Source organism: Scardinius erythrophthalmus, assembly GCF_964197995.2.
Source record: "Scardinius erythrophthalmus genome assembly, chromosome: 14".
In the NCBI taxonomy this organism is placed as follows: Eukaryota; Metazoa; Chordata; class Actinopteri; order Cypriniformes; family Leuciscidae; genus Scardinius; species Scardinius erythrophthalmus.
The window spans coordinates 16109938-16182026 of record NC_138234.1 but is presented as its reverse complement, the minus strand read 5'-3'; the positions used below and the strand labels follow the sequence as shown (position 1 = coordinate 16182026).

Sequence of the window (72089 nt, the reverse complement as noted above, 5' to 3'; positions counted from 1 at the left end):
CACGGCAGGGAACGCAGTACTCGTTCCCTCTTCTAGAGAGAACCGAGGTTACGTTAGTAACCGAGTACGTTCTCTTACGAGAGTTCTCTCGTACTGCGTTCGTAGAACGCTGCGGGAACCACTTGTAAGACGCCGTGCGTGCTGGGATGAGAAAACACCGACCACTGGAAGCTAGTCCAGGTATACAGTGCATAATCACCCGGTAGACTTCGGAGAGTCTGGAGGGGGGGGGGGACAACCACCCTCAGATAGCTGCGTCCTAAGACGCGATATAACATCACATAGGCAGGGGGAGGCCTGGCTAATGTGGGAAATGTGGGTCTTACGCAAATTTTTGCCCAGATATATGCGCCCTTAGGCGCGAAACAGCGCCACATAGGCAGGGGAAAAACCTGGCTGATGTGGGAGATGTGGGTCTTACGTAATTTCGCCCAATGGATGCGCCCTTAAGCGCGATACAACGTCACATAGGCAGGGAGAGCCTGGCTAATGTGGGAAATGTGGGACTTACACACTTTCGCCCAAATAGGTGCGTTCTAGACGCGATATAACATCACATAGGCAGGAGGGAGCCTGGCTAATGTGGGAAAACATGGGTCTTACACAATTCTGCCCAGAGAACTTCGGCGGCGCTGTGCGTCTGCGATATCAGTGCCGTGTTAGACAGCTGACTCGAATACGCCGAAAACACTTGGCTTGCAAGTGCGGTGAAGTATTCGGTGGCGTTGTGCGCCTGCGAAATCAGTGTCGTGGTAGACAGCTGATACGGCTAAACCGAAAACAACCTGGCCTGCAAGGCGGGAACTTCTAGGTTGTAGAACCTTATGAATGTAGACGGCGAGGCCCAGCCCGCCGCCGTACATATTTCCTGTAAGGAAATCCCGCTAGACCAGGCCCACGATGAGGCAACGCCTCTCGTGGAATGCGCTCTAATGCCCAACGGGCACTGAAGGCCCTTGGTAGTATAAGCCATTGTTATGGCGTCAACCACCCATCTGGACAGGCTCTGTTTCGAAATAGCCGTTCCCTTGGAACGTCCACTGAACGAGACAAAGAGCTGCTCCGTCTGTCTGAAGGCAGCGGAGCGGGACACATAAGCTCTTAACGCCCTAACGGGGCAAAGACAGCTCGAGTCCCCTTCCTCGTTTGACCCCGGCAGGGCAGACAGGGAAATAACCTGAGCCCTAAACGGAGTGTTGAGGGATTTCGGCACGTAGCCGTGCTTAGGTTTGAGTATGACTTTGGAGTCATTGGGCCCAAACTCCAAGCACGTTGGACTCACAGAGAGCGCGTGCAGATCGCCTATGCGCTTCACCGAAGCGAGGGCCATCAAAAACACCGTTTTGAAAGACAGATGTTTGAGGCTAACAGATTGGATAGGCTCAAAGGGGGGGCCTTTCATGGCTGCCAAGACCGTAGAAAGGTCCCACACCGGGACTGAGGGAGGTCTGGGGGGATTCAGCCTCCTAGCTCCCCTGAGGAAGCGGATGACTAAATCATTCCTACCCAGTGACTGGCCTGGCGTTGCTGTCGAGCACGCTGCGATAGCCGCCACATAGACTTTGAGCGTGGAAGGGGATCTGCCCTTATCCAACAGCTCTTGTAGGAAGGAGAGAACCTCCGTCACCTCACAATCGAGGGGTGACAGGCCCCGAGCTGTACACCAGCTGGAGAAAACCGACCACTTCGAGGCATAAAGCCGCCTGGTGGAAGGCGCTCTAGCCTGAGTGATGGTGTTCAGCACTCCATCCGTGAGGCTAACGGGTAACCGTTGAACGTCCACGCATGAAGGGACCACAGCTCTGGGTGTGGGTGCCAAATCGAGCCCCTGGCCTGCGAGAGGAGATCTCTCCTCAATGGCACTGGCCATGGAGCGGAGTCTGCTAACTGCATCAGGACTGGAAACCAGGCTTGGTTGTCCCAGAACGGTGCTATAAGCAGTACCGGGCATTTCACTTCCCTGACTCGCTCCAGCACCTGAGGTAGGAGGGAGACTGGGGGAAACGCGTATAGCGGGCAGTGCGGCCACTTGTGGGACAGCGCGCTGTTGTTCTTTGAAAAGAACACGGGGCAATGAGCGTTTTCTGGGGACGCGAAAAGGTCCACCTCCGCTCTGCCGAATCTCCGCCACAACAGCCGGACTGTTTGTGGGTGTAGAGACCATTCGCCCGTGGGAACATTGTTCCTGGACAGCCTGTCTGGACCCAGGTTGAGTGTCCCGGGCACATGCACCGCTCTCAGCGAGCTCAGGTTGCGCTGAGCCCATATTAGGAGGCGCTCGGCCAGCCTGTAAAGGGAACTGGAACCGAGGCCGCCTTGGCGATTTATGTAGGACACCACGGCCGTGTTGTCCGAGCGGACTACGACGTGTTGGTCCTTGATGTGGGGACAAAAGCGCGTCAGCGCGTTGTGAACTGCTAGCATTTCCAGGCAGTTGATATGATGGAGCTTTTCTCGTTCTGACCAGAGGCCAAAGAACGGCCTGCCCTCGAGCAGCGCTCCCCATCCCGAGGTGGATGCGTCCGTAGACACCACTTTCACTCTCGAGGAAGTCCCCAGGCTTACACCTGAACGGTACCAATCGCCCGCCGCCCATGGTCTCAGGGCTGCTGCGCAGTCTTGATCGACTTTGAGGCGCAATCGGCTGAGTGCCCACGCTCCGCGTGGCACTCGCGCTTTCAACCAGAACTGCAGAGGGCGCATGCGAAGCAGGCCCAGCTGGAGAACTGATGATGCTGAGGCCATGAGGCCCAGCATCCTCTGAAAACGTTTGAGCGGGATAATCGCACCGCAGCGGAAGGACCTCGCTGCGTGCTGTATGCGCAGCGCGCGCTGTTGCGACAGCCGCGCCGTCATAGAACGAGAGTCCAGAACGATGCCCAGAAACGAAATAGTTTGGCTGGGGTTCAAGGAGCTCTTCGTCCAATTGATCGTGATACCAAGATTCTCGAGGTGATCGAGTAACATGGTTCTGTGCTCCACGAGCTGAGATCGTGATTGAGCTATGATCAGCCAGTCGTCCAAATAGTTCAGCACTCGCATGCCCCTGAGTCTGAGGGGGGCGAGCGCTGCGTCCATGCACTTCGTAAATGTACGGGGTGCCAGGGACAAGCCGAATGGCAGGACTGTATACTGGTATGCCCGACCCTCGAAGGCGAATCTCAAGAATCGCCTGTGGCGTGACGCTATCTGTATTTGGAAATACGCGTCCTTTAGATCTATCGACATAAACCAGTCTTCTCGGCGAATGTGCGCGAGGATTTTGCTGGTTGTGAGCATTTTGAAACTGCGTTTCACTAAAGCTCTGTTTAGTCGTCTTAGATCTAGTATGGGTCTGATACCACCGTCCTTTTTGGGGACTAGGAAGTATCTGCTGTATAGCCCCCCTTCGCTTTGAGCTTGGGATACATGTTGTATCGCCCCTTTGCTCAACAGTTTTGATATTTCGGCGCGAAGCAGGTGTGCTACTTCTGAATTCACCGTAGTTTCGACGCGCGCTGTGAAGCGTGGAGGGCGCCGACAAAACTGTAGCGAGAAGCCTCTCTTTATAATGTCTAGCACCCAGTCCGAAACCCCTGGAAGCGCGGCCCATGCGTCTGCATGGCCGGCTAGGGGTTGGATGCGAAGCGCGCTCTGTTCGCTGTGCGACTGCGGCGCTTCGGGGCGCGCTAGCATAGGCGTTACGCCTGTGACATTTGAGGCGGGGAGCGCGCATAATACAGCGGGCAACACGCTCATCCTCGACCCCGCTACAGTGTTTATCTGAACGAGGGAGGTCTGAGAAGGTCTCATGGGACTCATGCAGCCTACAAGTGAACGTGGGCGGGGACCGGGCACGTTTACTGCTTTGGCCGCGCTGTCTGCTTGAACAGAGCGGGTGCTCACAGGTCCCGTTTTTACAGGGAGCCTGTGGCTTGCCAGACATAGCGTTTGTGGGCACTGGGAAGTGGGCACTTTGACTATGTTTGTGGCGCGATCGAACTGTGTCGATCTTATGAGTACGGGCCCTGTGTGCAGGGCTGTGCTTGTGTGTAGGGATGGGCACAGGGAAGTGGGCATCAACACTACATTTATAGCACCATCGGCCTTGGCCGGGACACCAGAAAATACACTCTTTTCGGGATTTATCTGGGTAGCCGTAAAAACGGCTTTTGTGTGCAGGCAAGCGGGCAGCTGTGCGGGCTTGTGCTCTGCTGAGAACGCTGAAGCAGTCGCAATTCCTGGGACTGAGACAGCGGTGCGCTTTGGTGAGGGCCCGGTCGCAACGGGGCTTACACACCTGCGCTTTCCTAGGCGTGCTAGGACTTCTTTGGGGCTTCCGGCTTCAACACAACCCTTGGTCGCGGCCCGCGGTGAGTGGGGCGGCGGCTGGTAGAGCGAGAGCGAGGGCGTGAGCTGCGCTGCTGTCGCTGAGAGGGGGCGGCCGGAGGCTGAGGCTGTGAGCTCCGAGGGGCCTGTTTCTCACGGCCCGCTGCGGAACTGGAGCGCTTCGGTAGGAAGTGCTTGAATGCCTGTGACGCTTTCTGGGCTTCGGAAAATCTCTCCACGAACTCGGAGAGAGAAGATCCAAAGAGGCCAGCGGAGGATAGCGGGGCGTCGAGGAACGCGTTGCGCTCTGCATCAGCCATCTCCGTGAGCGTCAGCCACAAATGCCTCTCGGCTACGGTAGCGGAAGCCATACAGCGTCCCATGGCTTGTGCTGCAGCCTTGGTAGCGCGGAGGGAAAGATCCGACGCGCTTCTCAGGTCCGTGATGCAGATAGCTTCAGGTCCTATCTCGTCCAGTTTGCGGAGGAGATCGCCTTGGAACACCTGAAGCGTGGCCATGGTGTGCAGGGCCGATGCCGCCTGCCCAGCGGCGGAGAAGATCCGCGCGAGCAGCGACGACGTCATGCGGCAGGCTTTCGACGGCAGCACTGGCTTAGTCCGCCGTCCAGCAGAGGGCGGGCAAAGGTGGGCTGCTATCGCCTGTTCCACCGGCGGCAGAGTGAGGTAGCCTCGATCCTGAGCATTATCCAGGGAGGAAAATGCTGGGGATACAGACGAACGTGTTCGTGCAGAAAAGGCCTTCGCCACTTCTTCATGAAGCTCAGGAAGAAACGGAGCGGGCTTAGACACAGGAGAAGAACGCTCACCAGGGAGGAAGCTACCATCAAGCCGGGTGCGCGAGGGGAGTTCCGGTGCAGACCACTCGAGGCCGAGGCTCGCCGCGGCCAACGCGAGTACTCGCATGAGCTCCCTCTCGATGCTAGCTCTAGCCGACGGCTTTCGGGCAGGAGGCGTGAGATCCGCAGAGCTCGCCCAGTCTTCACTGCCTGAAGCTAGCAGAGAGCAGGAATCCTTTTCGACCGACTCGACTTCAGAAACAACTTCCTAGATGAAGCGGCGGCAGACTGCGGGCGCTGAGCATCAGGAAGTGCTTCGGGGGAAGCCGGTGAAGCTGGCGGGCGAGCCGGCGAGCTTTGTCGGGAAGAGGTGGGTTCCGGGGCCCGCTGCGAGCGGCGCTTCTTACGGCGCGGCAACGCGGCGGGGGGCGCAGGCTCGGAGAACTGTGCCAGGCGAGTCCGCAGAGTCGCCATCGGCAAAAGCTCGCAGTGAGGGCAGCCGCCGTCAGCGAGCGCGAGCGCTGCGTGTTCTTCGCCCAGACAGAAGACGCAAATAACATGGCGGTCTCCATCGATGAGCGGGGCTCGGCACGAGCCACAGGATGGCATCTTGAAAAAGACGCGGCTCTTTTAGGGGTGAGTGTTCGGGAACACTGCACACACACATACACAAAACAGAGCAGATAAAGGATATGAAGCGCCGGAAAGCGCAGCAGGTACGGCAGTAGAAGGCGGCGAGGCCAGCGGCTTCGAGGGCTCGTCCCGCTGAAAAGCTTGCCTCGACGACGCTTGCTTCTCCGTGATCCAGCGATGCGTGAGCTTCGCTGAAGAGATGAAAATCAGTTGAATCAGCCTACTCGAGCTCCTTTTATAGGGGATGGCCACACCCGTTTCGGCGGGATGTGACGAGGAGCGCGCGAAGCGCTCTCATTGGTCTGATATTGCATCAGCCCTCGCTCGATAGGCTCATGCAGTTGCCGCAGAACAGCCAATGAGTGAGCGAGCCGTCTCGCCATGGCTGTGCACTGCTGCAATGCGTTTTACAAATATGAAAATTAAGGATAATTTTGCTTCAGTATTTCGTGAAAAGAGACTTTTCCCGCAGCGTTCTACGAACGCAGTACGAGAGAACTCTCGTAAGAGAACTATCTGCGTGCACGCGCGTTTCCCCAGTTAACATGATCCCCAGTTGATCCGTAACACCGGCTATTGTGTTCTGCTGGTTAGCGAAGCATTAAAGTACTATCTCAACTGTTAAATAACATATTGGAGATTAAAATAATATCAAATTTGTCTAATTTTAAATAAACACAAACAATAGAGATTAACTTAAGTAAGAAATTTACTTTTGCTATGGTTTAATAAATGTCTATGGATATCTTCCAATGTTAAAACAAGCACTCTTGATAATTTGTGAATGGATCACCTTGTAATTAAATTTTTATGTGGGATGTAGTTGTTTTTTTATTTTGTTTTAAAAACATTTTCTAGAGAATTAAGGCATGAATTTGTTATGGATTTAGGCAAGGTAAATTAATTTAGTTCCTAATATTAATTTAATAACAATACTAGCTTTATAATAAAAATAATAATAATTTAATACATCAATGGGAAAACGAGCCAATTATTGCATTGATATCATCAAAGGCATCTGCCATCAGTGATATCTCTGACTATCGCCGGTACACAATACTATCGTCTATCGGCACAACCCAATGATGAATACATTCATAAATTATGACAGAATTTTTATTTTTGGGTGACCTAACTAGGGGTGGGAATCTCTAGGCACCTCACGATTCGATTCGATTACGATTCAGAGGGTAACGATTATCAATGTATCTTTTTTGTGTGTGTGTGTGTGTGTGTGTGTGTGTGTGTGTGTGTGAATACTTGGTACTTTTAAAGCAAAGTATTTATGATGACCCATAAAGAATTTACTTCCAATACTTCCTATATTCATTTTACTAATAAAACAAATGGAAGTGATTTGGCAAGTCAACTGTAAGGTTACATTTGCCAACATATGCCCCAACATTGCAAAGAACCAACAGGAAAATAAATGTGTGCCTGTACTAGCAGCATACAGTAAATTAATACAAACTTCATTATATTCAGAATCTCTAGCATTTAATAATAGACTTCTAACCAACATCCTCTTGTTATTTCCAATGAGCAATATAATTCTTCAGACAAAAAAACATTTTGCTGTAGCATAATCACAAACATTTTTCATTCAAAAATATAGAATTATATACCAGCAGCTCTCATACAAACACAATGGTTGTGGACTTGCGCATATTCTGAATAATTAGTAACATACACAAAGACGCTCTTATACACAACTAAATAATAAAGAGTTGTGACTTGAAATGTTTGCTGTATACCACAATCAAAAACAGCTTGTACAAAAAAAGTGAATGAACATCAGCAGAGAGCTCAGTCAAAATGTAACTTTGTGACTGGCATTGCACTGATACATACTGTGACTGTGGAGAGCAGTATAACGTACGTAGAACAGATCGGTTTACAGTATATTGATGTGAAAACTAAACAATACAGAAAGCAGCTCACATACAAAAAAAACTAAATAGGTCACAATGAAATTGCCAAATTTCCATATGTTAGCTTTTAACGAAGAGGGTGCTCGGCCATCATGCGTCTCTGTTATGTGCATGCCACAGATTGTCCGAGCTGTTAGGGGTTAACAGTTTAGGACCCAAGGACCAGATGTTTGAAAGAAGACCCGGAGTCAGAATTATAAAAAATTGAAGAAAAGTTTTACTGAAGATAGTTTGCAGTTTCATCAGCAGAAGTCAGCTTACAGACTCGCACAGGAGTTTGTAGGCCGCCCCGCTTACAGTTACAAAGATCACAGCAGTTATACCATTGCCAAGGTCTAAGCTACGTCATTGCTTACAGTTTGAATGATTCTGATTGGCTAAGAAATAGATAAACATAGTAATTTTCCACACATATACAGATAGATTTAGCATATCTCCATAGATTATACAGCTGACACTCGGACCCTGAAGTCAGGCACGTCGTGACCTTCCAGGTCTCAGATTTGGGTTACTGGGTGCCAGCATGTCTCGAACAACAACTCAGTCAATACTAGGCTATATGCATTCTTTCTCAAGGAGAGCTACTTTTTAGTCTAAGTAAGGCTTTAACAAAGATATGGTCCCTTAAACTATTGGCTTCAATGATCCCTATTTGTTTGAACACGATGAATACAAACACAAAACCAGTCCCTATTTAATTTCTGGAAGCCGGGATAAATAGGCAAGCACTGTTACTGCATTACATATACATTGAAGCAGCAGTGGATTCCAATCCACTCCCTTCAGCGCACTGCAAGTCCACTTTAGAGTTCCGACTTTTTCGTTCCGTCAATTTTACGTTATTAGATTTTTTTTTTTTTTTTTTGTAGAAAATCGTTTTTTGACGATCAATGTTTTTCCCCCACCCCTTAACACTGGACTAACATTAGGCTCAAAGTACAGTATAACTGCCTTATTGGAAACTGTAATTTTTTTGCAAGAAAAGGAGTTGGTCAACATGCTCTGGCAGAAGGCAACCACGTCAATTTTAAGTTTGCGACAGGGCAAGTTCAGTATCATCTGTTTTTCTTTGTAAACTTTGTTAGTGTTAGTGCTCCTTTGAAAGAATGCCACTATGTGCTTTACTCGACCTAGCAACCAAGAAATGGCCAGAAGTTTCAGCGCAGTTTGCGATGCCAGATTTACTGTGTGACCAAAGCAGCCAATATGGAGCAGCTCCATCCATCATCTCCATGGCACGCATCATATTGGTAGCGTTGTCGGTCACAATGATCGGGTCTTTCTTTGTAAGCCCACAATCTTCCTTCCAACTTATCTGAAAGCAATGCACATATATTTGCCCTTGTGTGACTAGCCTGCATAGCTCTGGTCTGCAACACATTTGAAATGAGAACCCAGCCATCGCAAGTGAGGGCCACTCTGTCCGCTGACTGTAGGGACAGGATAATGTTTCGCTTCACTTCATTGTACAGTCTTGGGATAATCTCTTCGCTTATCCGTTTGCGACTAGGAATAAAATAACAGGGCTCCAGCACATTCAACATATAACGAAATCCGGCGTTTTCGACTACGCTGTATGGCCTTATATCTTAGCAAATCTTTTGTGCACGAGGTGAACAGTGAGGAATTTTGCTTGCGAATGCATATGAAATCTTCGGATGTGTGTGGGTGTGGGGGTGTTGGATCCTGCACATCTGGATGAGGTCTCATGAAATGGTTCCGCAGATTTGTAGTATTATTACAGCATTTCCCCTCAGCATTACAAATCACACATATAGGTTTGTTCTTGTCCACACTATCGTCATTGTCTTGCTTGCGAAATCTAAAATGCTTCCATACCTCTGACTTTTTAAGGTGGCATTAATGTCGACAAGGCACCTGAAACAGCGCACTTTTGCCCAGCCCTATTACCTGTACAGCATTCTAGAAAGCTCATTCAGAAAGTAAATTTGCCAAACTGGGTAAGTGTACCTTTTAAGCCCACCAAAATCTAAGTCTAGGTTTTTTTCATAGATATTGACAAGATTTATCTCTCACTTGAAAATGTATTAATTAGTTGATGTAGCCTACATTTTTGATTATAAAATGAAGATAATTTAGGAATAAAGTCAGAACTCTGGCATGGGCTTAATTGATACTTTGAATTGGTTCCAAATAAGCCCACATAAGCATTGATTCACAAAATATATTTTTTATTTTTATTTTAAAGTAGTAAAACATCAATATATTTATTCAGTGACAGGGAAGTATTAAAAAATTCCTTTTGCTAATGTTTGATTAGAGCCCTGGGTGAGAATGGTAGGTGTTAGTGGCCGGTGGTCTCTGGAGACTTAAGTCGGCTTGACTGGAGTTGTAGCTGGAGTCATGCTGGAAGTTTGACCGGGAGTATCTCGGGAGCCAAGCCGAGTTGGGCCTCCGTACTCTGGGCTTAGGGGGGCCTCCTAGTAAGCCCCCCACACCGGGAGTCTGGAGCCTTAAGGCGGCCTGGCTCCCTAGTTATGCCTGGTCAAAGTTGGAAGTTTGACCGGGAGTATCTCGGGAGCCAAGCCGAGTTGGGACTCCAGACTCTGGGGTTTCGGGGGGTCTCCTAGTGGGGCCCCCACACCGGGAGTCTGGAGCCTTAAGTTGGTTTGGCTCCCGAGTTATGCCTGGTTAAAGTTCCACAGGAAGTGACTATATCTCGGGAAGAAAGCCGAGTTAGGGCTCAATACTCCTGGCATAGGCGGCCCACTGGGTGACCCCTCCATGGCTGAGTTATGCCTTGTCAAAGCTGGACAGGAAGTGGCGGTATATCGGAGCCGGACGATCCCAGGGGCTCAGGACTGAGGGGAATGTAGGGTCGCCTTAACTTGGCTTGGCTCCTGAATTATGCCCCTTTATACATAAGGGGCTTTAGGATAAAATGGACTCCATCTCATTTGAATGAATGCGTGTAATTTGTAGGCCTATCTACATATAGTTGTAAATTTAAGGTAGTAAGTAAGGTAAAAGCAAACAAAGAAATTTTATCATTAACCACTTTCAGAAAATGTATCAAAGTTTGCAATTAGAGGGATTCCTCATTGAAACACATAAGATGAGTGACAAATGTGATTAGACGTGAATTGTATCCCTTCCCAATAAAAAAAAAAAAAAAAAAAAAAAAAAGAAACGCATAAGGTGGCCTTAAATGGTTCCACAGTGAGTAATGGTGATAAAAGACAATGTTAAAGTTAATGGAAATGTATCTCTGTCCTCAGTCATTCTCCATTCAGCATTCAAACAGTGCGTCACGTTTGGTAACGACAGTAACACGAGGAAACTCACTCCGAGATCAATGTTCCCTATATTATACTTTATTTGTAGAAAAAGGTCTGAGCCCAGCCAACATTTGTATGTGGGGCCCATATGGGTATGAAATGGGCTGAAAAATGGGCCCCATGTAGGATTGTCCGCGGGTTCCATAATGGCCCCATGTTAATTGCCCAGATGGATTTCATGTAGGATTGCACTTGGTACTAGGCGGGACCAAAGTGGGCAACATGCACAAGACCCATCTCGGTCCCATCTTTAACCCAGTAGACATTTGTATATGGGGCCCATGTGGGTTTGAAATGGGCTGAAAAATGGGCTCTGTATGGGATTGTCCGCGGGTTCCATACTGGCCCCATGTGAATTGCCCAGATGGATTTCATGTGGGATTGCACTTGGTACTAGGCGGGACCCAAGTGGGCAAAATGCACAAGACCCACCTCGGTCCCAGCTTAACCCCGCCGACATTTGTACATGGGGCCCATGTGGGTTCGAAATGGGCTGAAAAATGGGCTCTGTATGGGATTGTCCGCGGGTTCCATAATGGCCCCATATGAATTGCCCAGATGGATTTCATGTAGGATTGCACTTGGTACTAGGTGGGACCCAAGTGGGCAAAATGCACAAGACCCACCTCGGTCCCAGCTTTAACCCAGTAAACATATGTACATGGGGCCCGTGTGGGTTTGAAATGGGCTTAAAAAATGGGCTCTGTATGGGATTGTCCGCGGGTTCCATAATGGCCCCATGTTAATTGCCCAGATGGATTTCATATAGGATTGCACTTGGTACTAAGTGGGACCCAAGTGGGCAAAATGCACAAGACCCAACTCGGTCCCAGCTTAACCCCGCCGACATTTGTATATGGGGCCCATGTGGGTTTGAAATAGGCTGAAAAATGGGCTCTGTATGGGATTGTCCGCGGGTTCAATAATGGCCCCATACCAACTGCCCACATGGATTTCATATAGGATGGCACTTACAAAAAGGTGGGCCCCAACTGGGCTACATGCACAAGACCCTTCTTGGTCCCAGCTTTAGTTTTGTTGTGGGTACTACAAGGTTACTACATGGGCCGAAATACGGGCTGCAAGTGGGTTTGTCTATGGGTTCCATGTTGGCCCCAGCAACTTACTCATATAGGTTTTATGCAGGATTTCACAGGGCTTAGGTGGGGCCCAACTAGGAATCATATGCATGTGGCCCAACTAGGGATCATCTGGGTTCCATCTAAATGAGTAGCAACACCACACAAACAAGTTTTAAAGCATTAGAGCACACAGTGAGATTGAAATCTTTTCAAATTAAAATTTTATTGAAATTACCCATCATATTATGCTATATTCTGAAATTCCAGAGACAATATTTAAAGAAGCAGATTTATGTCAGATTAAAGAGTAACTCTTTAAAGTTATATACCTAATTGTTAAAATACATACTTTTAACCTGTATTTGACCCAGTCTATACTGAACACTTTGAACATTTGAAAAGGAAATAAATTGGGGACAGTTAGAAGAAGCAGCAACTATACATGTATCAGTACAGCTTACACTGCAGACAGTCATTTGTGCATTCTGGACACTGTCCTCAAACTCTTGTCTCAGACTTTTTTTAAAGTTCCCTCTCAGTTTCTTGCCAGTTGATCTGAGCAGTCTTCTTAAGAGCCTCTGCAAAACAAATTAGTTTTTTTTAGAGATTATGATTTTAGAGAAATCATGTTACTTACACATACTTACACAATACCTTATGAAAGAATAACAACTTTTACACAGGATAAAAAAAAACAAAAACAGCATTAAACTTCAATTGGAATAGTCGGTATTGGAATGTCACTGGAAGGGCATTTGGGAAATTTAACAGAGAATTACTGTTTATTTATTCAGACTATTCCGATTTAATTTTGTATTAATAAAACCAGTTTATAAAGTATGAATATGAGATGTGTTTGAAAGCATCAAATCATTCATTGATACAAGTTAACCATTAAAAACTATTGCTAATGATTTATGATTGCTTTTAAAGTAGAAATACAAAAATATTACTCTTTGTGTCTTTGGAAAATAATTGAGGTGATCACAGGTGTGGATGATTCTTAAATTTCCAGGATGGCTCAACTTAAGAGTCATAGTTTTAATGAACAAGTTAGAATTAAGTCAAAATGAGAATCTGATTCTTTTAGTGTTTCAGACAGAGATCACGATTCTGAACAGATAAAATAACAACATAACATGTAATTTACTAGAGGTTCTGACAAATGTTAATTCCTGCAGTCGATTTAAAATGTTTAATCTGAATGAAAAAAAAAGGTTTGAATGAATAATTAAATGACTAAAATATGTGTTTCATTACTGGATGAATCAGTGTTTTTGAACGAATCTCTAGAATGAATGATTAAAGTTTAAAGTGTAAAGTTTCTTGTAAAAGTTGATTCTTCTTCTAAAAATTGCTACTGTAGACAGTGTTTATATCTGAACTATAAACTTATCTCAGTACTTGAATTACGAGCTGATGTTGTTGTAATATTATTTAAGAATATAATAAATTACTGTTGTGTCAATCTAAAATGATCTTCCCACTCATCATTCTGTGAAGTGGTGCAGGACAACTTTGTCCAACAAGTGCTTGTTTCGGACTCTCATCTGCAGATACCTTGTTTTTTTTTACGGCTTGATTAATATAAGCAGCACGGCAAGGCTTTTTGTACTCCGCGTCTCCTAATAAGGACCTGAAATAGGTAAATATAAGTCTGCTTTTTAAAACAACAGAGGATGGTTAGATTGTGACAACAGCAGGAAACTGCATATTACGTTTACATCAAAAGATTAAATCAAATTTGAAGCTTGTGACTTATAAATGCACATCAACCCGATGACTTAGCATTCATGTAAAAACTATGTTCAGAATCAGATTAATCAATCAGAATGATTTCATTTTCAGAATGATTTTAATTTGTGTGTGTGTGTGAGGCGCGATCGAACAGTGTAAACATAAAAACATACTAGATCATTTTGTTTATACAGGATTAAGTTACTGTAAAATTTAAAGGAAAACAAATATATTAATCTGAAATGTAGCAAATTAATTTTCAATTAATTCAGGTACAATTATCAAACATATATCAAGGTCTTTTTGTCTTTTTATTAATTTAATTAATAAACTAATTATATAAAACTATTGTCAGTGCTCTACAAATAAACTGTTTTTTTTTTGCCTTTACTTTATTAATAAAACTTATTTAAAAAATGCAAGGCTTAAGCAATTTATTTTCCTTTGGTGGTACAGCCTGAGACATGCACAAGCCTTCTGCATTTTTGTTTTGCTTTTCCCTCCATTGTAACAAACTTGTACCGAACTGTGATGTCTGAACCGAACCGTGACTCCTGTGTACCATTCCACCCCTAATAAGTGGCTCTGTATATTTCTGATATGTAGAGAAACATTACACTTAATTCAGAATCCTAACGACACAAAGTATTGAAGTAGTTCACTTTACAAATTAAAATTAGCCCATGATTTACTCATCCTAGGTGTGTATGACTTTCTTCTTTTAGACGAATACAATCGAAGTTATATTAATAAACACACTGATGCTTCCAAGCTGCATAATGGCAGTGGATTGCAACCATCAGATTGAAGCTCCAAAAAGTGCATCTATCCATTATATAAGAACTCTACGTGGCTCCGGGGGGTTAATAAAGGCCTTCTGAAGCTGCGACGCCATGGCGATGGCGACGCCATGAGTTTGTGTAAAAAAATATTCATTTTAAAAACTTTATAAAGTAAAACAACTAGCTTCCAGGCAAACAAACATACGGATTCCACTTAAGGGTAAAGCGCAACTTATGCGAGTAATGTGACGTACTACTGATATTTACGCTACCCCATGATGCACTACGCTACTTCTGACGTCATAAGTTGCGCTTTATACACAAGTAGACTGTGTATGGCCAGAAGCTAGTTATTTTACTTTATAAAGTTTTAAATATGGATACTTTTGGAAACTCATGGCCTTGCTCCAGAAGGACTTTATTAACCCAACCCCATAGTTAATATAACTCCAATTGTATTCATCTGAAAGTCATATACACTAACGGTGGATTGAGGGTGAGTAAATCATGGGGTAATTTTCATTTTAGTGAAAATTACTACTACTCTACGTCAATTATGTAAAATCTAATTTTGTAAATTTTATTAAATTAAGTAAATTCAAAACACCTCACACATAACAAAAGGTTAATGGATTCATACCAGAAGTTACAGTGCAATCCTTCACCAAATTGCCAGTACTCATCTGGATCCTTGGTCAATCTGAGGTTGGGTTGGGTTGGGTGGAGTGGGCTGAAAAGTCCTTAAAAAGAAAGATTTAATTTGTACCATTCCTTTAAACAATATTAAACAAAGCGTATTTAAATTGTACCAACATTTGCCATTATTAAACATTCGGAACAAATGGTCCCCAATAGCTCCCTGGGTGCCGCAGCAAAAACGGCTGCCCACTGCTCCGGGTGTGTGTTCACAGTGTGTGTGTGTTCAATACTCACTGAACACACACACACACACACACACACACTGTGAACACACACCCGGAGCAGTGGGCAGCCGTTTTTGCACAAACATGTCACGTCACATCACACAATTGTAGCTTTGAAAAAAGCTAATTGGTACACCAAAATCAAACAGACCATCTAATAATTTTACCTGTCGCCACATTTATCCTGCTATGACACGTCTGAGGGTCTTTCCCTTGATGCTCTTCAGTGAACTAAATAAAGGACTGATGATGGTGACATGTTCTCCTTTCTTTGTCACTTTAGAGGAAGAAAGACAAAAGGATAAAAAGTTACTCAGATTTGTCACTGGTAGATTAAATGACTTTTGATGATGAGAATAGCCTAATACTTTTAACTACATAATATATAAATCCCAATGTAAGGTTTAGAAGCAATGGTTAAAATTGACTTGCATCTTACTGAAGTTGATAATTGTGGTGGATTTGTCTCTCCGTTGGGTGCCTGTTCACCCCAAAAAATCTTCTTCCAATGCTTGAGATATATCCATATGTAAATGACTGTTTTATCAGTCACTTTACTCATTCGGATGCTCCTTCCCGAGAAAAAAAAATACAAAAAAAAATTATATTTGAATATATTTAAAACACATTTACTTCATTCTTATTATACTTCAAATCCATTAACATATTTATTGACACATCTCCTAAGACTTATATTTAATTTATAATTAAACTTTATTTGGAGCCTTTCTTTAGTACACAATGCACATTTTTTAATATTATGACAACATTTTAAAAAATATAACCATTAATAAAGTGTACCTAAAGTACACAATAGTTTCACTTTAACACAATCAAATACACTTAACCTCAGCACGACTTCCAGATAACTAAAGTGCATTAAATACAACATTTTTTGTTCTTATTGACTTTAAGTATTTATTTTAGGATACCAAAGTACAATTGCAGGGTATTTATATTAAGTACATGTATGTAAATGCTTTGCAGTAAACTTAGCATAAAATAAATGTTTCAAATATATTTTAGTATTATTTTTTTTTTTCATTAGGGTTTTCATGTGTTTGAGTTTTAAACTAGCTGACAACATTGACATCAGAGGCTTCAACGTTAAATAAGTGCATACTCTAATCGCGATTAGCATCTTACTGTAAACAAATCAATGGTAACGTTACACACACAGTCACACACACAGCTGCAGGTTGTAGTACGTCCGTTTATCCGTGAAAGTTAACTTACAAAGAACATTTCTGGGAAGTTAATGAACTCCATTAACACACGATCGGTTTACCTGCATTATATATTCTACCATGAACTATATTAACATTCTTATCCGCTTATTTTAATGTAATACCTAACTTAAACGTTTAAATCTGTATTATTAATTGATCTCTATTTTTCTAAAATGATAGTGGATAGGACATGAATACGAAGCCTAACTTTACGTAATGGAGACTGAAAAAATTTCTCTTACCTGATATCGCCAAAATGTTTGCAGGACTCACACATCCAGACCGACCTTCCTCTGTGTTCACATATCAGCTTCTGTTCTCCTCCGTTTACATGTCACAACGCAAATTAGTTTAAAATAATAATTTAACAGGCATAAGGAAAGACCGAGTAATCTTGCCGAGCAGTAGCACACACATGTCGTCATCATCAATACTAACTGACGTATTTTCAAACTTGACCAGTAAAAAGGCGCGCACGGTTGTCATTGGCCAGTTACGTAGATGGCAGTCATATTAACCAATCATGATCAAAGAAGGTAAAAACAACCAATAGCAATTGTTCCAGCGTGGTAATGGAAAATATTACTTTTTTTTCCTTCTTTTTTTTTTAAGAAATGTGTGTTCAGTTTTATTTGTAGACTATGTTATTTAATTAGTTGGTCAAATAGTGTTTTGATGACAGTGTGAATAAAAATGCAATCCTGCATGGTAAGCTTTAGGCAAACACAAAATTGTCCAAACAAACAAAATCACACAAAGAAAAAAAGTTTCTGCTGCACTTCTCTCCTGAGATTGAAATTATATCCATTATTATTATTATTGTTGTTAATAATATGATTATATTTTAACATAAATTTAGATTTTTGAAGTGGTGTTTGGATCAAAATATTATACAATGCTAAAATAACAAAATAATAATTAGAAATAATTATAATTCAAAGATGTATTCCTTGAAGACATGACATTGATTCAACATACAGATTTTGTAAAAAAAAAAAAACAAAAAAAAAAACTAACCCTAACCCTAACCCAACAACTGACATTATTTCAACCGTATTTCAACTTTGAGGGTCAGTCATGTGCCCACTATGACTGAAAATAAAAGTCTGTACTGTTGGCCTCAAAAGAAAACTGAACTCAAAACACAATATGCTAAATGAATGAAACTGCACTTTATTCTGTACTCCTAGTATATGATGCAAATATGATTTCTGAATTTACATTGGATTTTCCCTTCAAACCATGAATTTCCATTCTATCTTTCTTTACTTGGGCTATTTCATCATCTGAACTGATGTGCCCCTTACAATAATCAAAACCCTAACCCCAATATTCAATCTCTAGAATTACATTGTCACTAACCGACTGACCAGAAAACTCTGGAGTATCTCAATTGAATAAGGGCATATGGCTGTTGCTAGGGGTTTGATTTCTTCTACCCATCTCTAAGCCATTAAAATTCCATTATTTAGATAGATTTTGATAGACAGAATTTGATAACTTCTGTAACCCGTTCTTCATATTGTACAGTGACCATTTTCTGGATATTTTGAAGCATTTGTATATATTTTTTTTAAAATAACTATATGGAGATAAGCATTTTGCAGTAACTCACAAAATCATACCACTAAAAGTTGACACTTTGAATATTTAATGTCATGGGTTGGAACTAATGCCTGCTGAACACCAACACTCCAGGACTGGATTTGAAGAGACATGGCCTATAGGCTACTGTAACCAAATACACTATATTGCCAAAAGTATTGGGACACCCCTCCAAATAATTGAATTTGGGTGTTTCAATCAATTTCGTGGCCACAGTTGTATAAAATCAAGCACTAAGCAGACGCTTCTACAAATTTTGTGAAAGAATAGGTCGCTCTCAGGAGCTTAGTGAATTCAGTGAGTTCAAGCGTGGTACCAGGTTTCCATTTGTGTAATAAGTCCACTTGTGAAATTTCCTCACTACTAAATATTCCGCAGTCAGCTGTTAGTGGTTGTTAGTGGCATATTACAGTATATGAAAGATTATAAATTACAAATATACTGCATATAATTGTTTTAATGATTGTACAGATATGTTGTTTACAAGTGTATAGTTTATGATGCAATTTACAGATGCACAATTTATATTTACTACATAATTCATTATATTCACAATTATACTTGTATGTATTTCTCCATTCAGGGTCCATATAGAGATTACCTATGTGGCTACCACCATAAGACTGATTGTGTTTGCTCATGACACATATGGTTTATCAAAGTGGGTCCCATATGTTTTTCCCATTCATAACCCATATAGAGATTACCTATGTGGGTACCACCTTGGGCCCATGTAGGCAGCCTATATAGGACTGATTGTGTTTGCTCATGTCTGACCCATATGGTTTATCAAAGTGGGCCCCATATGTTTTTCCCATTCATAACCCATATAGAGATTACCTATGTGGGAACTACCTTGGGCCCATGTAGGCAGCCTATATGGGACTGGTTGTGTTTGCCCATGTCTGACACATATAGTTTGGCCAAGCGGGCGCCATATGTATTTCCCCATTCAGGGCCCATATAGAGATTACCTATGTGGGTACCACCTTGGGCCCATGTAGGCAGCCTAAATAGGACTGATTGTGTTTGCCCATGTCTGACCCATATGGTTTATTAAAGTGGGCCCCACATATTTTCCCCATTCATAAGCCATATAGACATTACCTATGTGGGTACCACCTTGGGCCCATGTAGGCAGCCTATATGGGACTGGTTGTGTTTGCCCATGTCTGAAACATATTGTTTTGGCCAATTGGGTGCCATATGTATTTCCCCATTCAGGGCCCATATAGAGATTACTTATGTGGGTACCACCTTGGGCCCATGTAGGCAGCCTATATAGGACTGATTGTGTTTGCTCATGTCTGACCCATATGTTTTATCAAAGTGGACCCCATATGTTTTTCCCATTTATAACGCATATAGAGATTACCTATGTGGGAACTACCTTGGGCCCATGTAGGCAGCCTATATAGGACTGATTGTGTTTGCCCATGTTTGACACATATGGTTTATCAAAGTGGGTCCCATATGTTTTTCCCATTCATAAACCATATAGAGATTACCTATGTGGGTACTACCTTGGGCCCATGTAGGCAGCCTATATGGGACTGGTTGTGTTTGCCCATGTCTGAAACATATTGTTTTGGCCAATTGGGTGCCATATGTATTTCCCCATTCAGGGCCCATATAGAGATTACCTATGTGGGTACCACCTTGGGCCCATGTAGGCAGCCTATATAGGACTGATTGTGTTTGCTCATTTCTGACCCATATGTTTTATCAAAGTGGACCCCCATATGTTTTTCCCATTTATAACCCATTTAGAGATTACCTATGTGGGAACTACCTTGGGCCCATGTAGGCAGCCTATATAGGACTGATTGTGCTTGCCCATGTTTGACACATATGGTTTATCAAAGTGGGTCCCATATGTTTTTCCCATTCATAAACCATATAGAGATTACCTATGTGGGTACTACCTTGGGCCCATGTAGGCAGCCTATATAGGACTGATTGTGTTTGCCCATGTCTGACGCATATAGTTTGGCCAAGCGGGCGCCATATGTATTTCCCCATTCAGGGCCCATATAGAGATTGCCTATGTGGGTACCACCTTGGTCCCATGTAGGCAGCCTATATAGGACTGATTGTGTTTGCCCATGTCTGACCCATATGGTTTATTAAAGTGGGCCCCACATATTTTCCCCATTCATAACCCATATAGAGATTACCTATGTGGGTACCACATTGGGCCCATGTAGGCAGCCTATATAGGACTGATTGTGTTTGCCCATGTTTGACACATATGGTTTATCAAAGTGGGTCCCATATGTTTTTCCCATTCATAAACCATATAGAGATTACCTATGTGGGTACTACCTTGGGCCCATGTAGGCAGCCTATATGGGACTGGTTGTGTTTGCCCGTGTCTGAAACATATTGTTTTGGCCAATTGGGTCCCATATGTTTACCCCATTCATAACCCATATAAAGATTATCTATGTGGGTACAACCTTGGGCCCATGTAGGCAGCCTATATGGGACTGATTGTGTTTGCTCATGTTTGACCCATATGGTTTATCAAAGTGAACCCCATATGTTTTTCCCATTCATAACCCATGTAGAGATTACCTATGTGGGAACTACCTTGGGCCCATGTAGGCAGCCTATATGGGACTGATTGTGTTCGCCCATGTCTGACACATATAGTTTCACCAAGCGGGCGCCATATGTATTTCCCCATTCAGGGCCCATATAGAGATTAAGAGATTACCTATGTGGGTACCACCTTGGGCCCATGTAGGCAGCCTATATAGGACTGATTGTGTTTGCCCATGTCTGACCTATATGGTTTATTAAAGTGGGCCCCACATATTTTCCCCATTCATAACCCATATAGAGATTACCTATGTGGGTACCACCTTGGGCCCATGTAGGCAGCCTATAAAGGACTGCTTGTGTTTGCCCATGTCTGACCCATATGGTTTATCAAAGTGGACCCCATATGTTTTCCCATTTATAACCCATATAGAGATTATCTATGTGGGTACCACTTTGGGCCCATGTAGGCAGCCTATCTAGGACTGATTGTGTTTGCCCATGTCTGACCCAAATGGTTTATCAAAGTGGACCCCATATGTTTTTCCCATTCATAACCCATATAGAGATTACCTATGTGGGAACTACCTTGGGCCCATGTAGGCAGCCTATATAGGACTGATTGTGTTTGCCCATGTCTGACCCAAATGGTTTATCAAAGTGGACCTCATATGTTTTTCCCATTCATAACCCATATAGAGATTACCTATGTGGGAACTACCTTGGGCCCATGTTGGCAGCCTATATAGGACTGATGGGCCCCATATGTATTTCCCCATTCATAACCCATATAGAGATTACCTATGTGGGTACCACATTGGGCCCATGTAGGCAGCCTATATAGGACTGATTGTGTTTGCCCATGTCTGACCCATATGGTTTATCAAAGTGGGTCCCATATGTTTACCCCATTCATAACCCATATAAAGATTATCTATGTGGGTACAACCTTGGGCCCATGTAGGCAGCCTATATGGGATTTATTGTGTTTGCCCATGTCTAACCCATTTGATAAACCCAAATGGGCCCCATTTGTGTTGCCCAGTTGCCCATTTTGAACCCATGCACTCATTTCCCATTAGTGACCCAACTAGGACCCACATGGGGAGCCCACCTGTTTTTGCCCATGTGGGACCTACTTAGCTGACCCAAGTGGGCCCCAGATAAGATGCCCATTTTGGGACCATACCCACTTGGTACCCACGTAGCCCACGCATAAACCATGTGGGGCCCACATATACATGTTGGCTGGGAGGTTTTACATAAAAGGGGAAGAGCGGGGCACAACCTAACGCGGGGCTAGTTGTAACACACTTGTTTTAAATAATTCCACACATGCCAGCATGAGAAAACTTAGTGTATTTACTAGTTGCCATATCAATATAGCTGAATATGGTATAGAATTGCTCTTCATGCGCACAGTAACTGAATTTTAAAACTTTTAAAAGAAAAGGCTTAATAAACTGTTCCATAGATTTGATACACTAAGCATCAATATCTCTTCCCCTTGTTTTCTGAACTTTTCAATGCGAAAGTGCTGTGCGATGTGACTCAATGTTGCTTCGAGTGCATCATTCTGCACACGGGATGCGCTTTACCGCTCTGAATTCGAGCCTTAATTCTTTTGCGCAGTGAAAATGAAGATTATTAATGGTCTTTCTTGCGCTGTCCTATCTATCTTTTTTCCAACTATAACAACATTTGCTGCTGAATTATCCACAAACCTCATTTATAATAGCATTTTAATGAAACGAGAGAGTGCGTCCGCGGTGATAGAAGAGATGTGCGCTGTGTTATAATGCGCTGCTAATAACAATGTCATATAATTTAATGTGTATACTTAAAAAAAGTGCATAGAGCTGCTAATTATATTTGTTGTTTGTTGATTTCCAAATATAAAACTTGTTGAAATGTTTTCAGTGCATATCTGTTCTTTTAGAACATTTTCATCTCATTTGAACAAAACCGTGATAATATTGATAATCGTGATAATTTTGGTCACTATAATCGTTATATGAAATTTTCATGTGAATCAATCCAGTGTGTTTTCCAGCCTATTGCGTGAGATGCTGATAGTCTCCAGGATCACTATGACCCTACGAGCGATTTGGAGATAGATGTCAGATTAAGAAAAAAGCTTAAATAGACTATCTGAAAAAAATAAAAATATATTGATTATGGCATTTATTGGCCAATCTCTTACATAAATATTATTATTACAAATATAAATAAGTTATATTCTTTCTGATATTACATCACTTTGTTGTTTTACTGAAAATGAACCTTTCCTTACTTTCATTTTAGACCTGATGGAAGACAATGAGGAGAAACATCATCATGTCAAAACTGGTGAAAAGTCTTTGAGTCGCTCACAGACTGAAAGTCATTTATTGAAAAGAAGAGCCAAAAAATCTTTCACCTGCCCTCAGTGTGGAAAGAGTTACACATTAAAAGGAAGCCTTAATAATCACATGAAAATCCACACTGGAGAGAGGCCACACACATGTGATCAGTGTGGGAAGAGTTTCACATTAAAAGGAAGCCTTAATGTACACATGAAAATCCACACTGGAGAGAAGCCATACACATGTGATCAGTGTGGGAAGAGTTTCATATTAAAAGGAAGCCTTAATTTACACATGAGAATACACACTGGAGAGAAGCCACACACATGTGATCAGTGTGGGAAGAGTTACACATTAAAAGGAAGCCTTAATGAACACATGACAATCCACACTGGAGAGAGGCCGCACACATGTGATCAGTGTGGGATGAGTTTCAGAAAAGCATACACTTTTAAAAGACACATGCGTTGCCACTCCAGTGAAAGACTGTTTACCTGTGATCAGTGCAGTAAAACATTTGCTAGGGGAGATACGCTGAAGGACCACATGAAAGTTCACACACAGGAGAAGCCTTACACATGCTTTTTGTGTGGATATAGTTTTAGTCAGATGTGTGCTTTAAATGTACACCAGAAAAGACACAATGGTGTGAAGAATTATATGTGCTTTGATTGTGGGAAGACTTTTGTTAGAGATGCTGAACTGAAACTGCACCAAAGAACTCACACTAGAGAAAAACCTTACAAGTGTTCACACTGTGACAAGAGATTCACAACTTCACAATATCTGAAAACACATGAGAGGATCCACACTGGAGTGAAACCTTACAAGTGTTCACACTGTGACAAGAGTTTCATTGACTCAGGATCTCTGAAATCACACGAGAGGATCCACACTGGAGAGAAACCGTATCACTGCCCTCCGTGCGGGAAGAGTTTCAGACATTCATCTTCTCTACTCAATCATACAAAAAAATGTTTGAAATCACGTCTGAATTAATCTTCGGATCCATCACATTCAAAATGTGACACTGTGTCCTCACCAAACAATAAATCTAAGCAATCAAATGTATCTCTTCTATATAAATCTGCCCAAACCAGACACAAGAAGTGATAGGACAATGAAACATTCAAAGTTATCAGTGAACAGACTTCCTCTTCAAAACGGAGATCAACATGAGTTTCTCCCAAATCAACAATATCTAAGAAGTTCTTGTATAAATGTTTACTTCATGATACAATACCAAATCATGCTTTATTATGATTTTTGTATTTTGTTAAATGTATATTTAAACATTTTAGAATAATGAACAGGAGTGGATTCTTATGCTCCATCGCCTTCCCTTTGCCGCCTTATTATATCCTTTTACTCCATGTTTAATCAGCATTTATTAATCAGTATTATCTTTTATGCAGTGATTCAATAGACTGCAGTGTTTGTAGAATGTGCTTTGCCGAGCTGTAAAATTGTTATGCGAATTGCTTGTTAACTGCAGATTACTGGTTACTACAGTGCGCATAAAACCACGGTGGCGAGCAGGATGAGGGCCGTGATAGAACGGCGCGAGGCCGGTGGCGGGATCACTGATGAGCGACATCTGTGAAGCGCACCGGTCTCGTATCACTGATGAGCGACATCTGTGAAGCGCACCGGTCTCGTACCTATATTTATATCTCTCACGGAGCTTAAAAGGAGGAGCGACGACAGTGAAGGATGAGAGAGGCCAGGCCTGGATTTTATTTGATGTTTTGTTTTTGTCTGTATTTTAGTTTTTGTATTTGTATATTTTTTATTAAAATTGTTGATTGTTCGCCGGTTCCCGCCTCCTCCTTGCCATAACATCTTCATTTAAGATGGCTTTATTGGGTATACATATCACTGATACAAGCCACTAAAAATGTAATTGTAATTTAATTGTAGAAATCTGGAAGCCATAGAAAGAATACATTTATTACAAGCTTTATATTTTGTTTACCTTTCCAACCCCGTAAGACCTTCGTTCATCTTCGGAACATAAATTAAGATTATTTTTTTTATTAAATCTGAGAACTGTTTCACTCCTCCATAGGCTTCTAAGACATTATAACTTGCTGGCCCAGAAAATGTATTAAATACATCGTTAATATAGTCCAAGTGACTACAGTGGCTCAATCTTAAGTTTATAAAGCGACAAGAATACTTTCTGTGCGCAAAAAAAAAAAAAAAATAACAACTTTATTCCACTATTCATTTCCTTCTCTCTGGGCCTCGAGTCTTTTCAGGTAGTATAACTGCACAGCGCTTCTGTGTTGTACGTCACACGCATCACACACATTACCAGCGTCAGCCAATAGTGAGCCTACGTGTGACCAGCGTGTGACGTACAACACAGAAGCGCTGCGCAGTTATACTACGTGAAAAGACTTGTCCCCTGACAAGATGGCCGCCGTCGAACCTGTGCCTGTTCCTGTTTCTGAGCTGGTGTCTGTTCCTGACCCTGTGTCTGTCCCTGTTCCTGAGCCGGTGTCTGTTCCTGAGCAGGTGCCTGTTCCGTGGCCGCCCGAGGGGTCGTCTCCACCGTGGCCACCCGAGGGGTCGTCTCCGCCGTGGCCGCCCGAGGGATCATCAACTGTCCGCTAGGGGGTTATGTCACAGTGTCTGGTTTGTGTTTCCCTGGGTGTCCACTAGAGGTCTCTCTTCCTTACTGTCGCCATTCATTCTGGAACTGCATTTCCCACGATGCTTTGTCTGTTCTCATCACTCATCATTGCACGCAGCTGTTTCCCATTACATTGTTTAGTTTCTGTGTATAAATACCCTGTCTGTTTCAGTCCATATCACGGAGTCGTTGTATTGTCACCACACTTCTGAGGTCTGTTTCTAGTCTGTTCTCGTTTTGTTTCTCGTTCATTTGTGTTTGGATTGATTATATGGACTTTGACCCCTGCCTGGATGACTACGATTTTGGATTATACTTTAACCACTACTGCCATACTGCTTTTGGATCTACCTACTTTCCTGTGTGTCCCCGTGACAATTACAGTGAGCTGCATATTTATTATTAACATTAAATTGGCTGAATATGACAGGGTTTTCTTCCTAACTGTTTCCCTAGCAGTATCTATGATTACAGTAAGGTTAGAAGCATTTTTATATTTGCATGCGGCATTGCTTCCATCTGAACAATATTTGGGTCATGAGCTTCTAGTTGAGAAACACTGCTCTAGTAATTTTAGTAAAAAAAAGTAATTTTGCTTCTTAGGTCATAACACTTGAGTATACTATGTCATCATCTTCCTTGCGTTTCTGTAAGAAAACACACAAGTAAAATCAGGAACAGTGTTGATGAAAAGATGCAAAACTGGAGAAAGAGGTTATTTTTTCAGATGTTTTATGGTGTGTACTTTACTCTACACCTTTTACCTATTTATTTATTATTCTCAGGTAAGGTAAAGAAAGTCTAATCTGACCTAAACCATAAGCATTCAAAAGGTACTTACAATTTGGTCAGAAGACTCCTCTGTGGTATGTTCTCATTAAAAGTCTTCCAGCATCATAAATCTAAGTCTCAGTAGGCAAATTTTGTAATTAAATTTATTTTAATTGGTTACTTTTCTTTTTATAATAAACCAAAATATAAAGGCACTGGCATATCAGTATCCCCGAGGCAATCAGTTCATCAGTCTTTTATACTCCTGTTGTTTACAACAGGCGTTAGGTTGATACTCCTTCAAAGTTTCCCAGATCCTTCTCCAGGCAAGTGCAAACGGTCCACCTCTTCATGTCCTTGAACTCCAGTAAACTCAACTAAGATGGCCGAGTTCATTTAAAGTTCTAGGAGTTCTCTAGCGCTCACACATAATCACACTTTTCTGCTCCTCTCAACATGGGATGGCACAGTCACATATACATACATAACCAATTACTGTATCTATGCCAAAACTATATAAGCTATCTTTAACAAACAAAATAAATAACAACATTGAATGCAATGCATTATATCCAATACATTGGCTAAATATGTGTAATAAAAAGGCATCTACAATAAACAAGGAGGCAGGTAATTGCATTCTCTTGATATTATACAACACCCCTTCATGCAATTATCCTGACTCTTTATCCTTCATTCTCATAATTGTAGCACAAACTTTGTTCACTTCATCAAACTTTACCAAATAACATGGACATTTGTCCATCATTCTTAAATAGACTGGTTTGTTACAGTTCATGCAATATTTCACCCAGTGTTGTTTTCTGGTTCCCATAACATAAATAATCAATTATATTTCTTTTGTAATTGTATTAAAATTATTTATGTATCAAGGGGCAAAACTTTGTGCTCTGCTTGTTTATCATGTATTAGGCCAATTTGGATCTCAAAAAGAATCCATTACTACAAGCACCCTGTCTTCCCCTTAGAGCCGCGGCTCCTCCCCCGGCTCAGCATCAGACAAGGTCTGCAGAAGCCCAGCTAGGGGATTCGCTTCCAAGTGAAGTACCTTGGAAACGTGCCGCTGACATCTCCTCGGATCTTTAGGGCACAAAGTTAGTATCTGGGGTATGATGGGTTTTCTTGCCCCAACTACAAGTTCAAACATCTCCCTAGGTTTGATAATGCCCATCTCCCATCTCTCAAGTTAATAATGTCCATCTTTAAACCTTTTATATTTTAAATTCAATTTACGAGTTCATCTTTTAACATGCCCTACGGTCACAAGAGTTTCTTCTTCAATTAGCATAGCATATACTTTAATTTCCTTAATATATTATATACATTCAAAGTCCACTGAAGCCAATGAATTCTTTAATTCATAAAGATTTAAAAATATTTCAAAAGCAAAACCAACAACGTTTTCAGTAATTTCTATAAATTATCTTAACATCCCCATTATAAGGTTCACACTTTGTTGCATCAGTATTTGGTGGCATCACACACATTTTAAATCTTCAAGAATTAACCCAATAATTAAATTGTCTTATCAGGAGTTCTCGCCCTAAATGTCTCCTTAATTAAATCTAAAAGGTATAATCTTTTCTAACCCCGGATTTGTTTGTTACTATAGTATAATACCTTTTCACATAATACAATTAAAATATTATTTATTCATTTACAATAATATATTTAGTTTTCTTAAATCAACATGTATTTATCAGTCAGTAAAAACCATAAATACTTGGCATTATAGATTACATAAAATTATTAGATTTTATCATAAGTATATTCGTGTTTACAATATCAAACACCCACTTCATAATAGTCCTTTTAGTTCTACGGGTTTTTTTTTTTTTTTAATTTATTTAAAAGTAATAATATTTACCAGGATTTCCCAAAAGGTTTAACTGGCCCCAGCTAAGGTGTCAGTGCTGGTGGATGCAGAGTGGCCGTTTCTTGCTATTACAGTCTATCTTGTTTTACAGTCTATTTCCGCCCCCTTCTTTGGAAGGGTTCCAGATTCAGTCAAGGCCATTTGGTGCTCTTGCATGGATCATAATTAGAGCTTGTTTGTCCTCATCTGCTCTCTTGCTGTTCTCAAACACCTGCATGATAAGCCTGCATCCAGGAGTGGCAATCAGGTCAACATTACAATATGTCTACTAGCACCTATTATTTATAATGAGCTAATTTTCATAATAAATTAACTGTAAGTTGTTTTCTCCACTCTTCTACAAGTTGATTGACCATCCTTGTCCAGTTTCTCTCCCAATTTTTCTAGTCTTTCTAGTCTTCTTTCTGCATATTAAAATACTTTAATATAACAGATACTGCAATATTTTCCATAATCCTAATCTATTTTATGTAACTCTCATTAAATATTATTGGCCTTACATGCTCCATATGCTATCATGTATTCATGATTTAATATCACTCTTCGTTTCTAAAAAGAAATACTGTCTATTTTCATTTTTTATTTTATCATGATATTTAGGATGATGTTTAAAAATAACCCATGTTTTATATCATTTTTCATTTCTCACTCTTAGTACAAGTAGGAGGTATTAGCCCCCTATCCATGTATTATTTTATCTTATATTACCATTATCTCTTGGTTATTTTTCCTTCTAGCCAATGCTAGAATATTCTTCAATATTCTTCACATTATTTAATAATTTTCAAAATATTAGTTTCATTATCACCAAATAAGTCTCCATAACTGTATTAAGACTTATAGGATTTCCTTCTATGCCATTTTCTAAATTACATTCTTACACAATTCATATTTAATTTGTCCATGAATGTTCTTCTTAAACTTTGCTAAGACTGACTATACGGTTGCAGTGTTTACAGATGTCTTTTCATTTTCCCCAAATATTCCAGTTCTAACCAAATGTATACTTTTCTCTCTTATCGACAAAATCTTAATTTCCTGTAATGTTGCACAGTGAATAATCTTCGTTTACCTTCCTATTAAATATTTCTATCAGGACATTCACTTCAAAACATCTTGTTCTTTCTGTTTGTAATACTAATATCATTGTTGTTGTTTTTTATTATTTACATCACCTAATTTACATCACCTATTTGCTAGTGCTTTATACGGTGGTTTCATCAGGCAAGATTTTGCAGATATGAGAATCCCATAATTTCAGTAGTTCCATAGTGCACTATTCAAATGTTCTTTATGTACTATTAAATATATTTTTCCACTTTCTATATTTTATACCAAAAAGCTTTAGTTCACTTAAATCGCTTGTACAGTTAGGCTACAGTAAAATCAACAAAATGCCAAATTGCTGCTACATTCATAATAATTTAAACAATCAATAATTATCATTTACCCACAGCAATTGATTTATATTAGCAGTATTTTTCTATATTGCAGCATTATTCTTCCCTCTTTTTGGACTATTTCCTTTAATTGTTTTTGATTAAGTAAATTCCAAAGTATCACTCTACCCACATCAAAAACTTTTAATATTTTACTGATTTGTTAATCTTGTGCCAGCTCTTTCTCTTGGCACAGGCAATCGAGGTGCTTTGCTGGTCCTGTTCACTATTTCCTTGAAGACCAGCCTGAAGTGCTGAGTGAACCTCTGCTAGCAGGCTCTCCCCCTTCCAGAAGTTCACTGGCACACAGGATCAGCTCTGCCTTTCAATCATGTCATTTGGACTTTTTTTTTTTTAAAATATATTATGCATTTACTCACATTCCCCCTTTTTGGGAGATTTTTTATTGTGATACATTCTTACGCTATATTGTAAATAGCTTTTAGCAATTGTTTCCATTAACCATTCTCACTTTGGTTGGAATATTTTGCCTTCTTCAAAGCAAGATTTTAGGCTCTCTAGTTTTGTCCCAAGTCTCCTGGGACAAAACCAGCAGCCACTTGCTTTGTACGTCATTTGTATTTATTTCAATATATTATGACCATATTTACGACGCTAGAAATACCCAGCTGTTTCCAAGTCTGATTTCTTTGTACACCTTTGTTCGGTAATTTTGCCTTAAATGGTTAAATCACCAAAGGTTGTGGCAAATTCAAAGTTCTTTTTGGTTCAGGTCTCAAAGAAGTTTCTCAGAGTCGAGGTTCCAGGTCAGAAGAATTAACTTTATTGACAAGCAACAAAGTGAGAAGCCGGCTGGCCATCCGGACATCTGATCTTACAATGGTCTGCACTCTGGTCTTATACATTATTCTTATCTCTTGGTGTCCAATTAGCGTTAGTGTAGTTATCTTTTTCTTTTGGCTCCACCTTGGCACTTCGCCACGATTGGAAACACCTGCATCGATGTTTCATTTCTATTGGTGGCCATATTTCACGCATGCGCTTTTTTGATAATGACTTTGCATATGGTTTTTGGGTACTTTTCCATCTCTAGTCTCATTCAACCTTTCACCCAGTTTTTCTGTCTTGTCCTCACACGACTCTTTCCCAGTTTTTATCCTCACATACACTTTTGACATGTTCTGTGTTTCCCATCATTTTGTCCCCTTTTGACTTGTTCTCTCTGCTTCCCATAATTTTAGGCCTCCCACATCTTAGGCCTAGTTCCTTTAATATTTATATCATGCATTTGGACTCATGTATGAGACAGATGAAATTCTCCAACAGTCAATGCCCCAAATTCTATGCCTATTGCCTACCATATATACCAGCAAATTACTTTGGTTAATGTCTTTCAAACATTCATCATATTTAGTCCACTGCAACCCTGTTACATAAACAGTATGCATCCATGTGCTCGCTGATAGTCACTGTGTCATTCATTATTACTTTAAGGATAACTCATCCTACAGTCCTGGCAGACAACAACACACTAGGTTCTTTCATTGTTTGTTGACAATCTTCTTTTTCAATTTATCATTAAATTAACCTAACCCCAGTCCTGATAAAACCTCTCTAGTTATCTCTAACTTAACAAGCTTTTCTTTATCTTTATCTTAATCATACTTTTATTGTTAAATTTCATTTGTCACCTTGTTTTTTTTGTTTTTCTTTTAAATCAGAGGAAATATTCTAATAACTCCAAGTTTCTTAGTCAACTATCCTCATTTTTATTATTATTTTTACATCTGTAAATGGCTAATCTCCATGTAAGCTTATTCAGACATTTCTCAGTCACTTTGCATGCAGTACTTGTTGATTTTCAGTTTGTTAAATAGCTGTAAAATGAAAAATATTAATTTCATTTATCACATCTTGCCTACAACTTTTATTAGTAGGCTATTAACAGCTGTTCTTGCATTTTGATCACTCTGCTGCATATCTTAATACTTTATATTAAAACAAACTCATTTCAGTTAATCAATATTCAAACCTTGTCTTTGTTCTAAATATCCTCAAACTATGTGGTCAGTCTAAAGCAGTCACTATCTCTTTCACCGTAGTAATAATTATACATTTACTTTTGTTATGTAAGTTATTATTTTATCATTATTATTTTTTTTTTCTAAATTCATTCCGACAATCCATCCGCTTTCTCTATCTATGTTTCTTCCGGCTTCTCCCGTTATAGGGGTCACCACAGTGGATCATCCACATATCTGTTTGGCATTGGGGTTAACAACAAGTTACTTTCCTTGTGCGACCCAGCATTGAGTGTGCAGTGCACTCATGCAATGCCAGTCACTAGGACTTCCTACAAATCCATGAACTACTATAATATGTAACCCACTTAATTATTTTAATATCTTATTTCTTGTTCACTATATTTAACCTCCATATTTGACTTTTAAACAACTCCATTATAATTGTGGCATATCTTTACAATAGCATTATATCTTTAACATATACAATAGTAATATTATAATGTCTGTCCCCATTTAGGAATATGTACCTTGTTATCAGTCAAAACTTAAGCTGTTAAATTTGGTCCAATATCTGTTATATATTATAAATTCTGTTTCCGTTTCTCTACTTTTCTTCAAGTCAAGCTAGCTTATCAGCTGTAATAATATCATATCTCTGTGTTTTCTTTAAAATTGTCTGGTTGGGCTAAAAGGTTCAGAAAAAGGTTTAGTCTATACAAGAGGTTAAGTCCCCCCAACATTTTTTAAAGCTTTAGAGCTAAATCAGTTTGTTTACCTGGCAGTCTATTTTCCGTTTTACAAAACAGTTTAAATCAAACCCTGTTTCTCTCCATGTATTGCTGGCATGTCTGGTAAAACTCCCGTCGAGTGACCTTGAGATACTCCCCTGAGCTCTGCCTGCTATGACTCCCCCTCTCATGCTTATTTTTTTTACTTCAAATTGAAATCTTCAGTCTTCAGTGCACATAGTTTCACAAACAAGTGTACTTTTTTTAAGAAACCTCTTTCCTTTTTTATGACTTTTTAATCTGGCTATTAATAGTTGTTACAGCATAAGATGTCAATCGTCCTTTTATTATAATGTTTTGCTTTTATTTTTATTTTATTTTTCTTCCTCACTGCAGTGTTTCCACATTTGAGGCTCTCTAACTGTAGTTGTTCGTCAAATGAAGCATATCTTTTGACCTCGGAACTTGGAATATCTTTTGCACAGAACTGCTATACTTTTTCTCAGAAGCAAGGTATGTTTTTATTTTTATTTTATTTTATTAATTGATATCATATTGTATTAATATCAATATTCAAATGTCCTAATGTTTTTGTCTCATTAGTCTAGTTATAATCGCACTAGATACTTAGGGTAAAGTTACTGACAATACAACAGCAGTGAAGCAACACTTTAGTGACTTAAATCTCTTTTTAAAACATTTTATTTTAGGATTTACATGATTGTCCATTTTATTTGTTTATATTTGTATTTAAAATGTGTAGTTTTCCTTCTTGTGTTTGCCTGTAAAGCGCTTTGAGAAAGCAACTTTTAAAGGTGCTATATAAAATAAATGCATTATTATTAATACTTGGGTAAAGCTGGTTTTATATTCGCACATTCGGCACAAACTACAACACATTTTTTTTTTCCCTATAGAACTCAACGTCTTTCACATGGCTGCTTTAATTGCCCTAACATTTCAGCTTATTCCGGTTTAGTTTAATTAAATGTGTAAATATGCTTCATTATTTGCTAGCAATAACATGTTTTAATGTAACCCATTAAGCTATGTATTTTATGCGTATAAACCACTTCATATTCCAAAATCTAAAACTCTTAAACTCAAACTCGTTAAACATTAATAATCTTTTGTATATATACTTATTAAATCCTCAAACTTGACTTCCTAGACAATTTTAACAACTTCTACAGCTTTTAAACAGTTTTGCTTTATTGGGACCTCAATCAAATTATTAAATTTAAATTTCACTGTCCAGGGTGTTTCCTTGGCTATCTTGAGCGGCTGGAATGCATTTCAAATCCTTTAAAACCTTCTACCATTACACTCTAAAAAATGCTGGGTTGTTTTTTAACCCAGAATGCTGGGTCAAGTCTGTTGGGTAATTTTGTTGGGTTATTTTATCACATTTTAAACACCTTTGGGTAGTTTTAATTTTCCAGTTTTTGGGTTAAACCTGCTGGGTCGCAACGCTGGGTTGTTTCACGAGCTTCCCGCCTTGGAGATGTTTAAATTCGCTCCCAAGCTGTCATTTTGAGAGGACAAAGGGGCAAAGCAGCTGGGTGCAACTGTTTTAAGGTAAGTTTATATAATGTTTTATTTTATTCTTTATTAATATTTAGTTTGAATTAGCACAATTATAACTTTTTTCGCACCAATAATTCTTAAACTTATATAGTCAGACTAAAATTGGTGATGCAACTTGTACGACAAACAGTTACCTCAGAATCAGATATTGACTCGCATAGTCATTTTAATGTGAGACGACAGATTAATACAGTTAATGATTCTGTATCACACGGAACTATGAAATATGTGAATATCTGTGAAAACAGAGGAAAGAGTCGTTTCTGTCACTGACAAGCGAATTGAACAAAGTGAGTCGAGTCACTCAAAACAAAACAATTGAGTAATATGACTCGCTGCTCTTAGGTAAAACGCCTGCAATTGTCCTTACCGACATGTAAAAAACATAAAAAGTAGCCTACGTAAATGTCGTGGGACCGCAGGTATAAAAGAAACTACCATCTTGTTCAATAAACCTGTTCACACTTCCAAGTTTGAAACAAAATGATTCCCGGAAATGAATCGACTTATCAGCACCGCGAACACTTTCAAAGTGCGTGCGTGTGCGTGCATCACTTGCCGTGGGTTGGACCAGTGAGGTGATTTGGTGTGGTACAAAAAGTATTTTTTACATAGGCTACATAAATTCGTTTTTGGTAAGTGGTGTAATTTAAAATTTCGTTTTTTTTCCTAGTTAGAAAACCATATGGATATGAACTCTTCTCTTCGAGTGGCAGTTACCCAGTCTTATCGACAAGTTTAACGGTAAGTTCATGTTTAGCTGCTTTTGACTGCCTGTGATAATCAACTCAACCTCGCGGAACTTAACGCATATACATTTGATCCGTGCTTAAATATAGGTAGGCTGCCAACTTCTTAATTTAGCAATTTATACCTAAGCTTGTGGTTCGATTCCGATCTTGATTCAATGTCGATTCATTTGGATAAATATCAGTATGTTCATTTTTTAATGAACCTACTATTCAAACCTATTATAGTATGGCCCTACTATTCTTTTTATTTTTTTTTTTTTCAACTTTAGTGTGTTGTGTTGCTGTTTGCATAAAAAAGATCTGTAAGGTTACAAAAATCAGTCACTCCAAAGGGAGATAGCCTATTTTATGTAACAGAATTTTAAGGATTGCAATTAATTTAGAAAAATTTAATCAGTCTTTGGAAAATATTCCACAAGGTGATGTTTGTTGTTTTAAATCTTCAATACAACATAAAAGGCAAGGTATTTAGTATCATTATTGCATATTTATTTTTTATGTCTGTAGCTTACTGCACAAACTTTAGTATATGTGTTGTAGCTGGTCCTGTTTCTGAGATGTTATGTCTCTTTTCTGCAGAGAATAGAGGTGATTTTGCTCTTTTGGTCCTTCCCCTTCTTCTTCCTGCCACAGTGTATTGGTCAGAAGGTAAATCGGCCATCTATTGACGAAGCTAGAAAGGCTTTCGTTGATCTTCATCTAGTAAGTATAAAACCGCATAACTGCTATTTAAATTGCATTGTAACCTGTCTGGAACTGCCTGTGCATTACGCAAGGGATACTGTACATCCAGCCAGTTGATATTGCAGAATAAACTTCAACAGGGTAATCAACACAAAGTGGAGGGATCTCATATCACCCTGAAGGAGTTTATTTTGTGATGAAAACTGACTGGATGTACATTACCTCAAAACAATTCCTGTTAAGCAACAGTCCTAGACAGTGTTTGATCCTAGACAAAAAAAAACAAGATCAAACAAGACATAATGTAAAGCATACCACTTATTATATGGCTTTTCACCAAATAAAAATATTTATTGTTGAAATCATGATAAACTCCATTTCATGATAAACTTCACACAGTTATTGAACTGAATTGAATCAACACTGAACTGACTTCAACTGAATAATGAAACCGTTACCATTTAAACTCTGTATTTTTGTGTTTATTTTCTTTTATAGGTCGGAACGAACATGGTGGAGTTTCTAAACCGGGCAGAGTCTACATAACCCGTGTCTAAGAGTCGTCTTCTTCTTCGGAGTCAAAAAAAAGTAAATTTCACTGTGTACATACTGTAAAATAGGCCTACAATTTTGCACATCTGTGAATTTCACTTTAATTTCCTTTAATTAAAGAATTAAATGGTATAAATGACATTGTTCAAAACTAATTTTCTTTCTTTCTTAACTGTATTTGACTTTATTTAACTATACTTGTGTACATTTTTGCATATTTTAAAAATGATTTTGCATTCGCTGACTTTAAAATGAATTGTCTGTTGATTTCACTGCGTATTTAGACCGTTACACATGTAATAGTTAAACGTATAAATGTCATTGTTCAGAACTAATCTTCTTTCTTTCTTTAATTGTATTTGACTATTTAATACTTGATGTATTTTTAAATGATTTTGCATTTGCTGAATTTAAAATATAATTGTCAATGTCACTGTATTTAAACCGTTAAACATGTAATAGTTTCAGAACTAATCTTTATTTATTTATTAAAACTGACAATATTGAACTACTTTTGATGTCAGCACTAAATGATTTTTGCATTTAAATTTAATGTGCAGTTTGTTGTCATTGTTGCCAATTTTAACACATTTGTGAATGTCAGTTGACAAGCATTAAAAATTATTTTAAGTCTAAACATGTTCTTCATTGTTTCTTAATTCAAAGTTTTACAGTAAAGCACAGGTGAAATTATAAGAAAAATAAAAATAACCCAGCAAAAATAACCCAGAATAGCAAACCCATTAATGGTAAAAAAAATTACTACATCTTGGGTTTCTAGACAACCCAGCCTGCTGGGTTAAAATGTCACTGGGTTAATTTAACCCAGCATGTGTTCTGTCCAATATTTACCCAGCACTGGGTTGCCAATTGGGTTGTTTTTAACCCAGCCAATTTTAGAGTGTAGTATAACCCGATCTCACGGGAAAACGTACAAATTCTACAAGGTGGCTAATTCGTAAGAATTCATACGACCTCACTCGTACGAATTAGTAAGATTTTTGCAAAATCGTTCATATTTTACGAATTGCCCAATTCGCATGAATTCATACGAATGACCTACTCCTGACCCCGCCCCTAAACCTACCCATCACGTGGGTTTAGACAAATCGTACAAATTCGTACGAGTGAGGTCGTACAAATTCGTACGAATTAGCCATCTTTTTATCATTCGTACGAATTCGTACGAATTGGTCGTGAGATAGTGTTGTCTCTGCTGTAGTCATTATTTTAAATTTTGTTCAAGACTAAAGTAGCCAATAAAATATGAAATATTCTATTTATGTTTGTTTGTTTGTCCACTTATGTAATTTACATATTTATTTATTACTTCGTATTATTCATATTATTTAGTTGTTACTATCTTTTACTATCTTTCTCTCAGTAATCGGTCATTATATTTGTCTTTATCTAAGACAGATACACGTTTGTCTTGTAGCGAAATCTCAGCTCACCTATATGCATTTTCTAATGCTTTAACCTCCTGTCAGCATAGGCACTATATGGTTATGTAATTTTTAACTCCTACCTGTTTACTTATGTTTGCAGTACGACTTGACATGATTTATAAGTCTAATATTCCTGCTTATAAACTATTCTTCATTGAATGTTGGGTTAAAAGTCAGACTAGCATAGTCTAAGTCCCAGTGTCTTTTTCCATCTCTTCTTCTGGACTCTGAAACTTCTCTTTACCATTAACGCTCTCTTGTCTTTTGAAGTTCTTACTGACTTCTTACGGTACCTAAGTCTCGCTTCAGAAACTAATTTTTGTTTTTAATGACACTAGTACTTGTTCTAAAATTTTAGCCACTTTTCTACTTAAAGGGTGTAATGGAATTTTTTGATTTTCATTGATTGCAGTATGAATCTCCATTTGCAGTAAGACTTTGAAATAATATTATAGCTGACTTGTGTTTCTGAACTTATGTGAACACTGTGAGACAAAGGGGGAGACAGCTGAGAAGGGAACCTCTGACCCCTTGGGATCAGAGGTGGTCCCATTTGGGACTTCTGAGTTTGTAGGAATAAACTCAGAAGAATTAGATCACTAGAGAACCTGTCCTTCTATAGATAAGAGCCGGCCTGTAAGAGACCTTGGAAAAGATATAAAGGCTCTGTTTCTTCCTCCCTCGTTGTCGCACTTGTTCCACAGACTGTACTCTTGACTTCTGTGTGGCAGCTGGGCCTTCTTGCAAGAATAAAATACTTTTAATGATCATTTGAATTTCAGAGTGTCTCTTACGCAGTGACGATTGTTTAATGAGAATTTTTGCCATAACAAGGGATACTCCAGTTTTTTTTGGAAATAGGCTCATTTTACAACTCCCCCAGAGTTAAACAGTTGAGTTTTACCGTTTTCGAATTCATTCAGCCGATCTCCGGGTCTGGCGGTACCACTTTTAGCATAGCTTAGCATAGATCATTGAATCGGACAGGACCATTAGCATCTCTCTCAAAAAAATGACCAAAGAATTTCGATATTTTTCCTATTTAAAACTTGACTCTTCTGTAGTTACATCGTGTACTAAGACCGACGGAAAATGAAAAGTTGTGATTTTCTAGGCTGATATGGCTAGGAACTATACTCTCATTCCTGCGTAATAATCAAGAAACTTTGCTGCCATATACCATGAGTGCAACAGGCGTAATGATATGACGCAGCATGTTGCTTCGAGCGCATCATTCTGCACACAGGATTCGCGTTGGTGCTTTGCCGCTCTGTATTCAAGCCTTAATACTTTTGCGCAATGAAAATTAAGATTATTAATGGTCTTGCTTGTGCTGTCCTATCTACCTTTTTTTCCCACTATAACAATATTTGCTGCTGAATTATCCACAAACCTCATTTATAATAGCATTTTAATGAAACGAGAGAGTGATAGAAGAGATGTGCACTGTGTTATAATGCGCTGCTAATAACAACATCATATAATTTAATGTGTATACTTTAAAAAAAAGTGCATAGAGCTGCTAATTATATTTGCTGTTTGTTGATTTCCAAATATAAAACTTAAAATGTTTTCTGTGTGCGCATCTGTTCTTTTAGAACATTTTCATCTCATTTTAACAAAACCGTGATAATATTGATAATCGTTGTGATAATTTTGGTCACTATTCATACTTTGCACGTGACGTCACAAGTACTGGCTGGCGGGCAAGAATTTATTGAAAATGAATGACTTCCGGGCACTTTGCCGCTCTCGCCGGTGGCGGTGTGAACGCACAGTAACAGCTGTCGTCTTTTGCTAACAACAACAAAAGTGTGTGATATGTTGTTTTGAGGTTTGTGATATCTATGGTTTTCAATGAGAACCAGAGATGACCCAACAGTAGAGCTAGATTATTTACGGAGGAATTATTACTGCTCGATTATCTTAAAAAACCTTGTCTGCTTTACACAATCTAGCTACCTTGGAGTTAATCCTAGTCCAAAGTTATGCAGCTAGCTCGCTAATAGACTTGATAGCTACTAGAAAGACCTGGAACTACAGGACTCAACGTTGAAAATACCCGTTTGTTGCCCGCCAGGTATCCATGGTAGTCACGTGACTGCAAAGTATGAATAATCGTGATATGAAATTTTTTATTACAGAAACATTACATCCCTAGAGTGAATCAATCCAGTGTGTTTTCCTATGACGTGAGACGCTGATAGTCTCCAGGATCACTGTGACCCTACAAGCGATTTCGAGATGGATGTCAGATTAAGAAAAAAAACTTAAATAGACTATCTGAAAACTTTTTAAAAATATTGATTATGGCATTTATTGGCCGATCTCATACATAAATGCATCAAAATAATATTTTTATAGCAGTTATATTCTTTTTGATATTACATCATGGTTCACCTTTGTGTCTTTCCCTTTACATTTCTCTTTTTTTGTTTTACTGAAAATTAACCTTTCCTTACTTTCATTTTAGACCTGATGGAAGACAATGAGGAGAGGGAAGAACTGAATGAAGCGGAGGAGAAACATCATCATGTCAAAACTGGTGAAAAGTCTTTGAGTCGCTCACAGACTGAAAGTAATTTATTGAAAAGAAGAGCCAAAAAATCGTTCACCTGCCCTCAGTGTGGAAAGAGTTTCACACGAAAAGGAAACCTTAATGAACACATAAAACTCCACTCTGGAGAGAAGCCAAACACATGTGATCAGTGTGGGAAGAGTTACACATTAAAAGGAAACCTTAATAATCACATGAGAATCCACACTGGAGAGAATCTGCACACATGTGATCAGTGTGGGAAGAGTTTCACAAAAAAAGGAAGCCTTAATAATCACATGAGAATCCACACTGGAGAGAAGCCGCACACATGTGATCAGTGTGGGATTAGTTTCACATTAAAAGGAAGCCTTAATGTACACATGACAATCCACACTGGAGAGAAGCCGTACACATGTGATCAATGTGGGATTAGTTTCAGAATAAAAGGATCACTTAAGGAACACTTGACAATCCACACTGGAGAGAGGCCACACACATGTGATCAATGTGGGAAGAGTTTCAGAAAAGCATGCACTTTTAAAATACACATGCGCTGTCACTCCAGTGAAAGACCGTTTACCTGTGATCGATGCAGTAAAACATTTTTTAGGGCAGATGCGCTGAAGGACCACATGAGAATTCACACACAGGAGAAGCCTTACACGTGCTCTTTGTGTGGATATAGTTTTAGTCAGATGGGTTCTTTAAATTTACACCAGAAAAGACACAATGGTGTGAAGAATCACATGTGCTTTGATTGTGGGAAGACTTTTACTACAGATGCTGAACTGAAGCTGCATCAGAGAATTCACACTGGAGAAAAACCTTACAAGTGTTCACACTGTGACAAGAGATTTGCAACTTCACAATATCTGAAAATACATGAGAGGATCCACACTGGAGTGAAACCTTACAAGTGTTCACACTGTGACAAGAGTTTCAGTCAGTCAGGAAACCTGAAATCACACGAGAGGATCCACACTGGAGAGAAACCGTATCACTGCCCTCCGTGTGGGAAGAGTTTCAGACAATCATCTTCTCTACTCAATCATACAAAAAACAAATGTTTGAAATCATGTCTGAATTAATCTTCGGATCCATCACATTCAAATGTGACACTGTGTCCTCACCAAACAATAAAACTAAGCAATCAAATCTATCTCTTCTCTATAAATCTGCCCAGACCAGACACAACAAGTGACAGGACAATGAAACATTCAAAGTTATTACAATGAACAGAGTTCATCTTCAAGACCGAGATCAACATGAGTTTCTCCCAAATGAACAATATCTAAGAAGTTCTTGTATAAATGTTTACTTCATGATATAATACCAAATCATGCTTTATTATGATTTTTGTATTTTGTTAAATTTATATTTAAACATTTTAGAATAATGAACAGGAGTGGATTCTTAAGCTCCATCGCCTTCCCTTTGTCTTCTTATTATATCCTTTTACTCCATGTTTAATCAGCATTTATTAATCAGTATTATCTGTTATGCAGTGATTCAATAGACTGCAATGTTTGTAGAATGTGCTTCGCCGAGCTGTAAAATTGTTACACAAATGGCTTGTTAACTGTAGATTACTGGTTACTACAGTGCGCATAAAACCACGGTGGCGAGCAGGACGAGGCCGAGGGCCGTGATAGAGCAGCGCGAGGCCGGTGGCGGGATCACTGATGAGTGACACCTGTGAGGCGCACCGGTCTCGTATCTCTCACGGAGGAGTGGAAGCATAAAAGGAGGAGTGACGACAGTGAAGGATGAGAGAGGCCAGGCCTGGATTTTATTTGATATTTTGTTTTTGTCGTTACTTTCATTTTTGTATTTGTTTATTTTTTATTAAAATTGTTGATTGTTTGCCGGTTCCTGCCTCCTCCTTGCCATAACATCTAACCTTGTTACAACCACATTTGAGATTAGATTTGGATCTTCATTTAAGACAGCTTTATTGTCTTTATAGTCTTTTCACGTAGTATAACTGCGCAGCACTTCTGTGTTGTACGTCACACGCGTCACACACATGACCAGCGTCGGCCAATAGTGAGCCTACGTGTGACGTACAACACAGAAGTGCTGCGCAGTTATACTACGTGAAAAGACTCGAGGCCCAGATAGTCCAGGCGTTTTAGGAAAAAAGGGTTAACAAATTGCAACAGAATCAAACTCAACTGATTTTGTATCCTCAATATGTCCTGAGTAAGGAAAAAAAAAGCCCAGAAGAATCCCATTAGGGGAAGGTTCCGAAAAAGACCCAAATATATCCTATTCATACGCCTATTCATTATTTTTTTCACATGAATAGGGTAAAAAATTTAACCTTTAGATATCACCATGAAAATTACTGAGTTGATTACTTATATCAAGACAAACAAAAAATGTATTACAATTTTTTTTTAATTATTTGTTAACATGGACAAACGGTGCATAATCTAATTACTTATGTGCTAATTTGCATAAATACCACAACAGGTCTAAACATTGGGTATAGCCTGGTGAAAATGTCTTGTTGAATCTTGTTGACACATAACAGTAAAATACTTAATGTTAAGGTCTGATTGGAACCCATTTAAGCTACCCATGAGTATTAATACATAGAGTCAGGAAGAAGTACTTTAAACCAGCCTTTATTAATTATTATTACAGAGATTGGGTTTGGGGCTGGGTCCGTGGGACAGTTTCTGGGGATTAACTTTTTATTTTGCCTACCTTTTGTCTTATGCATTCTCCTTACCATTGTCTCCTGTTCTTCCCTCAGACTCGTCCCCAAGAAACAGTCCCACAGACCCAGCCCCAAACCCCATCTCTTAAAAATTAATAAAGGCTGGATTCTAAAGTACTTCTTCCTGACTCTATGTATTAATACTCATGGGTATCTTAAATGGGTTCCATTCAGACCTTAACATTAAGTATTTTACTGTTCTGTGTCAACAAGATTCAACAAGACATTTTCACCTGGCTATACCCGATGTTTAGACCTGTTGTGGTATTTATGCAAATTAGCACATAAGTAATTAGTTTATCCACCATTTGTCCATGTTAACAAATAATTTCAAAAAACTTGTAATACATTTTTTGTTTGTCTTGATATAAGTAATCAACCCAGGAATTGTCATGGTGATATCTAAAGGTTAAATTTTTTACCCTATTCATGTGAGAAAAATAATGAATAGGCGTATGAATAGGATATATTTGGGTCTTTTTCGAAACTTTCCCCTAATGGGATTGTTCTGGGCTTTGTTTTCCTTAATCGGGACATATTGAGGATACAAAATCAGTTGAGTTTGATTCTGTTGCAATTTGTTCAAGGTTGACCCCCATTTTGGCTTAAAACGCCTGGACTAAGAGAGAAGGAAATGAATAGTGGAATAAAGTCGTTCTTTTTTTTTTTTTTTTTGTGCACAAAAAGTATTCTTGTCGCTTTATAAACTTAAGATTGAGCCACTGTAGTCACTTGGACTATATTAACGATGTCTTTAATACATTTTCTGGGCCAGCAAGTTATAATGCCTTAGAAGCCTATGGAGGAGTGAGACAGCTCTCAGATTTAATCAAAAATATCTTAATTTGTGTTCCGAAGATGAACGAAGGTCTTACGGGGTTGGAACAACATGAGGGTGAGTAATTACTGACAGAATTTTCATTTTTGGGTGAACTAACCCTTTAAATACTATTACACATTTGCTGGTGGTAATGCAGTGGAGCACCTTCTCTTAAAAATAGCATTTTATCAAGGTAAAAATCTACATATAGTTCCCAACAAAAGTATTGCCTCTCCTTCATTGATATCCATGGGAAAAAAAAGCTTTTTTTTGGCTAAAGGTTGCTGGCTTGCCTTCCAATGGCTCTGGTATGGCTGTGTTAACATTGCATTTACAGCAGGTGTCGCTACTGTACAGTGTTTCGGGCTCTTTCAGTCATCTCTTTTTCTGCCATCACTATTATGCAGGTTGTTTTTACTGTTCTGTATGATGGATTGGTTTTGCTATGACATTTACTGGTGTGTAACTCATTTGTTCTGTGACTACAACAATGCATCTCCGTGAAATAGTGATTTCAAGATGTTTACTTTATTCCCATTTTACCAGTATATCCAGAGAGGGGGACTTTACGCTCCACCCATGGCTATGTGGTGCAGTGATACCTGTATAATGAGGGTGGAAAACATTCCAGTGTTCCCGCCTTGGAGAAGAGCCAAATCTGCGGAAACATGTCCTATCACGCAGAAAAACTGCTTTAACTGCTAAAGTGATATTTAGACCAAAGCAAGCTGGTTTTAATATGTTAACTGGATGAAAGAACTCATTTTTTTTTTTTTTGTGTAATTTAGGGTTTGTTATGTAGGGTTTATAAAAGCTATCAGGGACTAGATTGTTTTAGGTTTGAGAAAATAGTATAAGAAAAGTGCTTTAATAATAAACGCTTCTTAAAGTGAAATGAAATTGTTTATTCTGTTTCATTCCATTCAGTACAACGTTCATGAAATAATGCTGAAATATGGGAAAATACACAAATGCTGACAGTTTAAGGCAGCTGAAGCACAAGCTCAAGAATCATTTCAGGTCTAGACACGTTTTCACGCTTCATAGGCAGTTCTTCAGGGATTATGAAGCTGTTGTTCAATCCACTTTTTTACATATCATAACTGACAATAACACAATAAGATGGCAGTGTGCAAATAAATAACTAAAAAAATAATACATTTTTACATTCTGCTTCAGTAATTCTCAACTGTTTTAATTTCCAGACCCAGATTTTACATTGGAAATTGTTAATAATACTAAAGTGAAAGTAGTAATAGTAGAAATACTTCTACCGATTAAGTTATAGTATTACATATTTATTATTAACATTAAATTGGCTGAATATGACAGGGTTTTCTTCCAAACTGTTTCCCTTACAGTATCTATGATTACAGTAAGGTTAGAAGTATTTTTACACTTGCATGCAGCATTGCTTCCCTCTGAACAATATTTGGGTCATGAGCTACTAGTTGAGAAACACTGCTCTATAATTTTAGTAAAAAAAAGTCCTTTTGATCCTTAGGTCATAACACTTGAGTACACTACTGCTTCATCTTCATTGCGTTTCTGTAAGAAAACACAAAAGTAAAATCAGGAACAGTGTTGATGAACAGATGCAGAACTGGAGAAAGAGGTTAATTTTTCAGAGAATAACAAATTACAAGAAAACCATCAAAAACATTGGTCTATCATGATTAATAAAGTTGAAAGTAAGATGCTCTGCACCCAAACTGTAATTTTGCCTGAAATTTCTCTTTCAAGAACATTGACATCCGCTCTATAAACCCAAACAAGATGTTCATCCATTCCTGTAAATCTTACCCAGTGCAACTTTTGATTACAGTCTGTAAATCTACTTTAATGCATTCTTTTGTGTGACACAAATGCAGAAGTTCAGAACATGACTGGTTTTGTGGCTCAGTGTGAATGAATAGTCGTTTTATACTGGAGAGGAAGTTCTGAAAGAGACATTGTGCCGAACAATTGTGTTTCCTATCAAATCAGAATCCAAATCCCTGAATGAGATGGTTCATGCATCCATCAAAACTGACAAATGACAAAAGAAAAAATGGTAGCAGAACATCTTACAACTGAGATGTCTATGAAAACCAAGTTTTCATGCATCTAGTCAATCTGGAACATACATGACATGATATGATCTGCACACACAGATATGTGATCATGCAAGTATATGCACACTACAAACATTCAAAGAAACTCACAAATCACAAGATTTTAGATATGATACAGTAAAGCAGCAAAAGACAACAGCAATAAAGTCTTCATCTTGATGTTCAATTAAAAGGTGTAAAACAACATCATTATAAGGTACGTATAATATGATATCAATATCAATTAAGCTTGATAATATTATATATATTAGATAATAGTGATTAGAATAATTGTGTCCTTCCAGATCTTCACTAAACATCTATTTGCAAGTAAATATAAACAGCAAAGGAAACAAAATTTTTTCGCCATTCTGTGTCTTTGTTTGGCAAGTGTGAACAGCAGGTGTTTGATGGAACATCACTTCATAGTAACTTACTGGGACATTTACAACAATGCAAAACCTATTGGCTTTTTTTCTTTCTTTTTTGGGCTGATTTGTTTATCACAGGTAGAACAGGTTTCTTAACTGTTAACCGACAAACTTCCGTCTTTTCAGTCTGTTGCGTTTGAACAATTTGTCATTCTAATCTATTTCTTTACAGTCAGATTTGTGAAGATTTGCAGAACTGTAATACATAGGTGTAACTGAAATAGCCAAACCCTGTTAAGCAGAAAGGGGTGAATCCTGATTCAGATGTAGTCTTTAAATGATTCACAAGCATTAAATCCAAAATCATCTATAATTCATCTTAACATAGAGCAGAATCTTTGCTTAGGCTATGATAAGAGAGCAAGCACAGACAGGCATTGAGATTTGATGTGTGAATGATCATGAATGATCCATCACTGGTGCGGAGCTTTACAGGCAGCGAGACACAACGCACACAGCAACACTGTATCTTACCGTATTCTGTACATGACGTGCACAGAATGTTGTTGTAGCATAATGTATTTCTTCAGTTTCAACTGTTTTGATAATAATCACATTTTAACTATCAAAATTATTCATGAAACTGAAATGGTGATACACAAAAGACTCATTTCAACTGGAGTAATACTTACAACTTGGTGTTGCTGGTTTACAGTTCTTGATGTGCCAGATCAAAATCCCTACAGGAACTGCAATTATGGCCAGTACTAGCAATATACCAACTACCACTGGTATAGAATATGAACGTTGACTCTGTTCTGTAATGAACAAACAGAAAACAGTATGTAGTTTACATTAGTCCTGCCAGTCTGACTTCAACCTGAGACACCAGACAGCAGATCAGGGAGATAATTTAATATATTACACAAATCTTAACTATTTAGCTTGACATGATGGTGACCAGCCTTTGTTCAGTGAGTTTTAACACCAGGGCCGGTTGCATAAACCGTTAAGACTAGTTTTACAAGTAAGCCTGATTTAAGTCCTAACTGCGGGTGATCCACGATCGCCAATCTTTACGTGTGAAATACTAAACGACGCATCAAAAACACACGCTGGTCTTTGGTGTCAAGTGTCGCGACGAGCAACAGCCAATGATCAGCTTGTTATCACATTACACAAGCCTTTTGTATTTGTAACCATCGTTGCCAAACCACAATTTTCATTATAAACATGTTTTACTACAACTCTCTCTGTAGCACAGACAATCCCTGCTGCCCACGTGTGCTTATCTATCCTTTCACCCATATTATTTTTTTTTCTTATTTTTTTTGAGGTTCTCAACAGATCATTGTGCAAACAACTTGCACCGGCAATTTTGTCCCACCATCTATTTTCAAATAGACAACTCCTATTTCGCGTCATTTTCCATTCCACTTCTCGCGCGTGTTTTCATGACAAAACGTGGTTTGGGGACTGGATAGAGTCGTTGGGTGACAGCTCGTAATGTGTAACCCCCTGTTGCAGATCATTTACGTAGTGTCACGTAGTGTGAACACCACAACGACTTCCAGACTCCAGAGCAAGGCATGTTGTCTAAACAGTACAGCGATCTGCCGACGTTTTAAAGTTGTGTAGTGTGAACTAGGCATTCGTCATCAAATTGTTTGCTTTAAGACTGTTCATAACTTTTTTAAGTATGTTAAAATCGTAGATTGGCCTAAATTGATGCCAAAAAGTAAGATTGACTGACTAACTGTAAGTGCGGGTCATCCAGACACTGTCTTAACATGGTATGTTTATGCAACTGGCCCCAGGCGTTTTAAGTATAATGTAAAACCTAATAGGCAAACAAAAGGTACTGTTTAAAAAAAGACTCAAGTATACTGAAATTGTGTTGAGGTTATAGCTCACAAAGATGAACCTACAAAATATTACAATCAATACACTTCAGAAGACTGTAATATCAGCTCTGCCGTACCTGCACATGGTTGACATAGTTGACTGATGTCCAGATGTATGGTCTGGTTTCTGATGGGATTGTTGATCACACAGCTGTAAGTGTTTTTATCCTGATATTCCACCTCCAGAGGTAGAGAGAGACTGATGCTGAGATCAGACACACTGATGCTGGACAATACACTGATTCCTTTGTACCAGGAGAGAGTCACATCACTCACATTCAACACTGAACACACCAGTGAACATCTGGACTCTGATGATCTTGATGAGGATGAGGATGATGATGAACAGTTTGAAGAGTTACTGGAAATGACAAGAATAGGTAGAGGAGCTGGAAAACATGAAAGAACATGAAGTCAAGTCAAGTCACCTTTATTTATTTAGCACTTTTAGCAATATAGATTGTTTCAAAGCAGCTTTACAGTCATAACAGAAAATTTAATTAACAGAGATTGTTTGACTTTACAGCAGCTCTAGAATAAAGTTATTGTCCAGCTAGGGCCACTAAAACAACACCGTTTTTCCCAATAACTTTTAATGTGTTCTGGCCGTTCACTTCACGACAGCAGTGTTGGGTGGCTCGAGAACACAAACTGTGCAAAAATTTCAAAATTAAATAAAAATTAATTTCATTTTGGCTGCAATTTTGGGCATTTGAATTATCATTTATCATATCAGAAATTAAAGCATTTGTGATATGATTCATACTGTTTACTCACCATAGACAGAAACACTAAATCTCTTCAATGAGGTTATTCTACTGATGATGACGGTCAGTTCATAAAGTCCAGTGTGTTCAGATCTGATGTTTCTGATGGTCAGAGATCCAGTTTGATTGTCCATCTGGAGTTTGTCTCTGAATATTCCATCATTACTGACAAATACAGAGTTTATTTGGTCTCTTCTAATGATTTCAGCTATTTGAGTGTTTTGAGGTCCAAACGTCCAAAATATCTGATTATCTCTCTGTACTTGAATATCAGTGTTTAGAGTGACAGAATCTCCGTCAATCACTGACACTGACTTCACTCAGAGCCGGATTAACGCAAAGGCAAACTAGGCACGTGCCTAGGGCCCGATTGGCGGGATGGGGCCCAGACAGAGGGACAAAAAAATAAAAAATAAAAAATAAATAAATAAATGTACAAATGTCCTATCTACAATTTATTTCAAAATTTATTAATTAACTAAAAATAGTGACGATGTTTATCTTAACCATAGACTGTTACATTACGTCACATTAACGCCAGCCCATGACTGTACAAAAGTCTACATAGGCACGCAAAGAAGCACAGCTCGTAATGCAGGTCATCGATTTTGGAGTGATTGCAATGTATTTTAAATATAAACGTGTGGGCTACTGTAGATCAGCGTCATTTCTGGAAAAATCATTCACCGCTTTGTTAGTCTACGAGTTTAAAAGAGTGCGAGCGTCATTAACGTGCCCAGACGCGACGCTTTGAATTTGCGCGTACAATGAATAACATCGCGTTGGGAGCTGACTAGTAAAAAAGCTACAAAAGTAAAAGATAAGACGTTTGTATTCAAAGTTAAAAAACCAACACACTGCAACATTTTTAAATGTTTCAAATAAAGGATCTCATATCTATGGGTCTATCTTCTATATTCTGCTGATGATTAGATAATACCCTGACATCATAGCCTATACGAATATTAGTTTAGATTTTTTTCCCTGCTCAGTAGCGATCGTATCTTTCTCTTCCACTTGATTTGTGTATAGCATATTTAAGGTAGCAATGCAATATCTGCCCATAACGCAGCTATGAAAACAATTATAAAAGCACGTTTATGTTCATCTACTGAAGTGGTATTCTGGAACTGTGAATAAACTGAATACACCAGCAAAATAACAACAAGAACAATAACATCTTCATTAAACAAAAAAGAGATTACTTTAGATAAAGTTTGATGTAGTAGGCTACCAGTAAAAAGTCTGGACCCATTACTATTTTTATTGTTTTTGAAAGAAGTTTCTTATTATGCTCTACAAGCCTGCATTTATTTGATCAAAAATACAGAAAAAAAAAAAACAGGAATATTCAGCGAGGATGTGTTAAATATATAAAAGTGATAGTGAAGACTTTTTTAAAACAACTTTTTAATAATCAAAAAATCCTGAAAAAAAGTATCACATGTTATAAAATAAATATTAAGCACCATTTCTAACATTTGATAATAAATCAGAATATTATAAAGTTTTCTGAAGGATCACGTGACACTAAATTCAGCTTTGCATCACAGAAATATATTTTAAAGTATAGTAAAATAGAAAACCATTATTTTAAATTGTAATAATATTTCACTATATTATTTTTCTGTATTTTTGATCAAATAAAATCCAGGCTTGATGAGCATAAGAGACTTCTTTCAAAAACATTAAAAATAGTAATTTGTCCAAACTTATGTACTGTGTAAGTAAAAATATACTAAATTTAAAATGAAATGTTGTATAAATAAAAAAGTTAGGAATCATATTTGTTTCAAGTGTTTTTTATTGGGGGTGGGGGGCCTCCAACATGAATTTTGCCTAGGGCCTCCAAATGTCTAGAACCGGCCCTGTGTATGATAATACAGTCTGAATGATCATCTTCTCAAAGCAGCTTCTGAATACACCGTCTGATGCCGTACATCAGCCTCCTGTAATGAAATGCACTTTAATGATTTCATTACTCAATTCACAAAAGAAAACAGGGCAAGCACATTATGAACCATTAAATACAGATTTTTTAAAAATTGTGTATGATGTGTGAGTGTTTAATTATGCAACATCATGTATATAAAAACAACTATAAACTGTAGCTCAGCAAGCTTTCATAAGAGATTTAGTGCAGAGAATAACAATTGTATCTTACCGTATCTGGAGATCTGTGTTTAATGAATATTGCAATAATCAACTTCTTCATTAGTCTGAGCTGTTTAACGATTATTAAAAAAAAAATGATTTGGTATACTAAATTGGTATTCTAAATGTCTGCTAAATTGGAACAACTAACATAAATGTACTTTAATTATCCTGGAAATAGTGCTGAGGTCCAACTAAAGATTTACTTAAGTGTATTTGATTGTGCTAAAGTGGAACTATTGCAAGTATTTTGTAAGTATCTTGCATTTAATATTATACATTGATCATACTATCCTGATAATTATATTAAAACACATTTTAGGCTTAATATTAAGAAATGTGCATTGTGCAAAAAGTATACTCCAAATAAAGATTCATTATAATTTTATATCGTAAGTCTCAAGAGATGTCAGTAAATACGTTAAAGGATTTGTAGTATATGAAATGAACGTAGGTTATTTTGAATACATTTTGGTAAAGTTTTTTTTTTTTTACTAGAGCATACAAAAAAATTTTCCCCCAAGATGTTTACATTCCCTTAATGTCTTCAGTTTCAATAAAACTTGTTTTACTTATTTACAGTTCCTGCTGCACCAGAACATGCAAAAACTGCAATTACAGTATGACCATCAGCACTGCAACAATTTATTCAATGTAATTGAGTATACAATTTCTCCATTCTGTAATAAACATAGTTCTACATAGTTCAATTTCAGTTTCTACATTCCCCCACAAAAAAAGTGCAATGTTTATTAAATAATCAATGCTGAAGTATGGTTAATATAACAATGTTGTTGTGCAAAGCAACTATAGCATAAAGTACTCAAATCAAATCAAGATTTTTAAAGGACAGATTATTCATGATTATCCACAAAGGAAAATGTTGTGACTGGTATATAAAAATGTCCCTGATAAAAATGGTTTTCCCCGGCTGTCAACAACCTAATCATATTTGGGTCGAGACCCATCATACTCAAAAAATTCACAGTTAGTTTGCGTCAATACAATAAGAATGAAACAAGTTCACAAAGTAAACAAAAACATTTTGTTGAGCAAAATAAATAAATGAAAGACACCGGAACTTACATGAACTTGTTTCATTCTTATATTGTACCAAGTTCACTGATCAAGCTTCTTTTAAAGTGCAGGTGAGAAACAGTGTCCTGTATTGCTGTGAGAGGTTCAATTAATGTAAGATCCTTTTATAGCCATAATGTGCTCATTTGAAATGACAAATCACATTCCACTTTACATTCCACAGTACTTTCTTAAGAACATCCACATCCACCAAAAGGGATTAGGGGAGAGAGGGGCACAACATAACATGGGTTTAGTTGTAACACACTTGTTTTAAATACTTCCAAACACACTAGCATGACAAAACTTAGTGTATTTATTAGTTTACATATCAACACTATATCAAGAAAAAAATTGCACCGAAATTCAGAAATCTTTGGAAGATATCACTGAACATTTATTTAACCATAGCAAAAGTTAATTTCTTACTTGTGTAAATTTTTCATCTCTATTTTTTGTGTTTATTTAAAATGAGACAAATCTGAAATTATTTTAATCTCCAATATGTTATTTAACAGTTGAGATAGTTATTTAATGCTTCACTAACTAGCAGAAGACACTAGCCGGGTTTAAATCCCAGTTGTGCAGGTGGGGGCATGTTGTCACACTGCGTTACAATGTGCCCCTATTATAACTATTCTATTCTATTCTATACTTTTATGAATTCTATTGAAAAAACATGAGAAAAAGGTGAATAAAGACTGAGAGTCAATGATCAGAATTATTAATTATAATTAGGTTTTGTACTATGCTGTATAGCTGTGTTTTCCGGTATGTTCATTATCAATCTTAAAAATCAGGGTTTTTTTATTATTAAAAAAATGGCATTGTTTTAAATGAAAAAGTTAATAATTGTATTTTTTTGACAAAATATTTTAGTTTGTCTTGTTGGCTATATATCTTTTTGATTAAATCAGATTGCATTTTAAGCTGTCATATGTCATGTTAATGTGCTCCACCTATAGGGCATGTTGTCACATTTCACTTCCATTATTTCGGGGGATATCAATAAAAAAGTATACACTGTATTAATAAAACAAAACCACATAATTGTACTAGACATGTTTCAAATTAATGTGGGAAAAAATAAATACTCTGAACCCTAAGTAGATTTACACAAACGGAGAAAAGTTGTGCCCAGCTCTCCCCTAATTACTAAAAGGACCACAAATGTGCAAAAGCAGCAACTTAATTTACATCACGGATGGTAACACTGTACAAACTGGATAAAAGGATTGAGGTTTGGTTTGAGGTTGTGTTTTCAGTCTGTTGTAGTTCAGTTATTTCTAAATATCTATCCTTCTAAAATCAAAGTTAAAGCATTTACTTTTCATTTTTAAACCAAAGAATAAAAAAGAACAGTCTAAAACTTCAGAATGAGAGAAAGTACATCTTATCAGGTTTTAGGAAAGTTCTCCTGATCTAGCTAGAGCTCTGACGGCTTCAACCTTGTGGAAGCTGTGTGTGTGTGTAAGAGAGTGTGTCTATCCTGGCTCCAGTGAGGTGAACAACAAGCACTCAGAAGAGATGGAATGACCAATTCAGACAAACGGATGTGTAGAAAGTCTTTTTTCTTCAATTAACTGCATCTCTGACTCCTGGTCTTCATTCATCATATCTGGTCCTTGGGTCAAAACTGCAAAATCCCCAACAAAGGGACAAAATTAGACAGCAACAGTGTTGATGCTACAGCTATAAGCAAAACTCAAAATGGTGGAAAATCTCTCAGATAATAACAAATTACAAACAGAAATCCAGCATAGGAGACCACATTTTATTAAAGGGTTAGTTCACCCAAAAATGAAAATTCTGTCAGTAATTACTCACCCTCATGTTGTTCCAACCATGTAAGTCTTTTGTTCATCTTCGGAACACAAATTAAGATATTTTTGATGAAATCTGACAGAATTTTGACTCCTCCATAGGCTTCCAGTGTGACCGAAACTCACCGGCCCAGAATAGTTATTAAAACATTGTTAAAATAGTCAAAGTAACTACAGTGGCACTACATTAAGTTTATCAAGCGACGAGAATACTTTTTGTGCGCAAAAACAAACAAAAATAACGACTTTATTCCACTTTTCATTTCCTTCTCTCTGGGCCTCGTAGTGTTTTTGCGCTGCGCGTCTGTGTTGCACGTCATCACGCAACACACACATGACCGGCGTCGGCCAATAGTGAGCCTACGTGGTGACGTGTAACACAGACGCGCTGCGCAAAAACACTACGAGGCCCAGAGAGAAGGAAATGAATAGTGGAATAAAGTCGTTATTTTTGTTTGTTTTTGCGCACAAAAAGTATTCTCGTCGCTTGATAAACTTAAGATTGAGGCACTGGAGTCACTTGGACTATATTAATGATCTCTTTAATAACTTTTCTGGGCCAGCAAGTTTCGGTCACACTGGAAGCCTATGGAGGAGTGAAACATGGCTCAGATTTCATCAAAAATATCTTAATTTGTGTTCCGAAGATGAACGAAGGTCTTACGCGGTTGGAACAACATGAGGGTGAGTAATTACTGACAGAATTTTCATTTTTGGGTGAACTAACCCTTTAAGATGTTCCGCTCCAAACCTGCCATTTTGCCTAGAAATTAATTTAAAGAACATTGATGACAGCACACAAACCAGTGCCAAAACACAGTCTTCAGTCTGTGAATCTACTTTAGTAAGTGAAGTGTTAACTTGTATTAAAATATATCATCATAGACATAGCGCACACCATTAGACACATAAAGAATAAACTTAGAATTGGTAAAGAATTGGTACTGACATTTACCAATTTTCTTCTTCTTTCTTTTATTTGATTTCTGTCATTCTAATTTTGCAGTTGTTTCTGTTTAATTTCAGATTATTTTCCCTTGCTCTTCTCAATAACTGCATCAGCCTTTGATCATGCTCTTCAACTGTGTCTCCCCACACCAACAAGTCATCAATGATGTTCACAACACCTTCCAGGCCTTCTATCATTTGGGCTATAAACCTTTGAAAAACCTCTGATGCTGAAGAGATCAGAAGGGTAAGCGAAGAAAGCTATATCATCCAATGGGTGTGTTCATCGTGCATAATTTGGAATGCATTTGGCATTCTTGAGACCACCTCTTCAACAGTTAACATTGGATAATGCTCTCGCTGTATCGCTTTATTTAGATCTCTGGGTCCATATGCACTTTTTTTTTTATGTGATCACAGTCACCATGCTGTTTACCCACCCCATAGCCTCAGTTTGCTTTGCAATCACTCCAATCTGTTCTATTTTTTGTAGTTCTTCAATTACTCTATCTCTGATAGCTACTGGGATCCTCCTTGGAGCATGCACAACTGGTCTGATGTCTTTGTTTATTCGTATGTGGTGCTAACCGGGTAAGCAGCCTAGTTCTACAAACAGATCATAAAACTCATTAAGAATGTCATTATTTTTCTCAACTTGATACAGCCTTTTTATCATGCCTAACTTTTGGCAGGCAGCATGTCCAAGAATTGCTGGTGCATCTCTCTGTATGATTTCAAATACAGTCTTGTACTTTTGTCCCTTATACTCACAGCACAGGTGAGCGCTTTCTTGCCTAATGACTCCATCTTGTGGTCTGAGTAAGCAACTAGTTTGCGGCTTGATTTCTGCAGCCTTCCTGTGATGTTTAGTGCTTTATACGCACTCTCCTACAACACATTACATTCAGCACCTGTATCAAGATTAACTGTGACATTTCTCTTGTTTATTTTGAGAGTTTCAGTCCGATCGTTTTCATTTTGAAATGTGATAGATCTTATATTGACCTGCTCTTGCTGTACTGTTCCAATGAACATATCCTCACTCTGTTCAACTGTGTGCATTCTTTTACCCTGACTCATATGGCTCTTGGAAATGCACATTTTAGCAAAGTGATTTTTCTTTTGACAGTTTTTACACTTTTTCCCAAAGGCAGGACAATTTCTATATTCATGTGTGTAGCCACATTTGCTGCATTCCTTTTTCAATTGAGAGGTCTGCCTCTCTCCTCAGTCTGCCTCTTTTATGCCACATACAATTCTGTCACGAATTAATGAGTCATGAAGATCCCCGAACTCAGTCTTTTGCTTTATTTTTCAGGTCTGTGACATAAGCGTCAATCGTTTCTGTGGGTCTCCATGAGCGCATGAAGAACACGTCTAATGTACAGTAAGTTTTTACAAGGTTCACAGAAGACTTTAAACTTGTTTTTCAGCACTTGTATTTTGTCTTTCTCCTCTACTGTGAAGTGAAACATGTTACAGACTTTAATTGCCTCTTTCCTGCTACATGCAGAAATGTTGCACACTGCACCTTCTCGGATTTCTCGGCTATCCCGCTGGCCGTGGAGAAAAGTTAGAATCTGTTGTCTCTTGTTGCACGTGACTGCTACGGATGCCCAACGGGCACACAATACATACATACAGTATATGACCTACTGATATTTCAATCAATAGCTACAGGTCTGGAGACTGTAATATCACAGCTCACGTACCTTCACATGGTTGACAGAGTTGACTGTTGTCCAGATGTGTGGTCTGGTTGCTGATGGTATTGTACATCACATAGCTGTAGGTGTTTTTATCCTGATATTCCACCTCCAGAGGTAGAGAGAGACTGGACAATACACTGATTCCTTTGAACCAGGAGAGAGTCACATCCCTCACATTCAACACTGAACAACACACCACTGAACATCTGGACACTGATGATCTTGATGATGATGAAGACTGTGAAGTCTTAGTGGTGATGACAGGAACGGGTAGAGGAGCTGGAAAACATGAAATAACAAGTCAAATATGTATCTCAGTATTATTATCATCAATCAGTAACAAAAATAACATGTAGCTGTTTTCTTACAAGGCTAATAAAAAAGAAACCAACAATCTAAATGCAAGGCCAAGAAAGAAAGAAAATGCCTGTTCATTTGAACAGCTTGTAACGAGTGAAAATAGGGCGTGGCCCCTTTAAGAGCTGCGCGCTCCCTGTTGATCTGTCTGCAGTCTGTTTTGTATGTGCGCAGTGCGCCTCGAACAACCCATATGCGGGTTATTTCTGTTTGATGCTCATTTTTTATCTTATTTTGTTTATTACAGTTTTTACCAGGCTTTTAAACTAAAATTTCAAAACCATAACGCCATTTATCAAAAAGCACACTAATTTCCCTAAACTATAAACACTATTCCCTTTTTTTGACACATGAATCAGATTTGTTGAACTGTCACTGCAAAACTCTACACAAAAATCCCTTCATTTCTCATTGCCTACACCATGCTGTCATTTAGAAAGCACTAGCATTCAATATTGTTCACTCAAGTCAGCACAGCTTCAGCTCAGTTAGCGCACAATTACACAGGTGGAAACACTAAGAGTCAATTGATCACACACCAATCAGATCCTTCAGTAGATAGATAAAAGCAAAAAAGTTTTGGAACAATGGATCCAGAAAGACATGAAGGAATGATAAATAAAGCCCTCATGGTGCGGTTGATTACGTGGTTTCAAACGGTTAAACAAAGTACTCTACAAAACTTTGTGTTTCTCTGAATGTGTCTGTCTGCTGCTCGTGCTCACAGAGGAAGACGAGATGGCGTATGACTCTATCATTGCCTGCAGCAGTACAGCGCTTTAGAGATTATTATGTGGGAATTATTGGTGATGGTGAAACAGTTATTTGTTCTTATTTTAGAACTATTTCACCATAAAATGGCTTTCATTACATATTTTGAGAAAGCATTGCCTATTTGTGCAATATAAAGTTCACTAATCTCTACCAAAAAAATATATAGGCCTAATAGGGTTTTATTATACATCAAATATTTTATGTAATATTTTTTAAAATTGGGGTTTTCATTTTAATAACATGTAATTGTCACTGATTCTGTTTCTCTTGACAGTGTGGTCAGGATGATGCAAAGCATTGTCTGAATGTAACTTGTTTTTTTATTAAAGAAATTAAGTCAATAACGTAAATATAGCTTAGAAGAAACACAGGATTTTGAGATATTGAGAAAATAGTATAAGAAAAGTGATTTAATAATAAACCCTCAATGCTGAAATATGGTAAATGCTGACAGTTGTTGTAGCACAAGCTCAAGTATCACTTCAGGTCTAGACATGTTTTAACGTTTCGTATGCAGTTCATCACTTCACAGTATCTTACAGGGACATTTACAACAATGCAAAAACCTATTGACAGATTTTTTTATATTTGGCTTTTTTTCTTTCTTTTTTGGGCTGATTAATCACAGGTAGAACAGGTTTCTTAACTGTAAACTGACAAACTTCCGTCTTTTCAGTCTGTTGCTTTTGAACAATTTGTCACTCTAATCTATTTCTTTCCAGTCAGATTTGTGAAGATTTGCGGAACTGTAATATAATAGGTGTAACTGAAATAGCCAAACCCTGTTAAGCAGAAAGCGGTGTCCTGATTCAGATGAAGTCTTTGAATGAATCACTAGCATTAAATCTAAAATCATCTATAATTCATCTTAACATAGAGCAGAATCTTTGCTTAGGCTATGATAAGAGAGCAAGCACAGACAGGCATTGAGATTTGATGTGTGAATGATCATGAATGATCCATCAATGCACTGGTGCGGAGCTTTACAGGCAGCGAGACACAATGCACACAGCAACACTGTATCTTACCGTATTCTGTACATGACGTGCACAGAATGTTGTTGTAGCATAATGTATTTCTTCAGTTTCAACTGTTTTGATAATAATAACATTTTAACTATAAATGTTATTCATGAAACTGAAATGGTGATACACAAAAGACTCATTTCAACTGCAGTAATACTTACCACTTAGTGTTCCTTGTTTACAGTTCTTGATGTGCCAGAACACAATCCCTCCAGAAACTGCAATTATGGCCAGTAATAGCAATACACCAACTGCCACTAGTATAAAATATGAACGGTGATTCTGTTCTGTAATGAACAAACAGAAAACAGTATGTAGTTTACATTAGTCCTGCCAGTCTGACTTAAAACTGAGACACAAAACAGATAGGGAGATAATTTAATTTAAATTTAATATATTTAATATATTAAATATATTTAATATATTACACAACTGGAGAAACTCTTAAAAATAGTTTAACTATTTCGCTTGACATGATGGTGACCAGCCTTTGTTCAGAGAGTTTTAACACCAGGGGCCGGCTGCATAAACCGTTAAGACTAGTTTTACAAGTAAGCCCGATTTGCAAGTTAACAACCTCGCTAACAGGTCGGGCTGTAATTGCGTGCATATCTGCGGGTGATCCGCGCTCGCCAATCTTTGTGTGTGAAATACTAAACGACACATCAAAAACGCTCGCTGGCCTTTGGTGTCAAGTGTCGAGACGAGCAACAGCCAATGATCAGCTTGTTATCACATTACACTAGCCTTTTGTATTTGTAACCATCGTTGCCAAACCACATGTTTTACTCACCTACAAATCTGTAGCACAGACAATCCCTGCTGACCACGTGTGCTAATCCATCCTTCACATATATTCTTTTTTTTTCTTTTTTTTTTTTCGGGGTTCTAAACAGATCATTGTGCAAATAACTTGCACCGGCAATTTTGTCCCACTGTCTATTTTCAAATAGACAACTCCTATTTCGCGTGTGTTTTCGTGACAAAACGTGGTTTGGGGACCAGATGGAGTCGTTGGGTGACAGAGTTGTTGTCAGCTCGTGTAGTGTGTAACATCATATAAAGTCTAGATGTTTCGTGCGCGCTGCTGGCCAATGGAGGTTGACGTCCGCACACGGCGGCCATCTTACCACAGGGTGCTCGCTCACTCATAACATGGTGCATGTACTTTAAATAACCATAACTTGCTCAATTTTCTACTGATTTTCAAACGGTTTGGTTTGTTATAAACGTCAGAGATGTAGTTATGACACTGCATACATACAACCGGCGTAGCGTCATAGAACGTCTCTGAAAAGGTTCACGCCCACTTTTAGGGGAAAACAATCCGGCGAGCGCCATACACAGTAACGGATTGAGGACGTGTACTAACCCTTACAAACATGTAATTTGTATTTAAACATTTTTTTTTCACACAGTAGGCTACCCTATTATTTATTTGTATTTAATTATTTTTTTCCACACAGTATTTTGTATTTTATTTTAAATACATTTCCATGTATTTATGCCCATCTCTTCCTGCCATCATCATCAATATCTTGCTGTTATGGAAATATCATGAATTACGGATGATGCTATCGAAAGCTAAATCAGGCTAGTTGTATAGCTGGACAGAAAAGTGCACTCAGTAGCTACTCTAAATATAAAGACACAATATTATACATTTAAAGATGTTTACTTCTTAAAACCATAGTAAAATCATTCACTGGCTACCTGGTGACTCGATGAGGTACGAGTAAATGTCCGGGTAAACCACTGGGTAGGGTTGTTAGACCAATTTGACGCTGGTAGAATGAAACGGGAAATGTTTTTAAGTTGCCCAAATTAAGTTTATAAATGTATCGTTCACGCTCTATGGAAGGCAGAGTGGACATATAATTACTCAACATATTTCATCTAAGTGATTTCTGAAGTTATACACATCTGCCGGCTGTGTACGGACATTGTCTTGAGCCGCTATTTTGTATTGAAGTCTATGGGAAGTCTGGCTTGTTTTCCCCTAAAAAGGGGCGGTTACGAAATTGACAGTTAAGTTCCCGGATGTACCGGTTGTATGTATACATATGAATAATTATAACAATGGACTTCCATATGAAAGAATTATAGCCACGTTAATGACGTTTGTAAGAAACCAAACCGTTTGTAAATCCGTCAAGATTTCAGCGAGATAAGAGGATTTGTGTGCGTGCTGCTCACTCACCTTAATTCACAGAGCCCTGTGGTAAGATGGCCGCCGGTGATGCCGGAAGTGACTCCGCCTTGAGACATCTAGCCATTATATGATATCTATGGTGTAACCCCCTGTTGCAGATCATTTACATAGTGTGAACACAACGACTTCAAGACTCCAGAGCAAGTCATGTTGTCTAAACAGCACAGCGATCTGCAGACGTTTTAAAGTTGTGTAGTGTGAACTAGGCATTAGTCATCAAATTGTTTTCTTTAAGACTGTTCATAACTTTTTTAATTATGGTAAAAACGTAGATTGGCCTAAATTGATGGCAGAAAGTAAGATTGACTGCCCCTTGACTAACTCCAAGTGCGGGTCATCCAGACACTGTCTTAACATGATATGTTTATGCAACTGGCCCCAGGTGTTTTAAATATAATGTAAAACCCAATAGGCAAACAAAAGGCACAGTTTAAAAAAATACTCGAATGTACTGAAATTGTGTTTAGGTTATAGCTCACAAAGATAAACCTAGAAAATATTACAATCAATACAGGTCAGAAGACTGTAATCTCTGCGTTGACGTACCTTCACATGTGTGACAGAGTCGACTGATATCCAGATGTGTGGTCTGGTTTCTGATGGGATTGTTGATCACACAGCTGTAAGTGTTTTTATCCTGATATTCCACCTCCAGAGGTAGAGAGAGACTGATGCTGAGATCAGACACACTGATGCTGGACAATACACTGATTCCTTTGTACCAGGAGAGAGTCACATCACTCACATTCAACACTGAACACACCAGTGAACATCTGGACAATGATGATCTTGATGATGATGAGGATGATGATGAACAGTTTGAAGAGTTACTGGAAATGACAAGAATGGGTAGAGGAGCTGGAAAACATGAAAGAACATGAAGTCAAGTCAAGAAACCTTCATTTATATAGCGCTTTTAACAATATAGATTGTTTCAAAGCAGCTTTACAGTGATAATAGGAAATTAAAGTAACAGAGATTGTTTGGCTTTACAGCAGCTCTAGGATAAAGTTATTGTCCAGCTAAAGTTAGTTTTGATGGATTCACTTCCATTGTAATTATCATTAGTTATTAACTTAGGGTCGATTACACAACACCGTTTTTCCCGAAAACAGAAAACTTTTAATGTGTTCTGGCCGTTCACTTCACGACAGCAGTGGAGGCTCGAGAACACAAACTGTGAAATAGGTTCCAAGGTGCAAGTTTTGAAAGATTTTGAAAAACGTTATAAAGGCTTTATATCAGTTTTATTTATATCAAAAATCAATAACAAAAATAACATGATGCAGATATTGTCTTGCAAGACTAATCAAAAAGAAACCAAAAATGTGAATTAAAGGCTGAAAAAAGATAAATGCCTGCATCTAAACTAAAATACAGATTGATCATTTGAACAGTTATTGTGCATATCATATCTTATTCATTATTTCAACAATTTGTTGGTAATTTTGGCTGCAATTTTGGGCATTTGAATTATCATTTATCATATCAGAAATTATAGCATTTGTGATATGATTCATCCAGTTCACTCACCATAGACAGTAACACTGAATCTCTTCAATGAGGTTATTCCACCGATGATGAAGGTCAGTTTATAAAGTCCAGTGTGTTCAGATCTGATGTTTCTGATGGTCAGAGATCCAGTTTGATTGTCCATCTGAAGTTTGTCTCTGAATCTTCCATCATTACTGACAAATATATAGTTTATTTGGTCTCTTTTAATGATTTCAGCTATTTTAGTGTCTTGAGGTCCAAACGCCCACAATATCTGATTATCTCTCTGTACTTGAAAATCAGAGTTTAGAGTGACAGAATCTCCCTCAGTCACTGACACTGACTTCACTTCATCAGTTTCACCAAACACAACTGAAACAGATTAAAACAAATACATTTTCTTTGTCATAAAAAACAAGTAAATAAAGTAGGAAGGCATGTTTTGTATTTTATTAAATTAAGTTGAAAAGTTAAATTCGATGTTTCTACCTGAAACTAAACCAAAAAAAAAAAAAAAAAAGTTGAATGAAAACGCATTTAGAAAGTAGAAATGTATTTGCATGTGTATTTGTTGGGCTGTTCCAATCGCTCGCGCATAGCACGAGATTAAATCCGACTTACCATTTGTGATCAGAATGCATAGACAGATGAAATCAGTGTTTAAAATCATATTCCTAAAAGATGTCCTAACGATTTCTGATAAATAAAGTCCTCATAGCGCTGCTGAAAACGTTTTTTTAAAGCAAAGTAGGCTACTGCTCAAAACTTCGTGTTTCTCTGAATGTGTCTGTCTGCTGCTCATGCTCACAGAGGAAGACGAGATGACGTATGACTCTATCATTGCCTGCACAGCACTTATAGAGATTATTATGTGATTTTTGTTCTTATTTTAAAATTATTTAATTTCACCATAAAATTACATGTGTTGAAAAATCATCTTTGATTATCAAACAATAAAGTATATCTAAAATCTAAGAATCTAAAAATCTAGTTAAATAACCAGTTACGTTAAATGTTTTTTTAATGCAAAATTAGGGTTAAAAAGCATATTTTTAAATAGCGACTGTTTCTATGGCAACGGAGCTTACTGCAGCAAATTTGCAATTGGCTCTTTTGTTTAGAAAGCGAGACTTATTCCGCGATATTTTGCGTTGCTATTTCTCGAGTAGGCCTACAACGTATTGGTAGGCTATCTTAAGTTTTTGAGTATGAACTTGTTTATTTAAAGTCCTCCTATAGTCAATTTTATCTCTTAAAACTCATCTTTGATAATTAAAATGACATATTTAAAAATAAATAAAAAATCATGTGAAGAGAATATTTTCTCCATGCCTTAAATAGCTTGAATCACTCTACGCCCTTGCTTATTTTTGTAAATGAGGATTCATGAATTTGCATACTAGTCCCTGCCTCCACTCAATCACACCAGTTCAGATACCTGATCCACTGGGTCAACTAAACACTACACAATGGAGAGTGAAAATATTGATTTAATTCATATAGTTTGAACCAGAAACTGATTCAGAAGAAGAAGAGGAAGAGCATATGAAATTTCACATGGGTTGTCTTAAAGCATATTAAAACAACATAAACATACAGTAGGCTATAAAAAACATCAAAAAGTCTTTAAAAACATACAAAAAAAGATTAAAAAAAATGTAATCAATATGGACACCTCTATTCACTATTCACACCTCTAGAGATTTTTTGACACATTGGGTTCTGGTAGCCCACTATTTCCTGTTGAGCAATGTACAAACACAAAGTGTTATCTGTGTTCATCAGAATTAACAGTGGTGTGTGATTAATGCTGAATATCATTAAAATAAATGGTTTCAGGCCTGCCCATATTTCCATGCAAACATGGATATCATCATAATGTACAGTTAGGAAAAGGAAACATAGAAGGTCAAAATAATAGGAAAGTGTGCTATTCCGACCCAGGATATCTGTACTAACACTGCCACCTGATGTTTTGGAGATCTAGGCTGAGCATGTAATGAATCTTTAACATCATTCATCTATTTTGTATGAAGCATTGATACAACTGACCTGCAAATCTTAAATTATGCAGAAAAAGAGAAAGAGGTTAAAAACTTTAAAATAAATAATTACATACAGTAACGTTTTCTACTCATAGTTATGTGTAGGTCATGAGCCTGAGAACAGAAGTGACCAACTGCCCAAATGCAGAAACACCAACAACATACTTCCCATAATAGACAAGCTTTCATTTAACTGCTGTGCATTTACCAAAAACAAAACAAAACCACATGGGTTCAGTGCATGCGTAGACCCCTGTCCTATATAAACCAGACCACAGAAGATCTCGCTCTGACTCTGACACTGAGTGTGTCACAGTGCATGAAGAGCCTCATGTTGATTCCACTCAGAGTTAAAATAGACCATCTGAGGCCTTGAGCGAGTCACTGCAACTGCAGATTATCATTATATCTCACTGAAAGAACATGTTTCTCCAGTTGTAGGAGTAATGAACTTTAAATGCATATCGTGGGAATGATTAGAAAAGGTGGTGAGGCAAATCAATCTTTCAGGAACATTCAAATTTCATTCAGTCCTTGAGAAATCTTCTGTTAAAAAACTGTTTTTTAGTATCAGCAATTTGATTACAAAATGAAATAATCTCATATGAAGTTACTGCATTTCAGCAGCAAAATTACTGTGTTTTTAGTCTTAACATTACTTCAAAGTCATAGACCTCCATGTTAAGGTTAAAAAGTTGTGGGAATAATGTATTCAAAACATGGATTAAAATCATTTAATGGCTGGCCTGGAGTAAATATTCATGACTATTTACTGTAAATTAAACTACAAACTGTTAAGTCAGCTTCCGATAATACCATGTGGGCTTGTGCATCAACTGCTAGATGTCAGTTCTTTTTTTTTTTGGGGGGGGGGGGTATTTTTTCCATTGACGCATGGTTATTTGAACCCTCTACACGTCTTGTTTTTTTTTTTTTTTACACTGCCTTTGTACACCACAACTTTCAAAACAACATATTAACCATTTTATTATGATGAAAAAGCAGTTCTCTTTTTTCTCTCTCTGTCTTTCCCGTAATGCATTAGCTTGATAGCAGCTCTTATGTCACTCAGATGATACTCTAATGCTCTTCACAGACGATCACAGGGCTTCATTACTTCCTGCTGACTGGACTTCTCGTCTCTTAACATGATATGAAGTTCCCCGTTTTTGATTTGAGTTCTCTAAAATCTTTTCATGACTCTGACAGTTTGAATAAAAACCACAGCGTACTCTTCAAGAGTTGTTAAATCAAAGAAATGGCTTCCTTTGTTAAAATGAATGAGAAAGCATGTTTAGGCCTATATCAAATTCTAGTGAGTCAAACATACAAACTCTGCAACTTCAGCTCTGAGAAATTCATGCACTCCCTCCCTCTATTTCAGTTTCTACATCTCTCCATCTCCCACTCACGAACCACATCCTGACCACACCGTCATGAGAAACAGAATCAGCACGTGACTATACAAATGATATATAATTCAAATGAAAACCCACATTTTAAATGTTACATACAATATTTTAAGGTAATTTTTAAAAATAATATTTTATGCAATATTTTGTCATATTTACCTAACCCATACTTTAACTCAGACATGTAAGTAGACAATGTTGGATTAACATACTTTGTTGATCCTGGAATAACATTCCTATCCAAAAATAAGTCCTAACCCTATCCCAATATCTTGCCCTATACCCCAATAACTTATCCCTACAATCATAAAACTCAGATGAACACCGATGTAGAAGCAGCAAACCCTGATTGTAAGCCTAAACTTGTCATAAACTGCATTTAAACTTGTCCCTCAAATCTGATTGATTGATTGATTGATTGATTGATTGATTGATTGATTGATTGGAATGTTGATCCAGCAACATGCTATAGTTGGTGAAATCACGTTCACCAAATTGGCACACACCCAAAAGAAGACAAACAAAAGACATTATGAGCAGTCACAGGTGAAGCAAATATTGTTCATCAGCTCCTAATAAGGCCACATATTAAGATCTGGGTAGATTAGATAGTAAGCAGACAATCAGATCCTGTAATCAACGTTTTGGATGCAGGAGAAAATGGCAGAAATAAAGATCTGAGCAACTTTGACAATCCCTCTGATCATCTTGTGGGATGTCCTGGACCAGCAAGTTTGATCCACGGTGGCTCCACCTCTCAACCTACAGGACTTTGAGGATCTACTGTTAACGTCATGGTGCCAGAAACCACAGGACACCTTCAGGGCTCTTGTAGAGTCCAGGCCTCGGCGGGTCGGCGCTGTTCTGGCAGCACGTGGAGGAATAACAGCATAGGTGGGCGTATGTTTTGGCTCATCTGTGTATATATCAAGTCAAGTCACCTTTATTTATATAGCGTGTTTTACAATACAGATTGTTTCAAAGCAGCTTTACAGTGATAACAGGAAAATAATGCAACAAAGTTTGTTTCTATAGGAAAATAGCATTATAGTTCAGCTTAAGTAAGTTCAGTGATGGTTCATTTTTGTTGTAAAAAGTTATTCATTTTGTTCATTTGTATTTATAGCCGCTCTTGGGAAAACTGTGATGTCATCGTGCAGCTCAGTTCAGTTCTCATACAATGGTGTCAATAATACTGTTGAATATTAAATGTCCCCAACTGAGCGAGCCAACAGCCAAAGGACAGTGGCAAGGAACCAAAACTCCATCATGTGACAGAATGGAGAAAAAAATCCTTGTGAGAAACCATTCGCAGAGCCAGTTCTCCTCTGGCCAATGAACAAACAATGATTATGAATGAGGCAGCATTACAGCTCAGAAGTCAGACTGGATCAGAACATTCAGAATATTTATATATCAGACTTGTTCCTACACCCCATGATGCTTTGTGTGAATTATGGGTGTAACTTCTGTTAAACTGTAAACAATCATGAAATATTCACTCTTTTATCATATTGTTTCAGTTACGCCATAGGCTCATTAGCCAAAAGATGGATAGAAATTCAGTTTGGTGAGAAGTTACAAATCCAGTCTCATTTATCTGCTTCCTATCCTTCCACAAGGGCGAGGCTTGTGTATTATTTCTGTCAAATGAATATTCTATGAGAGATTAAATAACATCATCTCATTGTGCCTGCATTGAATCACCCTTGTCGTGTTTCTTCCCACAGGACTAACCATCAGGTCGGAAAAGTGATATGTGCACACCTGGAGTTTATATACTAGCTGGAATCCATCCACACACATCAAACATCACCATCTGGTCTACACTCATGATGATATATAATCAACTAACGGGAATGGGGAGGGGGGCTTTATTTCCAAAACATTGCACTAACTGAATCTACAATAAAGAACAAAGTCCAAAGGACAGAGCAGCTGTCGCACAACTCAATGAAGCCTTTGATAGGAGGTTTTAGCTCAAAAAAAAAAAAAAAAAAAAAAAAACAGGTGTGAATTGTGGGAAGCACCTAACTCTATTCGGCATTATTTCATTAAACCTCTACAGGCGCAAAATGATCACATCCAATACTCAGGTCATCTTACAATGATTATTGTTCATCTTGATGATCTTCTCTGTTGATAGTTCACAGCTGTCACTGTTCTGTCCACACTCAGTAAGGATATCTATAAAGAAGAAACATTCACCATTACAAACAGATAACCTTCTGTGCTGAAGAAAGTAGGCCTACAGACCTTCATCTGTTCATGAATGTGAAGTATTTAAAGTAAAATCAACAAAAGTGTTTGCTGACCTGTGGCAGATCTCTCATCTGAAGACAGTAGATGATCTGTGTGTATTCTGACATGCTTTGCTGTTCTGTGATTGTCAGGTCTGCAAACACACACACACAAAAAAGCGGAAATTACCGTTGAGTAATAAAAACGGCATCAAACACATTACCATTGAGTAATAAAAACGCCATCATCTCCGCGTCGCTTTTACAACATTTCAAATCCCTCAGTTCTCGTCATCTCCTAAAAGCCAAGCATTGATTCTGGGTTTATTACGAGCTCTGTCAACTTCTCTTTTTGCCAACAGACTCTCATGTTCGTGTTCGTTTAAAACGGGTGATTCCCCAGAGGTTTGGGATTTAGCAGCTCAATGTCAACCTTTCTCGCTCATTGTGACAACTAACCTCTTCCACTCCCACACCATACACACGTCAAAGTGTCCAGAGAAACTTTTCTCGATTTACAGATTTGATGAGACGAGTGACGTATATGCAATTTCATGTGAAAACCATCCTGACAGGTCTATAATATAAACACTTCACCTACCAGAGTAATACAAAACACGTAAAAAAAAGAAAAAAAAAGAAAAGTTAAATAGTGCAGCTTTAACATCAGTATGTTCTGTGGTTTCCTGCCATCTAGTGGAGCATGACGATATAACAATAGACAATAGAGTTCACATGACAGTGATGAACTGACGAGATATTGAGTTTTCCCACCAAAAATACAAGAATGTGCATTTATATAATCAAACCATTTTATAAATTTTATGAAATGTTTTATATTATTTAATATTATTTATTTAATCATTTTAATATATAAACAAAACGTGTAATATGATATTAATACTATTAATGTTAATACGAACTTTGTCAGTTGTTGGTAATACTTGCCTTTTTGTTGCGCTCGACTGAATTTCCTGGAGCAACATATGAGTATAACAGCAGACGTGAACACCAACAGACACACACTGATTATTATCAGAATAAAATATGAACGATGGCTCTTTTCTGTAATGATCATAGAGAGAAAAACTTTCAGTCTTTCCATTGTGAATTCAGACACAAAAATTCTATAAATAGAAAATATCAGTCCTACAAACAGATTAGAAATGTCGTCGCTGACATACCTTCACATGTGTGACAGAGATCAGTGATATCCAGATGTGTGGTCTGGTTTCTGATGGGATTGTTGATCACACAGCTGTAAGTGTTTTTATCCTGATATTCCACCTCCAGAGGTAGAGAGAGACTGATGCTGAGATCAGACACACTGATGCTGGACAATACACTGATTCCTTTGTACCAGGAGAGAGTCACATCACTCACATTCAACACTGAACACACCAGTGAACATCTGGACACTGATGATCTTGATGAGGATGAGGATGAACAGTTTGAAGAGTTACTGGAAATGACAAGAATGGGTAGAGGAGCTGGAAAACATGAAAGAACATGAAGTCAAGTCACCTTCATTTATATTGCGCTTTTAACAATATAGATTGTTTGCTAGATTAGTTGCTTTACACTGTAAGAAATGATTCTGTGGTCATGTAGATTTGAATTAATGTTTTTGGTTAAAATGTATTCAATATAATTGTGTTTTTGATTTTGAGGCAAATATTTAATTAAATTTCAAATAAAAATGTTTGGAATAAAATCTACCCATTGTAGTTGAATAAAACTTAAGCATTATATTTATCTAATCCCAAATTGAGAGAATATTGAGTGAATTCAAATCAATGCAATCAGGCAAATTTTAATTGAAAAGCACTTCCTGTCAAATTGCGCCTTTTTTTAAAAAAAATGCAGCAGGCTACTTAGCCACAACCACAAGACATTTGAAGAGAGTAGGCTACAGACAGTGAATGTTCGTCTTCTTCCACATTGCTCATCTTGCTAAATTTAACTGGTTGACTAAGGTAAGAAAACTTCTTTTGTTATCACTGGGCTAGTAAGAAGAATGCATGTAACGTTAGTGGTATATTACAATATAAAATGAGTTATCATAGAAAGAGAGACTCAGCAGCAACACAAAGTTGGTTTCTGTTGGAAGGCTATATATTAATGTAGCAGTGTGATTTTGTTGCGCTATAATATGAACACAGCATTATACATTTTGGAAGAATTCTTATGTATCGAAGTCAAACTTTTATTTTGAAGGATGTGAGTTAGCTTTTCCACTATCATGGTTCCTCCTAGGTCCTTTGCGTGTTAATATCGTATCCTCAGTATGTTTTTATGAAATTGCGTAAATAAGTAAGTTGTGTTTAATTTTAAGGTTCCATAAAGAGACATATTTGGGGTTATCGCTGGAAGAGCATCTTATATTTCAGACGGCACTTGACGCACTTCCGTTGGCTTTACTTCCCGTGTGTGGAGCTCGTCTTCCCGAGGCAGGTAACGTAACTTCTCTCTGTTGTTTCACTGTTTTGTTTGTTTCAACTTGCAAATGTGAAGGTAACTTAGCTAAATCCACGTTAAGTCAGTCTATTAACAGTGTTACGTTTTAGAGCCGCAATTTTATTTATTTTTATGCATAAATCTGTTCATTTTAGTGTGGTAATGTCCGTCCATAGAGGCTAGCACTTAACGTTAAGTTAACGTAGTTAGCTAACGTAACTTTAGCAGGAGGGGAGGACGCTTAACATGGCACAAACTCTCATTTTACAGCTAAACCGTACACTAAAAGTTTCTGAAAACATTTTAGTAACAGAATACTGTTTCATATCTGATTTGCAAAAAGTACATTTTGATGCTAATTTTATTTGTTATTTGGTGATTTGATTTCATTGTGTAGTATTAGTACGTTTTGAAATTTTGTTTTAGGCTATTTTCATTTTGGGCCTAAGGTCATTTGGCACATTGTTGGGTGTGGAACAGTGGCGGCTGCTGGTCTTTCAAAGAGGGGAAGCTCATTTTCGGCCTACATCATAAAAATTGTCCATTTATTTATACGTAAATTCTGCCCAACGTTCCTTTTCAAGAAAATGCTCTGTGACCCTATATCGTTCCAACTAGGCGTCTTTTCCAGTGACTTGACCAGTGTGTCCTCTCAATGGCCAGCAGAGTTAAATATAATTGTATAAATGTAATAATATAATAAAGGAATAAATAACAATATAATAAAGTATAATAATAATACTAATAATAATATATAGGCTATTTTTAATTATTTTAATAATTATTGTTTTAATTATTACAAGTAATATTATAAAAATATAATAGGATAAGTAATAATATAATAAAGGTATAAATGTATAATTGTGTGAAATGTATTATGAAAAATGGCTAGCAATTTCGACAAGCAAATACCAAGAAAGAGGTAGCAGCAGTTTATCTTTTGACTATCACTTGAAAAATCCGCGATGGGACTGAGCTCGAATAGCTTCAGCGGCAGCGACTTTTTATTGTATGAAATCGCTGTCAATCAAAAGGAGATGCAGCCCCTCCAATCATCACGCGGAAGCCCGGAGTCCGGGCCAGCCCACTCCTCATTCACCCCCAGAGACGCTGAGCGTCCGTGGGCGGGACATAATCGCAGCATTTATCCAATGTCCGTCTAGTTTCGAAGCGCTGAAAAAAACTGTTCAGAGCAGCCCCATTGAAGTCAATGGACGCTGGGCTTCAACAGGGAAATGCACTGTATGTGTCGCTACGGGAATGTATGAGAAGGAAATCGAGTCAGCCGACCTGCTGTATGTAACTGATTCTGAACGAACTCGTCTTTGAGATGAAAGTTTTCTAACGCATTTTTAGTCAATAAAATGTTAATACAATAGTACAATTTGACCATTAATTTTTTTGACATTATAGGGGAAGCCGAGCTTCCCTTGCAGTCTTAAAGAAAT

The 72089-nt window shown here is 38.2% G+C and overlaps 3 protein-coding genes across 3 annotated transcripts in view; 1 reads left to right on the top strand and 2 right to left on the bottom strand.

Moving 5' to 3' along the window:
- Positions 1-26038: 26038 nt before the first annotated feature.
- Positions 26039-41386, top strand: LOC308702554 (uncharacterized protein). The gene is made up of 2 exons (XM_081385502.1): positions 26039-26235; positions 40169-41386. Exons 1-2 carry the CDS (start codon positions 26124-26126, stop codon positions 41320-41322), a joined length of 1266 nt encoding a protein of 421 aa, XP_081241628.1. The 5' UTR covers positions 26039-26123; the 3' UTR covers positions 41323-41386.
- A 5529-nt stretch (positions 41387-46915) lies between these two features.
- On the bottom strand, positions 46916-63287 carry LOC308702149 (uncharacterized protein; the record flags this gene model as incomplete). The annotated part of the gene is made up of 4 exons (XM_081384816.1): positions 63109-63287; positions 62527-62859; positions 61540-61851; positions 46916-47061 (listed from the first exon to the last, which is right to left on the bottom strand). Exons 1-4 carry the CDS (start codon positions 63155-63157, stop codon positions 46916-46918), a joined length of 840 nt encoding a protein of 279 aa, XP_081240942.1. The 5' UTR covers positions 63158-63287.
- A 3177-nt stretch (positions 63288-66464) lies between these two features.
- The window catches only part of LOC308702148 (CD48 antigen-like), a gene marked incomplete at its 5' end in the record, with an annotated part of 12347 nt that continues 6722 nt past the window's right edge, over positions 66465-72089 (bottom strand). The window contains 3 exons of the mRNA XM_081384815.1: positions 66465-66808; positions 68051-68339; positions 69133-69249. Coding sequence (XP_081240941.1) covers positions 68239-68339; positions 69133-69249 — 218 coding nt within the window. The 3' untranslated portion in view covers positions 66465-66808; positions 68051-68238. The remainder of the gene's footprint in view (positions 66809-68050; positions 68340-69132; positions 69250-72089) is intronic.

Bases quoted from the DNA above. Each gene is read 5' to 3' on its own strand.
- LOC308702554 (XM_081385502.1), top strand. From the start codon at position 26,124: ATGGACTTTGACCCCTGCCTGGATGACTACGATTTTGGATTATACTTT. The intron at 26,236-40,168 runs GTGAGCTGCATA...CTTTCATTTTAG, and splicing joins GTGTCCCCGTGACAATTACA to ACCTGATGGAAGACAATGAG.